At 34.7% G+C, this 72,089-nt stretch overlaps 6 protein-coding genes and 1 long non-coding RNA gene across 7 annotated transcripts; 6 read left to right on the top strand and 1 right to left on the bottom strand.

The window, feature by feature from the left end:
* Positions 1-19,988: 19,988 nt before the first annotated feature.
* Positions 19,989-22,105, top strand: LOC104895689 (uncharacterized). The gene is made up of 2 exons (XM_010682260.4): positions 19,989-20,472; positions 20,652-22,105. The coding sequence occupies exons 1-2, from the start codon at positions 20,469-20,471 to the stop codon at positions 21,875-21,877; spliced, it is 1,230 nt and encodes a 409-aa protein (XP_010680562.3). The 5' UTR covers positions 19,989-20,468; the 3' UTR covers positions 21,878-22,105.
* Positions 22,106-41,673: 19,568 nt separating this feature from the next.
* LOC104895686 (hypothetical protein) lies at positions 41,674-44,397 on the top strand. The gene is made up of 3 exons (XM_010682257.4): positions 41,674-42,184; positions 42,664-43,421; positions 43,746-44,397. The coding sequence occupies exons 1-3, from the start codon at positions 41,897-41,899 to the stop codon at positions 44,278-44,280; spliced, it is 1,581 nt and encodes a 526-aa protein (XP_010680559.1). The 5' UTR covers positions 41,674-41,896; the 3' UTR covers positions 44,281-44,397.
* Positions 44,398-44,666: 269 nt separating this feature from the next.
* LOC125498203 (uncharacterized) lies at positions 44,667-47,543 on the bottom strand. Its single transcript, XR_007274996.2, has 3 exons — positions 47,410-47,543; positions 45,975-46,220; positions 44,667-45,605 (listed from the first exon to the last, which is right to left on the bottom strand). It is a non-coding gene; the product is annotated as an uncharacterized LOC125498203 (long non-coding RNA).
* On the top strand, positions 45,173-47,927 carry LOC104895687 (uncharacterized). Its single transcript, XM_019250177.2, has 3 exons — positions 45,173-45,460; positions 45,926-46,680; positions 47,387-47,927. The coding sequence occupies exons 1-3, from the start codon at positions 45,173-45,175 to the stop codon at positions 47,925-47,927; spliced, it is 1,584 nt and encodes a 527-aa protein (XP_019105722.1).
* A 1,430-nt stretch (positions 47,928-49,357) lies between these two features.
* LOC104895688 (uncharacterized) lies at positions 49,358-52,674 on the top strand. The gene is given in 6 exon segments (XM_057395667.1): positions 49,358-49,373; positions 49,815-50,059; positions 50,620-50,689; positions 50,692-50,835; positions 50,838-51,366; positions 51,609-52,674. Coding segments are annotated over 6 exon segments (1,389 nt in total). The 3' UTR covers positions 51,994-52,674.
* Positions 52,675-54,192: 1,518 nt separating this feature from the next.
* On the top strand, positions 54,193-55,987 carry LOC104895685 (uncharacterized). Its single transcript, XM_010682256.4, has one exon. It carries the CDS (start codon positions 54,293-54,295, stop codon positions 55,565-55,567), a length of 1,275 nt encoding a protein of 424 aa, XP_010680558.3. The 5' UTR covers positions 54,193-54,292; the 3' UTR covers positions 55,568-55,987.
* Positions 55,988-67,647: 11,660 nt separating this feature from the next.
* On the top strand, positions 67,648-68,787 carry LOC104895684 (uncharacterized). The gene has a single exon (XM_010682255.4). The coding sequence runs from the start codon at positions 68,022-68,024 to the stop codon at positions 68,673-68,675; it is 654 nt and encodes a 217-aa protein (XP_010680557.1). The 5' UTR covers positions 67,648-68,021; the 3' UTR covers positions 68,676-68,787.
* Positions 68,788-72,089: the final 3,302 nt, after the last annotated feature.

Genomic DNA, 72,089 nt, shown 5'->3' with positions numbered 1-72,089 from the left:
TCTTTCCTAATCCTTCCCACACGAAATTCTCTCTCTTCCTCTTCTCTTACACGCAATTCTCTCTCTTCCTCCTCTCTCGCTGGTTTTTCTCTCTCTTCCTCCTCTCTCACTGGTTTTTCTCTCTCATCCTACTTTCTCTGGAGCTCGATTGTCTCATGGTCTATTGCTTCTCTCTCAACGGTGTTTCATCAATTGCTCGCAGCTAATTCTATCCCTTCCAATAATTTGTTCGCTGCTTCTATGATCTGAAATTTTGTTATGATTTCGTTTGTTTTTTTCATGGTTTTGTTCATGAAGTTCAATTATTACTCATTATTTGACTTGCGAATCGCTAGATTCACATCAATTTTAGCTTAATTTTGTTCTAGTTATTTGAAAATTATATGTGTTTCGAATTTTTAGGCTTAATTTCTTGAATTAGGTCACATTTGGATTTTTTTAGGCTTATTTATTACTCATTTATGAATCTGTTGAGTTTGTTAGAGTTTAGTTTATTTGTAATTAAGTGTTGATTTTTGTGATTTTGTTGAATTTGCGTGTTTATGTAATCTTATGGTTACATTACTTGGATGTTGTTTCTTTCTCTGATATAAAATTGATGATCTTTCCTTCCAATTTTAATTTTCATAATCTTTCGTTTCATGTGGTATTGTCTACTTTTTACTTTTGGTGTTCTCTCTGTTATTTTTATCTTGTTCATTATGGTGTAGCATACTATGTTTTTATTAGTTTCCAAAGTATTGTTATTAGTTGTTATTTTAAAGCTATTTGTTACCCCCCTCTCACTAACATATATTTGGCGAAATTCATACAACCTATTAGCCCAATTGGCAAAACATTGTGTAAGACACAACGATATAAGTTTGAATCCTACATAGGTTTAACTATAATCAAATTTAAAATAAGTTGCCCTTAAAATCTAAAAAGTTGTCCTAAAAATGGTAAAAGTTACTCTAAAAGTGGTAATAGTTACTCTTATAATAAATAAAGTTACCCTTAAAATATATAGAACTACCCTTAATATAATAAACTTACCCCAAAACTGACAAAAGTTACCCTAAAAGTGTTAAAAGTTATCCTAAAGGGGTTAAAAGTTACATTGTTTTCAGTTTTCATATTAAGAGCTGTTTTCAGCGGATCCTACCCCTATATAGGAATATATATATATATATATATATATATATATATATATATATATATATATATATATATATATATATATATATATATATATATATATATATATATATATATATATATATATATATATATATATAATATAACAAGTATAAGATACCCTTTCAGTCAAAATAAAATCCTCATCCCTTACGCTACCTGCATTCTCATATTCTCATCTTACCAGTATTCACTCTCTCACTCAAACTATTTTCTTTATTCATGTTTGGATGTACGAGACTTTTGGGATGTGGAAAAATTATGTAAATCTATGTAATATAATATTTTTTTTATGCTAATTGACAGCTTTATATGTTGAATTGTGCTTAATAATTATATACACATACACGTGAATATATAAGCGGGGAAAAAAAATTATATTAGACCATTCTAGATCCTAGACCCTACATGTACCCTATCAGACCCTACGAGTAAGAGTCCTAAAATATATTTTTTTCTCTATGAATATGAGTAGAATATGAGTCTACATACAATAATTAGGATATGGGTAAGGATCTAGCCTTATCGTACCCATATCCTACCCGTTGTCATCATGAATAGCAAATCAGGATTCAAGCTCATTATACCACTCCCTTGATATTAGAATTATTTTTTACAAAGAGTTTACATCCCACTTTAAAATTAATTTGTTTTGTTAATCAGGTGATGAACCAGGTTATATATGAAAAACTATTTATGAATTTGCCAACAAAATTGTAACTTGAAATTTTAAGATTAAATTCCAGATTCTTTTTGTTGTATTTTGGAAGTAGTGTATTGCTATTTAGGGCCTGTTCTCCCCAGCTTATTTTCAGTTCAGTTCAGCTCCAATCAGTTCAGTTCAGCTCCAATCATTTCAGTTCAGTTCAATTCAGTTCAGATCAGTTCAGTTCAGTTCAGCTCAACTCCATTTTTTTATAACCATTTTGTTAAATATTATTATTATGTTGGTATAATTTATTTTACTAATTACTCTTATTATTATTATTATTATTATTATTATTATTATTATTATTATTATGATGATCATTATTATTATTTAAATATATATCATTACTATTAATTATTATTATCATTATTATTATTATTGTTTCTATATATTATTTTGTTTATTATAGCTTTACTCATTATTAGTACTATTATTCCTATTATTATTAGGAGGAACATGATTTAGGTCAAAGCACAAATAAACCCACTTTTTTTAGCCCACAAACCAATCAAATCGCGTCAAGACGGTTTATGATGTAATTTTTGCGGTCCAACCCAATCATTATTTTTATTACTAAATATTTTTATATTATTAAATCTAATTATTAAAATAGTAATATTAATTTACTTCTTAGATATTATTGTTATTCTATATCATCATCAAGTATTAATATATTAATACAAATAATATAAAATAATTATTATTAATTATCATTATTATCATTAGTTATTATTATTATTATGAATTTATGATTATTAATATTATTTATTTATAACTATCATTTAAAAATATCCAAAATACTATTATTATTATTATTCATTATTATTACTTATCATTATAATTATTATTTAATATTCATATTATTCTTGTTTAAAATATTATTTATATATTTATTACATTCAGTTTATTTCAATTTAATTTAATTTAATTCAGTTCAGTTCAGTTCATCTCTGATAAGTTCAGTTCAGTTCAGTTCAGTTCAGCTCCAATAAGTTCAGTTCAGTTCAGTTCAGCTGTTTTATGCCGAAGAGAACAGACCCTTAGTCTATCTGGTACTCAAAAGAGAACCACAAAATTTCATTATATTAAATCGAGGATAGAAATTCAATGTTGATCATCTGAAGTTGCTAGATCAAGTCTTTTGATAACCATATTCCTTCACCATTGGTATGATTCTCATATCATAAAGGGGTGAGAATGTTTACCATAATAGGTGAGTAAACTTAATTTTGGAACAACTCCAAAATGGTTAAGAGAAAGATACATATGACTAAATGGGACGAAAATAGCAGTATCTCGATGCATGACTAGAATAACAAAAATAGCTGCAATCTTTGTTTTGCCAACATTAGATTTGAGGTAATCTTTATTTTCATTGTGCTGAGTTGCTGACTACTGATTTGTGAGTATACTACTAATGAGAGATGTACTACAACCTAATGATAAAGTCAGTAAAACCAATACTATTAAAGATGAAGTTCTTGACACTGACTCTTATCTACCACTAATACTAACTATTTTGAATAAGTCAAATGTGGAGAAATCACCGGTCATAAGTTTTAGGACGATTTTCTTTTTCTTTTATTAAATTTTTTCTTCTTCTATTGGAAATTTGGAACTTAAACTTCAACTTGACAATCACATGAACACAATGACAAATTTTTCATCCCCAATCAACTTAAGTAATGTTAAATGATTGAATCAACAAAGAATTTTTGAGTATAATGGTTACACCATAAATCAACCTAAAAACCACTTATTCTTTAGTAAAAAAAATTCAAAAATTCGTGAAATAAATGACAAAATAACATCAAATTCATATCATCATGTGTGTATTCCATGTTATTTTTGTTAGAATTTGTGTCATTATATACGTGTGAGGTTTTGTTACACAATGAGTTATGATGTAACATATTACATGCAAGACGCACTCTTGAATCAATGGGGGAGGTCAAATAATGTTGAAATTCATCCTCTAATGGTTTACGTTAGATAGCTTGTATCATTAGATTACGAGTTCAAGTCTTGCACCATTTCCCTATAATTGAAATAGCAAATTACTTGCATTATTTTCTAAATTGACAAAATGCTCCCTCTTCCCTCTTCTAACACATCAGATCCTTTTTTCTTTTTAATCTCTCTCATTGTCTCACTCCTCTTCTAAGCAATTGTGCTTCGGTTATATGATGCAAATCTCTATTATATAAGTCAAGGGGGGAGCTACGGTGTCTTCTTTTGAAAAGACTTATATACCCTTAACCTCACACAATAATAAAGAAAAGATTTTCGTAATTCTTTCCTCATTTACAAATATGAGTAATAAAGAAAGTTCTACATTACAAAAAAGAATTACATAAATATGTAGAAAAAGAGGAATCTCACAATTGAAAATATAAACTGATGACTAAAATCAATTTTTAAACAACTATAAAAGCAAAGATTTATAGAAATTATTATTATCTAAACTCTCAGTTGTAATAGAAATATCAAATAACATGCATTAACAAACCATAAAATACTTAAGAAATTTTATAGATATAAAATTCAATAGTAAAAGCTTTGAAAGAAAAGCCTCTCCTCTCTTTCCCCCGAAAGATTGCCCTACCTATCGGTCACCCTCCGTTGCGGCGGCCGCCTCCTCTGCCACCACTATGGCTGAGGAGATTTCATCCATTGTTTCTCGCCTAAGTATTGACACCGAAGAAGAAGATATTCTCGATGTCGAAACCATCAACCCTAACCCCGAAAATAAAATCTCATTGTTACTTTTAGGGCGTCTTCTGACGGAACGCTCTTTCAATGTTGAAGCTTTCAAGCGAACTATAACCACTGTCTGGGCACCAATCCATGGTGTAGTGATCCGCGTTCTACGCCCAAATCTGTTTGCCTTTCAATTCTTTCATTGGAGGGACATGATGAAAGTTCTTGAGGGAAGGCCTTGGTGCTTTGATAATATGTTGATTCTTTTAAAAGAAGCCGATGGAGATGAACCACCAGATCAGGTAACCCTTCACCAATCTCCCTTTTGGATTCGTTTGAAGAATTTGCCTTTTAATATGCGATCGAATGAAGTAGTTAAAGCCTTAATTGGCAATATGGGTGAAATTCTTGAACTGGAGGAGGATATTTTGGGGTTTGGCCGGTTTCGTAGGGTGAAAGTTATGCTTGACACCAGAAAACCCCTTAGACGCTTTAGGAAAATAAAAGATAGGAAAGGCTCTGAATTTCAGATTGATTTTGCTTACGAGAGACTTCCCTACTTCTGCTTGGCTTGTGGAATAATGGGTCACTCGGAAAAAGACTGTCAATTGGTTAATGAGGAAGATAAATGTGAACGTCTGGGATGGCATTTGGGTTTAAAAGCTACCCCTAGGAAAGGTCGAACGAAGGAGGTTGAAGAAGAAGCAAAGTTCAAGAACTGTAAGAAAGTTTTATTTGAGGCTGGGGTTTGTTCAAAGGAAGAACCACAAACTAACAATGCCCAACTTCTAATAAATGGTGCTGACAATCCTACTGATTTTAATAATAAGCCTTTGTCTTCTCTTGTGGAAAAGGTCCCACCCACCAATAATGCATTAATTGATGTGTCCATTACTGAGGAACAACATCCCATTCAAGTGGTGTTAATTAATGAGCCCATAAAGGCTGCTGTCACTGATTTTGTGTCGGCTAGTGTGCAACAAAGCACTAATGTGGTCCCTGAGAACCTATCTTCCTTGGGCACGTATGATGGGCAGGCTTTTGACACTAGTAACAACACTTTTGTTTTCTCCAGTTTTAAGGGGCAAAAAGTCAACAAGGGGCAACAAGTCAACAAGGGCCATTCTTGGAAGAGATTAGCTAGGGGTGCTATGGAGGACAAAGGTGATCTGCAGCAGATGGAGATTGATTCTTTAATAACTGGCACTAAAAGACAACTGGAGCAGGAGGGTTTGGTTTATGGAGCACCTGATGAAGCTACGAAGCGTGTCAAGCAGAGCTCATCTGATGATTCATCTTCCATTTTTTTGGCGGAGATTGGTGTTGACCAATCCCGCCTAGCATTATGAATATTTTATGTTGGAACTGCCGAGGGATGGGCAACCCTCGGTCAGTTCGTCAGCTCCGTAGATGGAGTAGTTTGTATGCCCCGTCTTTAATTTTTTTGTCTGAAACTATGATTAATAAACAGGAAATAGAGGCTTTAAAAAGTCGTTTTGGTTACTCGAATGCTTTTGGTGTTGCTAGTAGAGGTAGAGCTGGAGGGTTGTGTTTGTATTGGAAGGAGGATGTGTCGTTTTCTTTGGTCTCTTTTTCTCAGCACCATATTTGTGGTGACATTGATGATGGAGGGAAAAAATGGAGATTTGTAGGAATTTATGGATGGGCAAAGGAGGAAGAAAAACAACACACTTGGACACTCATTCGTCACTTGTGCGAAAACACAACTTTACCGATTCTTTTTGGTGGGGATTTTAACGAAATTCTAAGCTATGATGAGAAGGCGGGTGGAGCAAATAGAGTTAGAAAGGAGATGGAAAATTTTCGAGATGTGTTAAATGATCTGGCTCTTAGGGATTTTGGCTATATCGGCCTTTGGTACACTTGGGAACGAGGTAATTCTCCCTCCTCCTGCATTCGTGAGAGATTGGACAGGTACATTGGTTCCTCATCATGGACTGAATTATACCCGCACTCAGTGATTGAACATTCCTTGCGTTACAAGTCTGACCATTCGGCTATCATTCTCAAGGGTGCTGCTCGTCGACAGTCTGCAGGCAAACAACGTAGATGGTTTTTTGAAACATCATGGCTTTTGGATGACGGTTGCGAAAATATCGTTAAGTCTGCATGGCTGGACTTACCTGGAGCTGATATCACGGACCGTATAACCCACATGGCACAGAGTCTTCGGACTTGGAGTGGAGAAAAATTTGGCAAACTTGGCAAGCAGATAGAAGTGGTGGAAAAAGAATTGAGTGCAGTACAACATCAGGCCATTTCGGATGCTTCATGCAGTGCACGGTTAGAGCTTGAAGCAAAACTTGATGATCTTCATGCCAAGCAAGAAGCTTATTGGTATTTGCGGTCTAGAGTGGCCGAGGTTAGGGATGGTGACAGAAACACATCCTATTTTCACCATAAAGCTTCGCAGAGGAAGAAGAGGAATTATGTGCGTGGGCTTTTTGATGAGCATGGGTCTTGGCTAGAAGAAAGGGAGGATATTGAGCACATTTTCACCGCCTACTTCAGTTCGATTTTTACCTCATCGAACCCTTCGGATTCCCAACTGGAGGAGGTGTTACATGTGATAGAGCCGGTGATAACTGATGAATATAACCAGATCCTCAGGAAACCGTATACTAAGGAGGAGATCTTTTCAGCTTTACAACAGATGCACCCCTGTAAAGCCCCGGGCCCTGATGGTATGCATGCCATCTTTTACCAGCGCTTCTGGCATATTATAGGTGATGATGTCTATGCTTTTGTTAGTAATATTCTACATGGTGTTGTTTCTCCCTGCTATGTGAATAATACTAACATTGCTTTGATCCCAAAAGTGAAAACCCCTACCAAGGCTGCTGACTTTCGCCCTATTGCTCTCTGCAATGTTTTGTATAAACTAGTTACGAAGGCTCTGGTAATCCGACTAAAAGAGTTCTTGCCGAATATTGTGTCTGAAAATCAGAGTGCTTTTGTTCCTGGTCGCCTCATTACTGATAATGCCCTTATTGCTTTAGAGGTTTTTCATTCTATGAAATACAGGAATCGGAGCAGAAAAGGTATTATGGCAATGAAGTTGGATATGAGTAAAGCCTACGACAGAGTCGAATGGGGTTTTCTGCGCAAACTTCTTCTTACAATGGGTTTCGATGGCAGATGGGTGAATTTAATTATGGATTGTGTTTCGTCGGTTTCCTACTCCTTCATTATTAATGGAGGTGTCTGTGGTTCTGTTACTCCTGCTCGAGGGCTCCGTCAGGGAGATCCCTTATCCCCGTATCTTTTTATTCTAGTTGCTGATGCATTTTCTAAAATGATACAGAGAAAAGTGCAGGAGAGACAAATTCATGGTGCAAAAGCTAGTCGCAATGGTCCGGATATATCTCATCTTTTCTTTGCAGATGACAGTTTACTCTTCACGAGAGCCTCCCCTCAGGAATGCACTGTTATAGTTGATATTCTCAACAAATACGAATTAGCATCCGGGCAGAAAATTAACTATGAAAAATCGGAGGTTTCTTTTAGCAGAGGAGTTAGCATTAGTCAGAGAGAAGCTTTGGTAAATATTCTGAATATGAGACAGGTGGAGCGCCATGAAAAATATCTTGGTATCCCTTCTATTTCGGGGCGTTCGAAAAAACTTCTTTTCGAATCTCTCTTGGATAGGATTTGGAAGAAACTCCAAGGTTGGAAGGAGAAATTATTGTCACGGGCAGGCAAGGAGATTTTATTAAAATCAGTCATTCAAGCCATTCCTACTTACTTGATGGGGGTTTACAAACTACCAGCTTCAATAATCCAGAAAATTCACTCGGCAATGGCACGATTTTGGTGGGGGAGTACAGAGGCTCAAAAGAAGATTCACTGGAAGAGTTGGGACTCATTATGTACCTTGAAATGTTTTGGGGGTATGGGCTTCAGAGATCTTAAAACTTTTAATGATGCTCTTCTTGGTCGTCAAGCTTGGAGGTTAATTCGAGAACCTCAATCTCTTTTTGCTAGAGTTATGAAGGCAAAATACTATCCTCACTGTGCTTTTTTAGAAGCTTCACTGGGATTCTCCACTAGTTACTCGTGGAGCAGCATATGGAGCTCCAAAGCTCTGATTAAAGAAGGCGTTGTTTGGAGAATAGGCAATGGATCACAAGTGAAAATATGGGACGACCCTTGGGTTGTTGATGAGGACGGAAGATTTCTTTCGAGTGCCCGGAATAATGAGCTAGGGATGGTAAGTGATCTTATTGATTTCGAGAGAAACGAATGGAAGATAGATTTGATTGAATCCCACTTTAATGCTCGAGATGTGAAATGCATTCTAAGTACCCCACTTAGTTCTACTGCAACGAAAGATGAGCTTACTTGGGCCTACACTAAAGATGCTTGTTATTCGGTGAAAACTGCTTATATGCTTGGGAAAGGTGGGAATCTCGACAACTTTCATCAAGCTTGGGTGGATATATGGTGTATGGATGTAAGTCCAAAGGTTAGGCATTTTTTGTGGCGCCTATGTACGAACACTCTTCCGGTTCGTGAGCTACTAGTGCATCGACATCTCTCTGATGATGCTTCATGCCCTTGGGGATGCGGTCAGGCTGAATCTCAGGTGCACTCTCTTTTCAACTGTCCTTGTATACTAGATCTATGGTGTGACAGTGGCTGTGACGAGCTGCGACAGCGTGCTCTAGCCCCATCTATGTGTGATGTGCTGCTGAGTTGGCGTGAGGTTGATAGCAAAATCAGGGTGAAAGGGGCCTTTCTAGCATGGAGTATATGGGGAGCTCGTAATAACTTGGTTTTCAACAACATGCGGACGCCACAACATGTGCTTCTAGCCCGTGTTTCCAGATGGGTTGAGGAGCATGGCTCATATGCAAAGCACATCTATCCCACTCGTGTGTCTTCCCCTCATAGCTCGTCTCGTGTCTGGGCTGCTCCACCTCAGGGAGTTGTTAAACTCAACGTTGACGCGTCCCTCGCTGTTGAAGGCTGGATAGGTTTGGGTGTTATTGCGCGTGACTCTGCTGGTCACGTTGTGTTTGCTGCCACGAGAAGGGTTCGTGCCCATTGGTCTGCAGAAATCTCGGAAGCAAAGGCTATTGAAATGGCCATACGTCTTGGGCGAAGGTTTGGTTTACACGACATTATGGTGGAATCTGATTGTCAAACTGTTATTCAACGCCTTTCGAAGCATGCCCTTTTTCTAGCGGATCTTGATCTTGTCCTGCATAATATTTTTTCTTCTAGCATTTGTTACTCCTCTATTGTATGGTCACATGTGAAACGTGACGGAAACTCGGTAGCTCATAATTTAGCTAAACTCATCCCATTTGGAGTTGAGCAAATTTGGGAGAACCACTACCCTAGAGAGGTGGCTCCTTATGTTTTGATGGATTCTTTATCAATGGAGTAATTGCATGCTTTTCCCCTCAAAAAAAAAAAAAGAAATTTTATAGAATATTTATTTTTATTTACTTATTTTGGGGATCTCAATCAGTTGGGATAATAAATGATTAAACAGATACACATACATTATTATCATATAATATCAATTTATAATTTTTTTTATTGAAGCACTACTCACCATATTATGCTTAAAAATCTCAATTACCTAGTGAAATTGAATTGAACTACTACTCATAAATACGCCTATAAAATATATGTATTTTAAATAAATAAATAAAAACATAACATAGACAATTGTTTTCAATAAAGGAGAGTTGTTGAATTATCTACCAAATATTAAGATAACATGTCCTACCTTGACAAATTCCTTTTTGGAAACCTTTACTCTTTACACTAGAGCAATGCAAATAAAAAATCATAACGCTCATCAATATTCAACATAAAATTACACTCTTAAGTTAATTTATTAACACTTTTTTTTTATGTTACTATTAATATTAATATACTCTCACATGCACCGCGTGCATATAGTGCTATTTTTGCTTATATGAAACTATCTAGATTGATTTGAACTTATTTTTGCTGAAAATAACTTTTAATAATAAGTTGAACAAAACAAAGCTTTTATTGGAAAAACTGTCAACTTAAACTACTATAATGAGTTATCGCCGGATGTATTGCGTTCATGTAAAACTAACTACTCGACATTACGAAATATCACAACGAATATATGTTGCGCACATGAAATTTATGAAAACAAATAATGTCGTAAATCAAGAAGTTCCTCTTCAGTCTTCCCATTGTTAACGGATGATTAGAATGAAACGACAATTGAAAGTGTAGATCAAGAGGGACTGCATAACAATTTGATCTTATATATTACAAATCGCCTTCCAAACTTTTAGTGACGAATTGGGTTGTTAAGTTTGTGCCTTGAGAAAACTCGTCATGTGTTGTTTTCGAGGCCCGCCCGATTGGGCAGACGTTGCCCGATCGGGATCGAGACGTCAACAATTTTGGGAAAAATCAACCGCCCGATCAGGCGGATGTCTTTCGGCCCGATCGGGCGGCCTGGCGGCTACGTGATTTTCGATTTTTCCGTTTTTGAGTTATCTTTTAGGGTTTGTACAAGGTTCCTTGCTTATGTTATAAAAGGGTATTCTGGTGTTCATTCTTATAGACACAACTTTTAGAAACACTTTTAGCCTCTGGTAGATTTAGGACTCCTTGTACTATTCTCTGTGATTTTCTCCATTATACTGAAGAAGCTCTAATCCTCCATCTGTGGACGTAGGTCAAATTTGATTGAACCACGTAAATCCTTGTCTTCTTTGTTTGTTCATCTTTATTTTTCCATTGATTTTGTTCCGCATTAAATCAAATTACAACACCCTGTTTCCTAACATGGGTAGTATTAAGCTTGAAGGATATAAAAGCACCAATAAAAACTAATTACTCCATCCGTTTTTTAATTGCTACATTGTACTTCGTCCGTAATAAAATAAATGTTTCACTTTTCAAAGCATACTTTTCTAGGATTTTTTTAAAGAGAATAGAGATAGAGAGAAAGAAAAAAAGGAAACTCATGTGATAGGAGAGATATTGTTGCCTAAAAAGGAAATGTAACATCTATATCGTTACGGAGGAAGTATTATTTTTCGATCGATATGAGTTACGAAGGTAGTGAAAGTACGAAGAAGGGAAAAAGGGATTTGAACCTGTGACCTATCGTTCACAGCATTTCAATCTTAACCACTAGGCCAAGACATATCCTTGGTTAACTGCATTGTATTATGCACAATAGTTTAGACAATGTTACTTTTAAACTTTTTGAAGGTTAATTTTGGACTCATTTAATTGTAACTTTTTGGTGGAAAAAGAGGAATGTATTAGTATTACTTTTTGGTGGGCCAAATATCTTAAATAAGATAAGTTTAAATAATGTAGCAATTAAAAAGAAACAACTGTATAAGGAAATGTAGCAATTAATAAAATAGAGTGGAGTAAATAAGTTTGCACATGAGTATACACCCCCATGGTCTTGCCCCTTGTTTGGCCAGTGTAATGGTCAATTGTTTTCTGGGTAGCTCATTTATCTTATAAAGTAATTAAATATTTTTTAATGGATCCGGTGCACACTTAGTATTTATCCGATTGGTAATTGATATTAGCTTCATATAGTCAGTTGTTTAGAGATATATTAAACTTATATATAATAGTGGAATTTATTAACAGAAAACATATAGTGAAACTATATGCAATATAATGTATGACATAATTTTAATGTTTTGACATGCAATAAGTTGTAGGTTCTGTAATATTTGGTGACACGTGCTTTAACATATAGAAAGATGTAGTTTATGCATTATATAATGAGTTTTTGCCTGATATAGTGAGTATCTAAATGATGTAGTGGATTGCTTAGAACTGATGTAGTGGATTGCTTAGAAGTGATGTAGTTTCTTCATGATATAGTTTATACATGATCTAGTATGTAACTTAATGATCACTTGAGCATTTTCATAATATTAGTAGATTTCTAAATGATATACTGTAGTTGATTGTTTAGAAATGATATAGTTTCTGCATGATACAGTGGATTATTCAGAGATGTTACGTTTCTTTAGCTTAGTGCACTGTAAACCGAATCCACGTAAATTAAATTATCATAAAATAATTTAATTGTCACCCACCACAAAGGAGGTAAAAGAAACATTGAAGTTGGAGTTAAATAAGAATATTTGTGTTGTGATAATACTGGTGCACAAATTTGAATGGAGACAAAATATAGGTAGAGAGAATGCGTGCCGTTTGGGAGTCCGATCAACGGATGTATTACCAAATGGATCTATCTCTTACGTGTGTTTGCTTGTTCACATTCTAATCCAAAATCTAACAGGTAAGCATACTTTTGTTTCATTAAAATTTTCTCCTATTTTCGAATCGATCGTACTGAAATAACGTCGTTATATTCTCCAAGCTTAAATATAAAGTAACGTATTGGTGGAGGTCGCTCTGCCAAATAAAGTTGCAACCTTGTTGCCACTTGCAAACTTTAATTTAGGGCATGTCAATACTCAATAGTCAATACTAACACAAGTACACAAAACTAATTAAAATGAAGTTTTTTTTTTTGTCATCAACACAACCAAATTTAATATTACCACATCAAGAAGATGCTAACAATCTATTACATAAATATTCCTACAATAACTAATGGAAGAGTAAAACATCCTAGTTACATTACTATCATAATCCGTAATCATTCCATATTTAGCTAACATATTTGTCACTTTGTTAAATGCCCTACTACAAGTCTACAATGCAGTTGAAATGAAGGCAAAGTTGATAATTTAGCTGAAATTATTATGATGTTTTATGTACAAAATAAGTTGTTGTAAGTACCAAGATCCATGATACGAAAACCAAAATAAGAATGAGGAAGAAAAAGATATCATGATGTAAGTCGATTATTCCTTGCATCATAGGTGTTGCTGCGTCTTGAAATCCTAATTGCCAGGGCGGAAAACGAATCGACATCTCGATGTGATACAGCCTTTTCTATTTTAGTTGGGAAAGAACGGCGAAGTCCATCCAAACCGTCCAATGAAGAATAAGAAGAGAGCAAAGCGCATGCGGAAAAGCGCATGTGGATGATTACACATGCGGATGATTTTACCAAAAAAAAAAAAGCGCATGTGGAACTTTTTTTTTAAAAAAAGGAAAGAAACTAGGGGGATCTCAAGAATTGGGCACCCTAAAGCATCCTTGCGGATGATTACAGCAAAAGGGAAATCAGGAATATCAAACCAATAAGTAGTGTTAGTCGTCATGTGACCGCGATGAGCCATCCAATCCGCAGCAGCATTAGCCTTCCGAAACGCATGTCGAATTTGGACATCTTCAAATTGCATCAAATCTTCAAACGAATGCAGTTTTTGTAAGTAGATGAATACTTTTAGAAGTTGTCTTACATATCTTATCAATATATATTTCCACGTGTGATAATATATATAAGTATCTTTTAAAACAAATTATATAAATAGAAGGAAAAATTGATTCTAATAATCCAACCTTTGGGTCGTTCGCTCAAAATAATTCAACTTTTTGATTATTATTTAATGATCCAACCTTTTATCCCAAACCGCTTATAAAGCACCGTGACATGTTGAAACAGGTTGATGACCAGGATAATGGGTTAATTGTACACGTGTCTTGCTCTGATTCATTGTGATTTAATTAAACATTTTTTTACTACCCCCTCCCCCCCTGCTAGGGGGCCTTCATGGGTGTTTAACCGTCCCGAAACAACATTTCGGTTCGATAATTGAAAGTTTCGATTTGCTCTTTTTGACAAATCGTAACTGTAACCGTTTAGACCGGTTATCGCTTAAGTGTTTAACCGTTTTTTCAGTGCGGTTTATCGGTTAACCATTAACCGTTATCTAATTTATACTATTATGTTTTACTTAATGTACTATATATATATTTTCAATTTTTTTTGCATATATTTTAATATTATATATATTCTAATATAAAATGTATAATAAAGTGGATAATAAATCCATTGAAAAATAAAACTAACACTAATAATTCACTTTATTTCCTAATTATAGTGTTTATATTAGTACTAGAGTTTTCAAGTAATTACATACTTTCTCTTTTTGTTGTAACTTAGTAACAAATATTAGAATTAATGTAATTGTTTGAAAATGTTTCACAACAATTAAATACAGAAAAATAATATTTCGCTATTTTGGTTAATCGTTCACCCAAAAATCATAACCGTAACCATACCGTTTTAACCATTAATTTTATCGGTCTGGTATTCGTACCGTTGAAATTTTTTTGTTGTTACGATAACAACCCATTTAGACCGATTTTTTGGTATTTCAGTACGGTTTTTCCATTTCGATTTTTCATGAACACCCCTACCCTTCCCCCCTTGCGCCCACGCCCCCACAAGGCACCAACCCACCCCCAATGCCCCCCACTGCCACCCCTCCCTCCCCTTGCCCACCCATTGCCACCCATCCCCTCCCTTTCCCCACCCCTTCCCTCCCTGCCCTTGCCCACCCACACCCACTGCCACTCCCCCCTTCTCCTTGCCCACCCACTGCCACCCCCCTCTATCCTATTCCCAGCCACCAAAACCCTCTTCATTCCCCTGCACCCGCATCCCTATCCCCTCCCATGAATTTCTTTCTCTCTCCTCGCCATCCCCGACCCACAACTCACCCCACCCCCTCCATCACCAACTCCCCCACCCCGAAATACTCCCCAACCTTGACTAACCATCACCAACCGTGAAGGGTTTGGGTGAAGGCAAGTGGAGCATGACGAAGGGGGTGAAGAGGGAGACAATGAGGATGGCGATGACAAAGGGGGGGGGAATGAGGGAGGCTGGAGGGTGGGGTGGGGAATGGGTTGTTTGCAAAACGGTGGGGGTGGGGCAGGGATTGTTTGCAAAGGGGTGGGGTGGGGCAGGGCAGGGTTGTTCGCAAAGGGGGGATGGGGGTGGGGCAGAGGTTGTCGCATGAGTAGGGAGTGGGGTGGGCGTGGGATCGTGAGCAGGGGGAAAGGTGGGGTGAGGATCGTGAGCAGGGGGTCGGGATGGGGTGGGGTGGTTCTTCATGATTGGTGAGGCAGGGGAAGGAGGGAGAAACAAGGGAAAGGAGATTTAAGGAGTAAATGAAAAAAAATTACCATTTCAAATGTTACTGATCTCACAGTACATTATGAGCAAATTGGGATAAAAGGTTGGGTTATTAAATAATAATCAAGAGATTGGATCATTTTGAGCGAACGACCCAAAAGTTGGATTGTTAGAATCAATTTTTCTTAAATAGAAAAGGCTAAAGATTAGGTAAACACTTTTACATTTTAGCCATTTATTCTCATAATATACCACCTTTTGTTTTTTTTTTCAATTTTACCACCTTCAACTTTCCAACTCACTAGAAACTACCACCTAACTCGTCCTCCAACAAAAATTGGTGAGGAAGGGCCCACATTTTAAATTAAAAAACTCCCCCCTCTTTTACCATCTCTCTTCCCGATTTCTTTCTCTTTCTTCATTCACCATTCCATTTCCTTCAACAAATGATATTTTTATCTTCAATTTCTAATCAACACCCTCTATGTATGTAAAAATCCTCAATGTAACTCCTCTTTGATATTTACAGAGATTCATTTACCCTCTCTCTCCTGTACTTCAACCAAAAATTCAGAATACCAAACTCCTCTTTCTTCTCCTTTATTTCGACTTTTGCAGCAAGAGAAATTTTATAGTTGCTTTTTTTGGTGATTTTGGGTAAGAAGACTAAGATATTATGTGCCTATAATAATGGATTGATGATAACCAAATTCAGCATTATGCTAGAGAACACCTTAGATGTCCGAATTTAGTCCCATTTTACCAATAAATTTAAAGAACAAGAAATGTCCAAAATTCAAGAAGAAGCCTAGCCTATTAAATTGGGATGAAAAATCATATCTTATAGTAGCAGAATCTCCAGTTTCTCCTTTGATTAAGGTCGAATTCATCACAAAATGGTAAGCCTTAACTTGATCTAGGTTTTCATCAAAGAAATTTGGACTTATGGAGGGATTGAAAGATAAAATTGGGATTTTAATGAAGATGAAATGAAAAATCGAGAGTAAAGGGAAAAAATAGGAGGAAAACTAAACATAAAACAATTATTTGGGACCCCCCTCACCGAATTTTTCATCGGAGCTGAGTCAAGGTGGTGTGTTTAACGAGTTGGAAACTTTAAGTGGTAAAATTGAAAAAAAAAGTGGTAAAGTGTAAAACATATTATTTATAAGGTGGTAAAAATTGAAAATTCATAAATATATATAAAAAAAATATAAACATAGGAAAATAGGGTTGAAACTTATTAAATACTAAAGCTAAACCTAGCAAAGTTAATTTCCACCGAATAATATAATTTCTACTACAACTTGATTGGCTTGTTTATCAATATGGTATCGGAACATATGTCAATTATTCAACTACAACAAGTTGAATTGGGTTAGGAATTAACTTCAAAATTGTAACAGATTGATGGCCTTACTCGTGGAAGACTATATCATAAAGCAGCTATATGACAGAATATATATCATAAGGTCATATTTCATTTACAACAATCCTTGTTATGCTAAAAAGGGGGTTTTATTTGATTTAGTTTATAAAATATGTATTTGTTAGATTTTGACTTAATTTTAAATGTCGTTTACTTGTACTCCCTCTGTTCCATAATATAGTGCTCACTTCTCATTTTTCACAAGAATTAAGGAAAATGGAAAGAGTTTTAGGATTTCACAAAAATATATATTTAAGTAAATGTTTATTGGGTATTTTTGTCTAGGAACTAGTTTTTTTCTTCTTTTTATTTTAAAATAAAATGAAAGAGCAATAAATATACCTTGGAATGGTGTAAAACAATAAATAGGGGCACATATTTTAAAAGAAAGTAGAGGTGTTTTGGAAAGTTTTATGTAGAAATGAAGGATAATTTAGTCCAAACAAATTGATAAAAAAGAAATAGGCACAACATTTTGGAACACCAACAAGAATGCAAGCACTATATTATGAGACGGAGGTAGTATTAATTAATGAATTAATTAGTCTTTATTTCTTGAAAAAAGAGAAGACTAGTTTCATCAACATGTCTATGTTCCTAAGTAAATCTCTAGACTTGGATTCGTGTACCCAAGGCTATTTTAGCCTATCATTTGATGGAACATCAAGCATAACCTTTATGTATTTTTTTCACCTTAAAAATATAAATTTAAAGATTTGTCAAGTCCTATCAAGGTTAATCAAATACAATCAAGTGCAAACATAAATTGATATTAGGGTTAACAAGGTCTAATAATTTCAAGTTAAATATAATTTTGTTTGTTTGATGGACTTTAGACAAAAAAAAGTTCAAGCAAATTTAGACAAATTATAAGTTGTTTTTAGCCAATTTTAAACAACATAACACACAAATAAGATAATTTCAAACAAAATAAATAAGTTTTTTTTTCAAACCATAACTTCATTGGAACTCCCTAATTATGCAAAAATTATTGCGCATTTGGAGGTTTTGAGTAAGCAATGAGCAAAACAAATAGTTTTGTGTCTATCGTGCTCAAGGCAGGGCTGACAAAAGCTGACCAAACCCGTGAACCCGAGCCGATCATAATTCGAAATAAGCGGGTCCAGGTTGAAGTTTTCGACCCGTTTAATTAAATGGGTCAACCTGTAACCTACCTGAAAACTAAACGAGTTTGGTTCGGGATGAAAAAATTTAACCCTATCTGAAATAACCTGCCTAATTCGTTTAAATCAATTGTAAAGCCAGACTCGATCTCGAAGAGAGAGAGAGAGAGAGTGTGAGAAAGAGAAAGTGGGAAGAAAAAACCTATAATTTAGCTTAATTTATATAGTTGAAAATGGAAGTCATTGTTGCAGATTCAAGTCCTAAAGAAATAGAAGAAGAGACACGGAGACTATACAAAAGGACTCAATAAATTATTGATAAAAGCTATTGGAGCTGAATTGCCCCAATTAATTATATATTTTTTTTCTTACATACTTCTCACCATATAAAACTTGTCCACCTATTATTGAACATCGGGAGAAATTTCTAAAAATCAGGTTAAATAGGTCTGGTTTTGGTCAACCCGTTTATAAGCAGGTCGAGTTCGGGTTGGATTTTTAACCTGTTTGGGTAAACGGGTCGGATTCAGGTTTGGGGAGCTGACTGTTATGTAAATAGATCGACCTGAATTTGATCCAACTTGATTGCTAGCCCTAGCCTGATGCATACTCGAATGTATGATAATAGTTGTACCAAGAGTGCATTCATCATACATCCGAGTGTATCATGTGCATGGTACAGCCAAGGCTATTTTTTGTTCATTTGCTCATTCGGACCTTTACCTATTATGTGATTATGCTCATTTGAAGGTTTCAAATGAGCAATGAGTAACAAAAATTCTTGATTGTACCATGTTCATAGTACACCCGGATATATGATAAAAATTCTCGTTGTACCTAAGTTTCAGTGAAGTGAATGCACCCTGAGACCGACCAGAGGATATATTCTATTCAATTTATTTTGACTAGTATGGACTCATCTCGAGCGACTTATCTTAACGTCTTTGAACTTATCCTACTTTATCTAAATTTGTCTTAACCTATCTAAACTTACTAAAACGTATTAAAGATCAATCTATGCAAGTTATATCATATACATTCACCCAAAGGTTAATATTTTGCTCACTACTTAGTTATAAAGCTCCAAATAAGCAAAAACACAGCCTTTATGTAATTTCGGTTAATTTACAAGATACTAAAACTTATTACAATCCAACTTAGGTCCCGTGCTTTTGAATTTATGTTGGCTGAACTAAAATAATATAATAATAATAATAATTATTATTATTATTATTATTATTATTATTATTACTGAATAGAAAATGAACTGAAATTAACTGAATTGAATTGAAATTAACTAAAAATAAATTTAAAACAACAAGGCCTTAACTTATCAAAAGTTAACTTATCTTAACTTATTTATTATAACAATAACTTAGGGCCTGTTCTCTTCAGCATAAAACAGCTGGACTGAACTGAACTGAACTGAACTGATCTGAACTGAACTGAATTGAACTGAACTGAACTGAACTGATCTGAACTGAATTGAACTGAACTGAAATGAATAGTGATATGTGAGAGTAAAAGTATTGTCAAGAGCTGAACTAAACTGATCTGAACTGAACTGAACTGATCTGAACTGATCTGAACTGAACTGAACTGAACTGAACTGAACTGAACTGAACTGAATTGAACTGAAAATAAGTTGGGGAGAACAGGCCTTTATAATAGGTTGAACCAAGCATAATTACAAAACTATACTTAAAAAAAAATGAGAATTATTGAGTGTCATCCACCCAATAAATTCAAGTTAGAAACGTGGGAAAGAGTCTGCTTCCTCACTTTTTAATCTTTGTTACCCACGCACGCACAAGGTTAAAAAAATCATAAGAAAACAAAAGAACAAAAACCAAAAAGAAAAGAAAATAAGTACTCCTCCATTGCCTATTATTTATCCTTTCCTTTTCTCTGTCTCCTCTTCTTTTCTCTCTCCTTTTAATTTTCATCCTCCTTTCTTCCCATATACGAAATCCCTAAATTCAGCTCATTGTCAATGGAGTTTGTTTTTACAGACAAAAGCCATCCATAGCAGCTTCCTTAAACAAATCAATTACCTTATTACAAACCCAAACAAATCATAAGTATTTCATCCATTTTTTTAACTTGATTTTGCTCCCTTTTTTCTTTTTTCCCAAAAAGCTTAACTTAGGCAACATCTACTCTTTTTACGACCCACCCTTTTTGATCAAAAACCCACTTTAGCTGATCAAAAACCCACTTTCTTTGATCACCCAGATCATCTTTTGCAGATCTTTCGTAAAAAGACTTATGGGTAACTTTCTGATTTCTCTCCTTTTTTCCACTGTTTCAGTGTTTTCCCCTTTCTTTCTCTCTCCTATATTACCAGCTTCTTCATTTTTGGTTGTTCTAGTTCATTCTTTTTTAGTTGACTCTATGTTGATGCTGTTTTTTTTTTGCTTTATTATTGTGTATGTTTTATGTATTCATCAGGAGACATGGATTCAGGCAATAGTGGAAGTATGCAGTCTTCAAGTACTGGTGGTGGTGGTGGTGAAGATCAAGAATACGATTCACGCGGTGGCGCAGCCGTGTTTTTTAACCCAGCCGCGGCCGCGATATCGAACTTCAACCTTGAAAACATGACTCCTCCGCTTCAACTTTACTCTTTTAGCAACAACAACGGATCATCCTCGTTTGCTCATCATCAAGTATCCAACTATTTTGATCATCCACCTACTTTATCTCAATCTTCTTCACTTGAGTGTTCCAACTTTATGTTAAACCACCATAATAATGGTACCAATAATAATCCTAACAACAACAATAATCAACTCGACATGGTGTGGCCCAATAAATTTGCCTCAATTAGACCGTCTATATCAACCGATGATGCTAATTGCACTCATCATGATGGTCCTCTTAGCTACAGCATCACCAACAATCAGCAACAACAACAGCAACAGCAACAGCCGATGCCAGTACCAGCTCAAGGCCCTCCTACAGCGCCAACAAATGCCGGATCGAGTCGAAACCCGAAGAAAAGGTCGAGGGCTTCAAGGCGAGCACCTACTACTGTGCTAACTACCGACACTAGCAATTTTAGACAAATGGTTCAGGAGTTTACTGGCATCCCTGCGCCACCATTTACCGCCTTCTCGACTCGAACACGATTCGATATCTTTGGTGGTTTAGGTGGTCATTCTAGCTCTACTACAGTGCCACCTCCACCTTATCTTTTAAGACCTTTTCCACAAAAGAGAACAACAACTCTTCACCAACCATCATTTTTAGCTAATTCCTCACTTCCTTCACTTACTACTACTACTACTACTACTAGTACTAGTAATATTAACAATAGTAATGCTGCTTTAGTTGATGGGATTGGTTTAGCACCTTCTAGTACTACTTGTGCTGCCAATACTAGTGTTAGCACCACCATTGCACCACCACCAACAACCACCGCTTTTCAATTATGTGATCCGCATGAGTTTCTTAACACCAACAACAATAACAACAACCACCCTCAGCTCAGCTTTCAATCCCTCCTTCAACCCTCTTCCGTCGCCGTTACTTGTACTACTGCCACTCCTCATCATACTACTTGCTCTGTTAATCCTGCAGGTGATGCTCTTGTTAATGGCCGCGGTACCGGTACTAATGGAGGTGCTACCAAGGGTGAAGGTATGGTGGATTCATGGATTTGTTCATCTGATTAGTTAGCTTATCAAGTATTGATTAATGTATTTTATCAAGTATATTTGTAGCAAATTAAAGTAAACTGTGACAAGAAAGAAGATTATTAATTAACTAGTACTTAATTATAACTAATTGAGGTGGGGGTGATATATAGTTTTAGCTAGCTAGTAATGTATGGAAGTTTTTAACCATTGAAAATTCACTATCATCTGTATATATATTGCTAATATACGTTATACTTCTTTTCATACTATAGAATATTATAATTGTTTTCGTTTTTTTTGGCAATTATTGTATGCATTTATTCTAAGCATATATCTTTAGGTGAAGATTAGTTTCCGACACTTGATTACTGGTGGAAATGGGGTTGCTTCTAGCTAGGAGAGTTACTTCTTAACCCTCAAATTTAGTTGCTTCTTAATCCTCAAATTGTATATTTTAAATTATTTCAACCATTTTGACTTCCATATATGCTAAAGCATAACTCGTGAAATTAAGAAATTTAATTCTCAATATTATCATAAAAATTTGGTATATATGATTTATGCCTATAATGCAAAGAGTAAAAATAGTAGAAGTAAAAGAGCATATATATATCCCGTATCATGTCAAGTAATACTTGGTCTAATGATAATGTTTGTAGAGATCAAACCCCATAAGAAATACTTTGAGGTGGGTTTCCCTTACCTTTTCCCCACTTTTAGTAGGACACTTTTGCTTACGAATTTATTAAAATAAATATGGCCTTCATTGTTGAGTTAAAGTGCATTTTATGATAATAAAGGTGGAATATCTACTACAAAATCAGGCAAGACATTAAAACTTTATTATGAAAAGGTAAAATTCTAATATATGTTTACTTTACCTTCTACGATTTTGATGTCTAGCATGCATGGTTTAATAATTCATAGTGAATTTTCACATTTGATGTCATTTAATTCTCATTTGTTCCCATGAGGTATATTATTCTAGTATTTCATTTTCTTAGTTGGATTTGTTTGTGTATATCATCTTAGTTAGGTATCAATGTTGGACCATGAACGAGATAATTAAGTGAGAGTGAGGGATAGTCTAGTGGTTAGAGCTTTCCTTCCGGTTCTAGGAGGTCTTGGGATTGATTCTCACCTTTTGCAAGTTGGGCTTCCCTTTATTACCCCTAATTTATCAAGGATTCTCCTTACCTTATTAAAAAAAATGTACCATATGATTATGTATGTTTATGTTTATTTCATTTTTTATTAAAGTACCTCTAAGTAATCCATTTGAAAATATTCTTGTGTACTTCGTTCCTCCGTTTAGAAATAATTACACCATTTTGTATAGTATTTACTATTCACATCTTGCACTTTGATTGTCTTTGGTGATTTATATTTTAGGAAAAACATAGTCATATAAGATCATGTTAGATTCGCTCAATGTATATATTATTTTAATATCAACTTTTTATAATTTTTACTTATTAATTAGAGATATTAATGTTTAAAATAATACTTTCTCCGTTTCTTTTTACTCGCTACACTTTCCATTATGGGAAGTTTCACATTACTTGCTACACTTCTTTTTTGGGCAATAAACTCTCTCTATCTCTCTCCTCCCACATGGGTCTCTTTTCTTTTTACTCTCTACCTCTCTCTTCTCCAAAAATTGCCTAGGAGTTCGTGAAATGAGAAGTGTAGCGAGTAAAAAGAAACGGAGGAAGTACATTGACAAACATGAAATTAAAACATGAAATGGTGTAACTATTTTTAAACGAAGTATATTCTTACATCTACTTTTTAAGATTCAGAGGCGGTTCTTGGCTCATGCTATATAGGCGACGGAATAGAGCCCCAAAAATAGAGGGGCCCCGAAATATATTGTATGTATTAAATATTTGAAAGAAAAACAAAAGGGAAGCATTTGGATTAGTGGTAAAGTAGTAAGGGATGGGGTAAAGGAGCGCGGGTTCAATTCTACTTAAAAGTAGTTTTTTTTCCCATTAATGGCTACTCTCTTCTCTCTCTCATTAATTTCTACTCATACTCCTATATTTTTTTTTTTTTGGCAATTTTCCAATAAAATTTACTCTATTTATATCTAAATATTTGTTTATTTATAATTATTTAATATGTTGAGAGTATTTTTTTAAAATTGAAAATCTAATATCTTTTATGAACTAAATATGAAAGTCCCAATTTTAAGAAAGCGTATAGGGCCCCCGTTATGTTTGCCCCACCCTTGTTATTTAAGATTAATTTGATAGACATGATATAAGTTAAATTAATACTACCGACATCCAAGATAAAGTTACTACATAATTCATTCAAACCATATTATTACAATGACAATCAATAATTTCATGTAAAAGCATTTAAAATAATGCTTAAACTTAAACATGGCCTATTATTTTAAAATTAGATGGAGTAAAAGAGTTTTACTACTTTTATCTCTTTAATCCATAGGATAATTGGTAGTAAAGCCTGATTATTGTTTCAGTGGTATATTGTTTAATCACATACTCCTTTTAGAAGTATATTGTTTCAGAGGTAGTGTTGGGTATTGGGAGGAGTAACTGGCCCTGACTGCTAGGAGATTGTGAAGCAGCCAATTCAGTATCTCGTTTCTCTTCCTCGTACCCTTCGTGGACCCGGTTTAATTTTTATTTTATCTTCAGCTTATATTATGGCATGGACCTGTTCTATATTCTATAGTTCAAAATTACTTTTCCTAATAAATTTAAATTTCTGTCATTCAACCAAAATTTAGTATAAATCACGGAAAAGTTCAGGAAAATGAATATAAAAAATATATTTTTAAAAAAACTACTAGTACCTTATAAAATTATTTTACAAGAAAGTAGGGATTATTTTATAATGGATGGATTCGAGCCGTTGATTACTAGATTGACATTGAAATTTTTGTTCCTTGGTTTCCACTCATTTTCACAAAATTTGCCAAATAACCACATGTTAACCTAAATTTCAATTAGTAAAAATGGAGGAAAAAAGGAAAAAAAAAACTATAAAAAGTCGATGCTCGAAAAGAAAGTCAATAGTAAAAAATTTCAAGGTATTTTTCTATAATATTTTTGCTTTAAAATTTAGTTTCTTACATAGAAAATATTATAATATAATTTTCAATAGAAATATGATTTTATTGTTTTATAAGATAATGTCACAAATATTCCAAAAGTTCAACTAATCCATAAAATAAAGTCCAACATTATAATATGTGGATGACTTGGTCTAGGTGCGATGGTAGAAGCAAGACAAAACCAATAATTCTACGGGAGTGAATGCCTGAATGGTGGCGAAATTTTGGGAATTGGTGGCCGCCGCAATCCTATGCTAGATTAACTTCTGTTATCGAACTAATTATATCTTCTTTTAGATAAGGTTATACTATATTACTATTTATCTTATACGTACATGTACTGTTTTAGTATGACAATTCGTCTTGCATGGACTCGGTTCACATTGAAAATAGTGTGGACTAGGTCCAGGCACGTGACTAGTTAAGAAGTACTCACTTATACACTATATCAAAAATTGATACACTATATTTCCCTCAAAAAAAAAAAAAAGATACAATATATCAAAAATAGATACACTATATGATACATAGGTACACTATATCATAACTAAGTACGCTATATCATAACTAGGTACACTATATCATAACTAGGTACACTATATCCAATAGGAACACTATATCATACTCCCTCCATTTCCTAAAGATCTTCCCACTTACTGTTCCTACAGATACCAAGGAAAATCAAGTTGTGTGGGGCATGGTGTGAGTAAAGTAGAAGAGAGAAAGGGGTTAAGATAAATAAACAAATAAAAAGGGGTTAAAGTAGGAGAGTGAAAGGGAGTAAAATTGAATTAATAATGTAATGGTGGACCATATGATAGTGACATGAGAGAGTGAATAGGAAAATTTGTTTTGCCAAATAAGGAATAAAGCAAAAGAGGGAAGATCTTTTGGAAACACCCTTAAACGGAAACAGGGAAGATCTTTAGGAAACGGAGGGAGTAACTAGGTACACTATATCCTATAGGAACACTATATCATAACTAGGTACAATATAACATATAGAAAAATATTTACTTAAACGCATTACAGAAACATATACTATATCAAAAATAGATACACTATATCAAAAATAGATATACTATATTATACATAGGTACACTATATCATTTTAACATGATATACTATATTATACATAGGTACACTATATCATTTTAACATGATATACTATATTATACATAGGTACACTATATCATTTTAACATACACTATATCATTTTAACATATACTATATCATTTTAACATACACTATATCATTTTAACTTATTACTATATCATTTTAACATATACACTATATTATTTTAACATACACTATATCATATCAATATACACTATCCTAAACTCAAGTGATATGGATCGGGTGCACACTAATTAGTGTGCACCTGGTTCATATTAGTTTTTTTTATTAGTATAATGGGTACTAGCCTTTTATGCACGCGATGCGTGCGTCAATTATATATTTAAATTTGTTAATAAATTTCATCTAAATATAATTTTAGAAGTGTGATTTATAATTATTGTTGTACAAACTAATGTAAAGTGCTTAGAAATTGTAATGAATATTTAGATGTAAGGTCTTATAGTCAAATTAAATTTGTAATTTTTTAAATTAGATAACCATTTTTCTCATTGTGTCAAGTTACTTTATTAATGCTTATTTAGTTTAATTTATCATTAGAATTTTGACCCTATTTTTTTTATCCATATTTTGACCCCATCTTTAAATTAGCAAAGGATATATGGTAGACAATTTGAATATCCAATTTTATATTTAGATAATGAAAAAAAGGACGTTTTAAAGGGAGACATCATAGCTCTCTCTTGACTTATATAATAGAGATAAGTGTATAACTTTTTTTTTAAGACAACAAATTGTTTTTTGAAAAGAAAAAAAAGTAGTAGTAGTAGTTAGTAGCAATTAATTACATCATCTTAATTATAAATCACCCGAACAACATCCCACCCATTCCCTGTAATCCATAAAATGAAAGTGAGCCATCTCGTAAGTTGCTACGTAGGTAATGGTTCTGAAGTGTTTAACTATTCTAATGGATAATTACCACTCTTTTCGTTTCAAAATATAAGGCACGTATGATGTTCGAGGTCGAACTTTGACCGTTAATTACTCTCAATTTAAATTGTTAAAAAATTTAAAAAATGTTACTAAAATATTTTTCAAGACGAATCTAACGATATAATTTTTAGAATTATTGCTTATCATATTATGAGAGGGATCAATAGGGAGAAGCGTGAATGTCTTATATTTTGAAACTGATGGAGTACTACATCTGTTTCCTAAAGATCTTCCATCTTTCCGTTTAAGTGCGTTTTCAAAAGATCTTCCCTCTTTTACTTTATTCCTTATTTGGATTTTTTTCCCTTTTTACCCTCTCATGTCTCTATCATATGGTCCATCATTACATTATTAATTCAATTTTACTCCCTTTCTCTCTCCTACTTTAACCTCTTTTTATTTGTTTATTTATCTTAACTCTTTTCTCTCTCCTACTTTACCCACTCCATACCCCACACAACTTAGTTCTCATTGGTATCTGTAGTAACAGTAACAAGGAAGATCTTTAGGAAACGAAGGTAGTAATAGGGAGAAGCTAACAAGCGTTTCCGGAATGTTAGATAAGATAACTAAAAATGTAATTATAAAATAAATCTAAACACTAATTATACCGATTGATGCATGTTTTTCATTTCAAGATTTATACCATTTCTGAAAATATATTTAGTGCTTATCTGACGCCCCGGGACATCCGTTAATTAATATAATATTTATATACTCCTTCCGTCCCAAAATATAGTTCTCATTTCCATATTTAGTTTCACATTACAGTGTTTCATCATTTATTTGCTTCTTGAATTTCGTTTTTTTTCTTTGTTTATTCAACCAAAATGTTACAATTAGTGCTCTTTCACCAATTATTCTCCAACACAACAATCCATATACGGTTAAATTTATATTTAGGGACAGGTTGAAAATTTATGTAACAAAAGGGTAAGTAGGGTACCAAAATGACGCAGTCAACTATCTAGAATTGAAGACTTATATAGCAAGAAGGTAACTTTGCATTGGATTACATATGCTAGAAAAATCTAGTTCATATAATTTTTATAGCAATATTTTTGTTCTTTGAAAACAATTATTGGACTCGATTAAGCTTTTTGAATATCATAGGGTTGAGTTCAAGTGCAGTCCAAAACCTTTTGGATTCAAAATTTCGAGTTTGAGTCCAATCCAAAAAAAAATCAGCCCATTCAGTTCGATAATTTTGGACTACAGTGAATTGGATTTTAAAATTTTCGCAGTTCTTATAAAGTAAGATGAAGCTTAGGGCCTGTTCTCTCCAACTTATTTTCAGTTCAGTTCAATTCAGTTCAGTTTAATTCAATTGAGTTCAGTTCAATTTAATTCAGTTCAGTTCAATTCAGTTCAGTTCAGCTTTGGACAATACTTTTACTCTTACATATCACTATTCATTTCAGTTCAGTTCAGTTCAATTCAGTTCAGTTCAATTCATTTCAGTTCAATTCAGTTCATTTATCATACACCCGGGCGTACCATGTGCAAAGTACACCCAAGACTAATTCTCTCATTTGAAACTCTCGTATATAGTACATTTTGCTCATTTAAATTATTTCAAATGAGCAATGACCAAAAAAATAGCCTTGAGTTAACCATGCTTACAGCCGGATGCATGATAATTTTTTTTTGGAGAGATAGAGATAGATAAAAGGTGGGGATCATGCAATATGAGAAAGATAGAGAAAATGTATTACCAAATAATGAAATGTTGCGATTAATATAAAATTTTTAAATGCAGACAATGTTATAATTAAAAAAGAACGAAATAAGTAAATTTATCACTTCTAAAAAAAAAATACTTCATCCGTTTTAATTTAGTTGTGGCACTTTCTATTTTAGGAAGTTTCAATTTAGTTGTGACACTTTCACTTTGGGTAATAACTTCTCTTTATCTCTCTCCTATTACATAAGACCCTTTTTATTTTCTTTATCTATCTCTCCCCTCTCCGAAAATTGCTTAATAATTTCTGTAATTTTAAAAGTCTCACAACTAAATTGAAACGGAAGAAGTAAATAAATTTATCAAAGTTCATCAACAATCAACATAGACAATAAACCCGTGAGGCCGTGACTGACTTGATTACTTGGTATCTAGTTCTAGTTATGTTTTAAGTGGAGCTGAACTTGAAAGTTCTTAATTCGGTCAGCAAACTCGAGCGCATCATGAGTTTAATTTGATGTGTGAGCTGAGTTACCCCACGCTTAATTATAGTTGGACTCATCACTCATTATCACCATAGTTGACCCTCTTGGCCTCTTCCCATCCACTAACACCCTGCCGTACTTGACCCCTCCCCACCAACGTTAAAATATCTCCAAGCTCAACCACATGACTCATGACCACTGCAATCACCACTACATAATTCCACCAGACTACCACTACAAAGTACAAACTAGAGGTGGCAAAGAAAACCACCACCCATTAACTCGGGCCTAAATTTGCCACAAAATGAGCGGGTTTGAGTCATAGGCGGATACACAGGGGGTACAGTGGGTACAACTGTACCCCCATTAATTAGAAAAGCAGATATATAGTTTACACATGCAGACTTTTATCAAAACTAGTCTTTGTTTCAGTGGTAAGGGAGAGGAAATTGATAAAAGAGTGTGAGGTTGCATGTTTGATTTGTGTAATCTACCTTTCAATATTTCTTTCTTTTTTTCTCAAATGTTCTTTAGCAACATTTTTTTCCCCCTCTTACTCTTTGAGGCCCTCCTAAATAAAAGGAATAACTTATGTAGAAGTTAAATATGCAATTCTTATTATACATACACCAATATGAATCATAGAAAGTTGCTAACTTATATTATTAAAATTGTTGGATTATTTTGTATTTTTTTTTATCTCACTTCTATCTACTTATTAAGTCATCATTTTATCTTCTAATAACCATTTTTTACCTTAATTCATTAACATGATTATGTGACTTATATCAACAACAAACTTTAAAAAAATTCTTCTACAATAATTTATCTTTCAAATTTTCCTCGGAATTCAAATTCATTACCTTTGTCCACATCTTGTATCGGAACATTTATATCATATGATATTTTTTTCTTATATATTAATGGTATTTTTAGGTTAAAGTTGGCGAAATTTGACTCCAAAAAATAAAATATAGCCAAAGATTAGGGACAGACAAATGATATATTTTATGAATCTAATTGCTCATTGTTCCGTACCCCCATGTCTGAATTTCTAGATCCGCCACTGGTTTGAGTTAGGGTTTTCAATCCTTTTATGCAGTGGGTTGACTAATTAAAGAGTTGAGTTAAGGTTGAACTTTTAGAAATGTAGCCCATTTAATTATAATGTTATTAGCAATACTTTGTGTGACTTGTATATAATTGTTTTGAGTTTAATTGTAAAGTTATTTACCTTTTAACTCATATTTTTTATGGGATATTTTTTCAATCAGGAAAACAACCTAGGTATGGCTCCTAACATAGGACCAACCTACAATATCCTTTCGGATGATGGAAGAAAAAACAACATCATTAGAAGAAAACCAATAACACATCGACGAATAAGAATGGCCCCATTGAGCCATAAAATCCGCTGCTTGATTCACTTTCCGGAAATAATGATTGATGGAAACTTCATGGAAGGAGGAGATATCAACACCAAAATAAGAAATTAAAGAACTGATGACCCAAGAAACCTTCCAACACTGACGAATCGAATTAATAACCACAAGATTATCCCCTTCCACCACAAGAGAATCAATACCGAGAAATCGAGCCGCCTCAAACCTTCCCGAAGCCCCCACGCCTCAACCAAAAGAATAGAGAAATCCGACGAAATAACCATAGCTCCAACAAGACGAAGCCCACCTAAATGATCCCTAATAACAAACCCAAACGAAGCTTTCCCATCATGAAGCTTCGAACCATCAAAATTCAGCTTGAACCTTCCTTCAACGGGAGGGGACCAAGCCACCAACAGATCCTACTTCGGCAAAGACCTCGAACCCCCCCCCCCCCACCACCACCACCAAAGGATAATCATCATCATTACCACACGATGCCACCCAAAATTAAGCAAAATTAGCAATCGAGAACGCCATCCTCACCACCAAAGAAGACACCAAGTTGAAAATGACATTATTGCGATGAAACCACTCAAACCACCACACCATAGCAAAAGTACCAAACTCAAACTCAGAAGAGGTAAAAGTAGAGGTGGGCATGGGCTGGGCCAGCACGCAGCCCGATCTGGTCCAACCCGATTTGGGCCCGGCCGGCCCGTTGTCCGCTACGTGGGCTGCGGGCCTGTCGCGGTCAAGAAATTTTATTTCAGGCCCGCACCGACACGAGCCCGCGTGGGCCAGCCCACGGGCCGAACGCTCCTTTCCTTTGTTTTTTAGCCTAAAAATGACAATGATGCAAAAAAACAACATAAAATATGGGTCAGGCCCGCATGAGGCACGAGCCCGGCCCGTGGATAAAATTTGGAATTTTCAAGCCCGCCACTCATGCCCGCCATCTCCCTAGGCCCAGCCCGGCCCATGTCCAAGTCTAGGTAGAACGAGCCAGATTAAGATTGCCAACCACATCATCCGAGAAAGGCAGAACCGGCAACAACCTCCAACCAAACAAATCATTCATAGCCTGAAAAACATCTAAGATGAATGGAGAATTGAATAAAAGATGGTTCGAATCTTCTGAGTGGAAATTACAGAAACAACACTCTTTAGACATAAAAACATGACTTTTTTTCCAGACGAACTTAGTAGGTAAGCAATCCTGGCAAGCTTTCGATAGGAAATTTTAAATTTTAGGAGGGACTGACATATTCCAGATCCAAGAAAAAGAGATCGGAAGCGGGGGATCAACTAGCACCCTGAAGTAATAGAGAACCAGACCTCACCGAATATTCTCCATCCGGATTCAAACCCCAGACTAAAACATCATCACCCCTAATAGAAGGCAGAAAAATTCCCAAAATGGCATTCTTAACCTCCAAGGGGACCAAAACATCCAAAAGATCTTTATTCCATTGTCTAAACATAAAGCCCTACTAACCTTAATATTACCCATACCCATAATCGAGGAGCAAATAGACGAGGTAGGTAAGAAAACACCCAATTACCATCCCAAAAATTAATGAAATCACCTGAATTGACAATCCATCTAAGTCCTCTTATGAAAATCTCCCTAGTAGACATTAATTTTTTCCACTGCCAAGAGCAATTAACAGAAGGGATATAATCAAGCAAACAAGAATTCTTCAAATATTTCTTGGTAACAAGATCAACCCACATGTTACTAGGATTCTTGATAATTTTCCATAACAACAAGATCAACCTTAATTCTTGTGCAAAAATAATTGATGCAAATAATAAAAAATGGAGGAAATAGATTGGAAAATCATAATCTTTTTCTATCCCAATTACAGATCTTCCCGGCAACTTTAATTTAAAAATTGGGTATTGATTATAGCTACAGAGGAAAAGAAACAAAATTGTACTCAATGCCCAACAGACTTCCAAAATTGAAACAATGTAAAATAGTGCAGTAATAGTAAAACGGATAGTACATTATTCTTTTTTCCACTCCTTTCCCTCCTTACTAATCATCATTCTTGGATTTTCACCACCTCTCAATTATTTGTCTCTCTTTTTATGATAACAAAAACAGATGACTAGCCTAGTGATTTGATTGTTGTCTTCATCAAAGTATTCATTAAGTATCCATACCCTATGAGGTTCAAATTTTCTATGGGATTTTTCACCAGTCTCAATAATTTATTTAAATTTTCTACCATACATCCTTTGTTATTTTTTCCTGTCATTTTGATACCGTTAAAATTCTAGAACTATTTTATATTATTATACACAAGAAAACACATAATTATGTGAGATATGTTGGATTCGTCTCAATATATATTTTAAACTATATATGAGCTTTTTATAATTTTTACTTATACATACATAATTTAAGATATATAGTTATTCAAATTGTGTGACAAATGTGTAAAGAACAACTGGTAGAACTAAAAAAACAAAAGAAGTATCAGATACATGGTGATTTCATAAATGTTTAAGGTGTGCCTAAGGCTTTGTTTTTTTGAACTTATTTTCAGTTCAGCTCAGTAGTTCAATTATTATTGTTATTGTTATCTTCATTATTATCATCATCATCATATATCATCATCATCATCATCGTATATCATCATCATCATTATCATTATTATTATTATTACTATTATTATTGTTATTGTTATTATTATTATTATTATTATTATTATTATTATTATTATTATTATTGATATTATTATTGTTAATATTTTAATTGTTATTGTTATTTTTATTAATTGTTATTTTTATTATTATAATTATCATTATTATTATTATTATTATTATTATTATTATTATTATTATTATTATTATTATTATTATTATTATTATTAGTTTAATTTAGTTTAGATTAGTTGTGTTTCAAGTAGTTTAAAAGAAAGGGCCTAAGTATTTTTGAAAGATTACATAGAGTAACTCTAGAACTAATAGTCATCAACCTCTATTAATAAAACGCCAGACCTCAGTTACGGACTGATCTCTTTCTTCTTCAGTTCTTTCTAACCGGCCAACACATAACTCTTGACTCGACACTTTCTGATGTAGTGACTAGTGAGAATATGACGGTCATGAGGTTGATCAGATGCTTCGGCTAGGTTGAATGTGAAGGCCGAGGGCATGAAAGTGTGGGAAGAAGGGATTAGTGAGATTGGGTTCAAAGAAATAATGATGCATTCCTTTTAATATATTTTGATGATTGTTAGTGATCATGGCATGTGAATTTATAAAAAAAATTTAAGTATATTGGATGAATTTTATAAACTAGATAGGTATTTGGTGAAAGATTTTTTTAGTATTAAATCATCATTTAGTTTGGAAGAATTAGGCCATTTGACTATTATTAGACTAAAACACCTATAAATTATAATCCCCATAGCTTTTGTATGTAGAACTTTGTTATTAATTAAGCTCCATAAAGATAAGTATGTTATTCATTTTTTTTTAATAAGGTAAATAAAGAGAAATCTTGATAAGTTGGGGAATAAAGAGGATCCCAACTGGCTAAGGGTGAGAACTGATCTCAGGATCTCCTGAAATCGGGAGGAAAACTCTAACCACTAAGCTATCCCTCACTTTCAGAAGAATAACAAGTATGTTATTTTGTTCGCGGTTAGCCGAGTAAACTAATTTGTCTAGCTGATTAGTTGTTTAGGCTTTTTCAGCCTCTAAGAGGGTAGCCTAGTACTTGGGAGGAACGGCCCATGCTATGTTGGTAGCAATGATGGCTTATATGCTATTTCCATCACTCTACTCAAAAACTCAACTTAGATTGGAAAACACAAACACCCCCTTTTTCCCTTTGGTTTTTAGGGAGATGGTTTGTGCATTTTTGTTATCTGTGAAAAGCTGGAACAATATGTCTAACTGGCAAAAGTGCAATTATGTTTATCCCAATTCCCACCCTTGTAAGTTGTAAGTTGTAATGTAACAATAACATTATAACAAGAGGAAAAGCCTTTATTTTATTTTACCTTTTGGCATCTATAATCCGCATCAAAAGGCTGGCACAAGTTTCACTTGCTTGAAAGTTGAAACGAATGGCATCATTGTTCATCACAGAGAAGCTGGATGCATATATTCAAATTCTCAACCATAGAATACTAAACAATCAATCAAAAGGAGCAACTTCAAAAAGGACAGGCGGAGAAATACTACTGTGTTCTTTCTACATACAATTTGCTTTGCTAAGACAACCAACACACATTTTTTATTATCAATAGATATATTTAATTATGTAGTAGTACGATATACTATAAAAACACACGTTGAAACGAATCTAACAAGATCTCGTTATAATAATCTATGTTATTTATATTAGTGATTCAAGTATACAAATTATTACTTTTGACTAAGAAATATATTAAACATATACCAAATCATCCTCTTCATTCTATTCTCTACATTAATGTAGGAAATACATAATTGAAAATTGATCAACTTGTGCCCTGCCCGACATGCTCTAAAAAAATTTGAGTTTGTTTAGATTATTCTGGCTCTAATTTTTCCGAGCTTTAGGCGTTATTTTTACGTGCGAAATGCAAAATTTAAATTTTACCTGATAGGCTAGCTAAAATAAACTAAAACTAAAACTAAAATAATTCCAAACTAGCACTGTTCCATTTCTGGATTTGAGCAAAAATATTCTGGTCCGAAAACTAGGCCTGACCAAATACATAATGAACTCAACACCACATTAAATCCATATATAGCATGGTGGCATGGTGGGTCAGAGGTTGATTTCCTGAACCAACATTGCCTGCCACTACGCCGTCCTTACTCTAAGCAATATTGGGATTTTTTCTCTTAAGCTGTCTCTTTAATGGACCGTGTTCATTCATGATTAAGACATCTTTGTGTACCTCAACACAACCATATCCTATGGTAATTAACAGTTCGAGACATCAACCAAGGATGTCTTGACTTAGGCTATGTTTAGTTCACCTGAAATTTTCTGATCTGAACTTATCTGATCTGATCTGAACTTATTTTTTCTGATCTGATCTGATCTGAACTTATTTTTTCTGATTATAAGATCTTATCTTTTAGATTTTGCTCAATATATAAGAAAAAATATAGTCATGTGGGGTCTTGTTTGATTCGTCTCAATGAGTACTTTATTAATATTCAATTATTATAATTTTTACTAATATGTAATGAAAGATATAATGATTTTTAAATATAAGTATGATCTGAACTGATCTGATCTAAACTTATTTTTTCTGATCTGATCTGATATGATCTGATTAGATTTGAAATAAGCAAAAATAAGGTGAACTGAACATAGCCTTAGTAGTTAAGATTGAGGTGATGTGGACGTTAGGTTACAGGTTCGAATTCCACTCCCCTTCTTTGTACTTTGTATTGCCTTCGTGGCTCATATGGATAAAAAAATAGTTCGAGAAATCAAGTTTGTATTCGTGTTCCTACAAATAAATATTATATTATAAAAAAAGTTTCAACAGTATAATCTAAACCTTAACTAATTTTTGACATGTAAACACGAAAAAAAAAAAAAGTATAGGAGACCTTATTCTTACATCTATTTATTTACAAAATCTCAAGAGTGATGTCTCTATCACGTTTTCACTACGGGCTATGTACAAGTAGAAGTGAGCTATACGTCTCAAACGGGCCAATCTGGATCAAATTATACTCTCATTGATTTGATTTAAGTCTTAATGTCATTTGGTATTATTTCAATTTATTTTGTACCATATATCTATTTGTTTCTAATCTATACTGTTTGCTTTTACACTTACCAATTTCAATTTTTAACTATATATGATCTCCATTTGATTTATACAAAATGTGTAAATTAAAAGAAAAAAAAATAGAATATCAGTTTTAATTAGGTCATATTCACATAAATGATAACTAAAAAGTTTGTAGAAATCGATCAATATTAATACAGGCTATTATTTTCGAATTAGTTCGTTCAAGTTGGGTCAGTTTCAGTAAGACCTTGTCTAATATTTTCCAAAAAGTGCCCTTTTAAAGTAACAAGTAGATTTTGCCCGTGAAACAGATAAGTTAAATTTTGTTGTAAAAATAATATACTAATCTTCTTTTTTAAATAAGTGCAATATTTTGGTTTCACGCTTGCCAATGTACAACTTTGATAGTTAATATGACTAATTATGTATTTGTAAAAAGTTGATATTATAAAAATATTCATTGAAACAAATTCAAAACATTTTTATGGTCATTTTTGTTCTTATATATATTAGTAAGAAATACGATCAAAGTGAGGCGTGCATGCATATAGTGCAAAAGTCAAAGTGTTGTACTTAAAAGAAGCAGAGAGAGTATTTCTTTATTAAAAAATTTACCATAATTCTAAGTTTTTTTTTTTTTTTTTTGAAGGAAATAATTCTAAGTTTTTAGATAAAACTACTGATAGAATATTACTCATTAAAACTATATAATTGGAATATTGTAGATGTGTCATCTTCCTTTCGGGTCTTGATATTATCCTCCATGATATTTTAGCCTCTTGTACTTCCTTCTCTTCTCTTCTCTTGTTTGGTCTCATGTTAAACGAGTTGTAAACAAGCTCATCATTTAACTAAATTAATACCTTTTGATTCTGAACAAATTTGGGAAAACCACTCCCTATCATAAATGACACCTTATGCACTTATAGACAATATATCTTGAATTAATACTAGCTTGCTTTCTCTTTTAAAAAAATTATTACGGTAGATGTTTGAATTTTTTGAAGACACGGATGATGTTTATGTAGATGGCCCATAAGGCCATAATTAGGCGACATAATTGGGCCAGGAGCAACTACTCTCTCTGTACAAAATGTCAAAATGGACTTATGGTCTCTCGTCATCTAGAACAAAGTGACGTCAACTAAAATAATTGGGCCAAGAGCAACTACTCTCTTGTAGTATTATATACTAGTTTTTATATGCACGCGATGCGTGCGAAAATATATAGAATTTTTTTTTAGGAATGTAGAAAATTAAATTAATGGTTAATTATATTTAATAGATTAGAGATATTTGAATTGTTGATGGTTTTCTTTTTGTAATTTTTTTTTATTTTTTAAATTAATTAGGAAGTTTCCCTTTTATTTTTAAATTAAAGTAAGCAGTTAGAATAGAGATGTAATGAGGGTAAAATGGGATTCCTAATATTTTGGTGTCCTACCCCTCTTCCCATATAGAATAGAGATTTATATTAGAGTTGATCAATTAACCCAGCCCGCGGGCCCGGTTCGGCCTGAATTTTGGATAGGTTTGGGCAGAATTTTTTGTTCCACAGTCAGGTCCAGTTCATTTTTTTTGGCTTGGGACGTGTTTTGGGCAAGTAAAAAATGATTTTTCCATCTATATTTTGGCCCGACCCGATTTTGGTCGAAATGCACGTCCTTTCTCCCGAAATAGCGGATTTTGGGCCCAAAAACCCGATCCGATCCATGATCACCTCTAATTTATATCGACCATGTTTGCGAGGAAATGCTAACGAATGATGATTACATTGAATTTTTTCCCCTTTATTATTCTGAGATATAACTCACGAAATATCAAAAAAAAATGTTTATATTAATTTGATGTTCTATTAATCTCTAACAAAGTATAATTTTTTGGATTTACATTTCATATTATCCCACATGATTTACTACCTATTTTACATGTTAAATTTTGCTTTCTTTTTGGATCAAATTCTAGTCCTCCTCAGTCCTCCCTCTCCTTTCTCTCATCATAAAAATGTACTCCTATAATTTCTTAGTTTGTCTGTTTTAAATGTGTGTTTATCAATATACTTCATTAACATTATATATTCTTCATTATATATTACTATAAAATATAATGGTTAAATATTAATAAAGTATTTAATGAGATGAATCAAACATATCTCATATGAATATATTTTTGCTTAGATATTGAGAAGGATTTGGCAGACTAATTGTAAACAATGTCAAGATTGTAAGTTGGCAAACAAAAAAAATAAGGAGGAAGTATTTATCTATTCAATTAACATTTTTTAAAATTAGAGTTGTGATCTTATACCTACCGACCTATTTCGAGAGCAGCTATTTCTCCTTCTTCTGAGTTAGCCTTCCCTTTGAGAACCTACCTCTTTCTAGGAGCGCTAGAACTTGAGTGCCGAAATAGAACTACGGATTTCTTCCCTTGCTTGACTATTACCAATCACTGGGAAGAGCTCAGTTTTGTCGGCTGGTAACCAACGTCGGGATTTATTGTTGACGATAGCACGCAGCCGATAAGAGAGACAGGTAGAAAGTGTGTAGTGAAGGATGTTTCGTTGTAACCAGTGTTTCTTGAAAAAACGGCTCAAACAATGACTGTCCCATGCGTTGTTGGTCAACAACCAACCACCTATACAGACTTTAACCACCATTTCTAGAGGCTTGACGGAGTTCAGCTGTCTGGAGGGAAGAATTCAAAATCAAAATGTTCTTATGCCTCAACTGGATCAATTTACTTATTTCACACAATAACGTCTAATACCATTGCCCCTGCCACTCTGCCTGTTTTCTTGTGGTCGGGAATTAGAGTTGTGATCTTATATACAAACGATACTATCATTCACGATATAATATATTATTATTAATCATCTAATTAGCTTGAACCTATGAATACATGATAAATGAAGATTAATATAAAAAGGCAGAGAACGAAACTAATAATAATCACTATTAAGTACACTTTGCTCTTAAACATTTTTTTTACATATACAGTGTCTTGGCAAAGGCTTTTAGTACATTCAGAAAATATGTGATTAAGACAGATTCAGTACATAGTCTACTAAGTAGACCCTTTGTTTTTTTTTTTTGTTTTTTTTTTATCATTCTCACTTTTTAGTGTGCGTATCTTGATGCACGTCTTTAAATTTAAGTATCTTTCATTATACAGTTTATTCATCATATATCCCTTACAATTTTTTTTACATCATATACCTTTTCAACTTTTGAAGTTCACCATATATCATCACTTTTGAAAAAACACATCCACTTACCCTTAATGACTAACAACGTTAAAATGACTAATGGCGTTAAACTCCGTTAGTCATTAACCCCTAATCCCCCTCTAATCCTAATTAACTAACCTAAATCTACCTCCGAATTCTAACCCTAACCCTAATACCCTAACCCTAACACCTAACATCCCTCCCCAACCCCCTCCCCCCTTTCCCTCCTAACACCCCCCTCCACCCTCACCGCAGCCCGCCTCCCCTTTCACTTCCCTTGCTGAATCGCCTCTTCCCTTCCTCCGTCGTCGCGCAACCTCCATCCCTTTCCCCCGTCGTATCCCCCCTCAACTCCCCTTTCACCGATTCGCAAAACCCAACAACCTAGATTTTTCGAAGAAACCCATTCAACCCAAATTTTTCGAAACCCATTCAGCCCAGATTTTTGGAAACATAATATGGAGGGAAACAACCTGGTGGGAAGAACCTAGATTTTTTCAAAACACGACTATAGGTGGGGAAGGGGAGTGGAGTCAGCGGGGCTACGAGGGAGTGGAGAAGGGGAGGGGGTCAGCGAGGAAGTGGGGAAGGGGGGCGTTGGTGAGTAGGGATGGCAATGGGGCGGGTCTGGGTCGGGTCCACCTAGACCCAGACTCAGACCCGTTCATTTTCACAGACCCAGACCCGTTGGGTCTAGATTTTTCAGACCCAGACCCACTGGGTCTAGCGGGTCCATGAGTCCTTACTGGGTCCTAATGGGTCTTTTTTAGTTTTAAGTTTTCATCACATTTTTTAATATATGTAATTAAAAAATTTCGCCCTAATATATATAGGTTCTTGTATCCATGGTTAAAGCATTCTCTAAATAAAATTTTAAGAATTAATTCATAATATATTAAAATGTTACAACTTATAAAGTTACATGTCTTAGTGGAGTTACAACACTAATGAGTTCACAAAATCACAACTCATAAAATTTTAGAGTTTAGGTAAAAAAAAAATTTCTAATGTGTAAATGGGTCCGCGGGGCGGGTCTGGGTCTAGCATATGTGGACCCGGACCCAGACCCGACCCATGCTCTTCGGGACCCAGACCCGACCCGGACCCATTGGGTCTAAAATTTCTGGACCCAGACCCTTATAAATGGGTCGGGTCCTAGCGGGTCTGGGTCGGGTCTATGACCCATTGCCATCCCTAGTGGTGAGGGTCAGCGGTGGTGAGGGGTTGATGGGGTAAAGGGTGGGGGAGAGGTGGTTAGGGTTAGGATTAGTGTATTAGATTAGGATTAGGGGTAGATTTAAGTTAATTAATTATGGTTAGAGGGAGATTAGGGGTTAATGAATAACGGAAGTCTAACACCGTTAGTCAAAAGAGTAAGTCGATGTATTTTTTGAAAGGTCTGAGGTATATGGTGAGTTTCAAAAGTTAAAAGGGTATATAGTGCAAAAAAAAAATTGTCAGGAGTATATGGTGAAAAAACCGTTCATTATATATTAGTAAAAATTATAACAATTGAATTTTAATAAAGACGAATCAAACAAGACCCCACACTACATGTCTTTCTTATTGATTGAGAAAAACTGAAAATTTTCTATAAGTATGAATAATTTCAAGATTTCAAATAAGAAAGATAAAAAAAAGAAAGTAGTATCAACCCAGTTCGAACCCTTTTTCCTGAAAAAAAAGAAAAGCTTGACTCATTTCATGTCCTGTACGGCTGTATTGTACTACTACCTCTGTTTTTATTTAGTTGCAACATTTTGACTTTCACGCTTACCAATGTACAATTTCAAATCGTTTTATCTCTAATTGTACGTAAGTAAAAATTATAAAAATTTGATATTATGAAAGCTTACATCGAAACGAATCAAACAAGACCCCACATGACTATATTTTGTTTAACATATAAATCAATAAATGTGGTCAAATAAGAGAACATGAATAGTGCAATTTGTCAAACGTTGCAACTAAAAAAGAACGGAGGTAGTATTAAATACGAAAGCCCATATTCTGAAATTTTGAATTATATTAAGAAACAAATCAAGGCCCATATTTTTGTGACATATTGTCTGTTAACCGGGATATCTGATTGGAAATTTGGAATGCATCCACCAACTAGGCAACTAAAATTCAAACAAATTATATGCGACCCTCTTCATACTTCCATTACAAACAATCAAACAAATTTACCTAATGAAGTCTATAAGTGAACAAATGAATACTTGTATTAACAACTTTAGTCCTCTGCCTCTTTGTTCTTTTTCTCTCCACCGCAAACTTACAAGTTTACAACACCATTACATTTACATCTATATCAGTATCTTAGTTTAGGACAACAACAACAACAAGAACATGAAATCAGAGACATTAACACTGGTGCTGGTAAACTTAGCAGGAATAATGGAAAGAGCAGATGAATCATTGTTACCTGGAGTTTACAAAGAAGTTGGTGAAGCACTTCACACAGACCCAACTGGGTTAGGCTCATTGACTCTTTTCAGGTCCATTGTTCAATCCTCTTGTTATCCACTTGCTGCTTATCTTGCTATCCACCATAATCGAGCTCATGTTATTGCTCTCGGCGCTTTTCTTTGGGCCGCCGCCACTTTCCTCGTTGCCTTTTCCTCCACCTTCTTACAGGTCCATTTTTTAACCTTTACTTTGTTTTCTTTTTCTTCATCTCTTGTTTTGATTCATTTGCTTAGATCTAGATCACGTTGACTTTTCTCCAAACTTTACATGTATTACTATTATTCATCTGTATGATTATGTAAAGATAGTAATACTAATTATCCAATAATATTTCAGCTATTACTGTTACATTAGTATGTGTACATCTATGTGTACATCAGGTTGAGAATCCTTCAATTTCTAAATAATAGGCTACCCTGAGTTTTTGCTCAATTTATTACAATTGTTTGTACCTTTTGTGGAAATGATGATAAGAGATGTTTCTTTAAAAATTTTATTTCTAAAGACCAATTAAACAGTATCAGTATGAGTAGACACGGTACAGTGTCAATCGTTAGTTGCAGAGTTCTAATTCCTTAAACTTTTGTTATCCATGGACAGCTCCCATAACCAATTGCTGGATATCTGTTATGAATGATCATTATTAGGTGGCAGTATCAAGGGCATTGAATGGTATTGGACTCGCAATTGTAATACCTGCAGTACAATCCCTCGTTGCAGATTCCACTGATGACCATAACCGTGGCACAGCATTTGGGTGGTTACAGCTCACAGGAGGCATAGGCTCAATCCTTGGAAGCCTCTGCTCCGTCTTAATTGCCTCAACATCATTCATGGGAGTTCCTGGTTGGAGGATCGCTTTCCATTTGGTTGGTATAGTCAGTGTCATAGTTGGCATATTAGTACGTCTATTTGCCAATGATCCTCGCTTTACTGATCAAACTAAAATGGCTAATGATGATGAGAATAATGCGCGCAAGTCTTTTTGGATTGAAATAAAGGAGGTGTTTCAGGCAGCAAAATTGATTATTCGAATTCCATCTTTCCAGATTTTTGTTGCTCAGGGTGTGTCTGGTTCATTTCCATGGTCAGCATTGTCATTTGCACCTATGTGGTTGGAGCTCATTGGTTTCTCTCATAAGACTACCGCGTTTCTTATGACCATTTTTGTGGTTTCTGCTTCTGTGGGTGGCTTATTTGGAGGTAAAATGGGGGATATTCTTTCACGGCGTTTGCCTAATTCTGGAAGAATAATTCTTTCTCAGATAAGTGCTGGTTCTGGTGTACCACTAGCAGCTATACTATTGTTAGGATTACCTGATGATCCTTCCTCTGCCTTTTCGCACGGTGTAGTTTTCTTTATTATGGGACTCATGATAAGCTGGAATGGACCTGCCACAAACAAGTATGTTCTTTACTCATTTTATCCCATTCTTTTCTTACCTCAACTCTGAAGTCACATTTTTGAACCCCATTTTTTTCTCACTTGAACACATAAAACATTCCAATAGAGAAATTATTAACTGCTATATAATGGTAGGGGCATCATCAAATCAATCCTAAAACCATATAGATAACTGTGGCTACTTTGAAAGAAGAATATAGTGTAGATTTTTAACAAACAAAGAGGCACTCCATAGAAAATAGGTCTTTGTTGTTACTAAATATGTAGTATTTTTCTCAAATGCAGCTATTGAGCAGATTGTAATTGACTGTCATGCTTTGTCAGTCCCATATTTGCAGAAATAGTACCTGAGAAGGACCGAACAAGCATATATGCATTGGATCGCGCTTTTGAGCCTATACTAGCCTCATTTGCTCCCCCAGTAGTTGGAATTCTGGCTCAGCATGTCTATGGGTATAAGCCAGCTGTAGCAGGATCATCAGACTCTGCAGCAATTGAAACAGACAGAGAGAATGCTGCATCACTTGCCAAGGCACTGTACACTGCTATTGGTATCCCATTTACAATCTGTTGCTTCATCTACTCTTTCCTTTATTACACATACCCGAGAGATAGAGAACGCGCAAAGATGCAAGCTTTGATAGCATCAGAGATAGAGTTAATGGAGGATGACACTTCTCCTACAAGAGAAGTGTCTCCACTTAGATTTTCAGAATCAGATGATCCAAGTTATAAGGATAGAACTGTTATTAGTATCGAATATGATAGAGATGATGAAGTTCCTGATTTAGACGAAAATGATGAAAAGACCCTCCTTCCATCTCAAGTACCTTTGTTTGATTCTAAGAAACCAATGTGATTCATTTGAGGTCAATACATTTACTTTTTTTTTTCCAAAAGTAACTTATATGTAATATATATTACACAGAAATGTACATACATGTCATTGAGGTTAATCATAGTACATTTTTCTTCATACTTTTCTCTCATTTGGTTTTGGGTTGATTTTTTTATCAGGGTATATTTATGCACTCTGAGAATATAAATTTTCACATGATAAGCCTTAGAGATTTGTAAATGCAACTTCCACCAAGTTATGAGTTTCTTAGCAAACTACACAAAGCACTACTATCTGAGTATCGGCTCCTTCATTAGTTTGTATAATTATAGATCTACTATGCATGCTCCACATCATGTACATATTCTTAGATGTGCAGAGAAGCGCAGATCGTTGTGACAAAAATCTTTGGATACCATATTAACATAACTTTATAAACTAAGCTAGCTAACATCCACAGTACAATCTTTCTATAAAATGTGTAGTGTCATTAGACGGAAAAAAAGTACTATTTTGGCACAGCGTTCTGTTTACCATTTTCAGCACAATTTACACCATTGCTACTTGAGTTGATGTACATTTTTTATTCATCACAGTCCATGGAGATGAACTCGCTTTTTTCTTTTTTTGCTTGAGTATCACAGTACCTAGTTACGAAAGAATGAGTAAAAATTGGAAGATCCCCCTTTATTATTCCTTGGGAAATTGTATGGAGGACCCCATATCATGTTGGGAACCAACCCACCAATCAAAAAACCTTAAAACACACATTAAAGTCCAAGTCATCAACAAACAAATCACCCCCTATTTCTGTCACCTCCACTGGTTTTGTTTTCTCTTCCCCAACTCCTTTCCCCTAACTTGCTAATTTTTGAAGACTAGAACAAAACAAAAAGAAGAAAAAAGAACCAAAATGAGATCAGAGACACTAACAATGGTGCTGGTAAACTTAGCAGGAATAATGGAGCGAGCAGATGAGTCATTGCTTCCTGGAGTTTACAAAGAGGTTGGTGCAGCCCTTCATACAGACCCTACTGGGCTTGGCTCATTGACCCTGTTTAGATCCATTGTTCAATCCTTATGTTATCCACTTGCCGCTTACCTTGCTGTCCGCCATAACCGGGCCCATATCATTGCTCTTGGCGCTTTTCTTTGGTCTGCTGCCACTTTCCTCGTCGCCTTCTCCTCCACCTTCTTCCAGGTTTCTTATCAGCATTCCCTGTTTCTTTCTTTTGTGTTGTAGTTTGTGAGTTTTTTTTGTTTCTCTCCCTTGCCCCTCTTCTGGATTCATTTGCGAAGATCTAGCTCACGTTGACTTTTCTGGAAACATCTGTTACTGCCTCTTTCTGCTTGTTCAGATGTAGTTATATGTCAGGATTTTCAAGAGTGCAGCTTACTTGTCAAATACTCCATGAAAAGTTTGAAGATTATTTGTTGAAGTTATCAGTTAGTGCCTTAAACTGTCTGAATTAACAGTAATTACTAAGATACTCTTAAGACTTCAGCTTCTCTGCAAGGTAGTGTAAGGTAATGAATTGAAGATGTAAATATCAATAACCGTTCAAGTGACATGACATGGGCTGAATTAAGGAATTAGTTTTCTATTAGCATCTTACAAGTTCAATGATGCGTCTTTGTTATGAATAATCTGCTTCATGATCATTAGGTTGCAGTATCAAGGGCATTGAATGGTATTGGACTTGCTATAGTAATACCTGCAGTACAATCCCTCGTCGCAGACTCCACTGACGACAGCAACCGTGGCACAGCATTTGGGTGGTTACAGCTCACAGGAGGCCTAGGCTCAATTCTCGGAAACCTCTGCTCCGTCTTAATAGCCTCAACATCGTTCATGGGAATTCCTGGTTGGAGGCTTGCTTTCCATTTGGTTGGCATAGTCAGTGTCATAGTTGGCATTCTGGTGGGTCTCTTTGCAAATGATCCCCGCTTTGACAATGAATCTGAAATGAACATTATAGATGAGGATACACAGATGTCTTTTTGTCTAGAAATGAAGGAGGTTTTACAAGAAGCAAAATCAGTTGTCAGAGTTCCTTCTTTTCAGATACTTATTGCTCAGGGTGTGTCTGGTTCTTTTCCATGGTCAGCATTTTCATTTCTACCTATGTGGTTGGAGCTTACCGGCTTCTCTCATAAGACTACCGCGTTACTTATAACTATATTCGCGATTACTTGTTCTATGGGAGCTTTATTTGGAGGTAAAATGGGTGATATTCTTTCAAGGCATTTGTCTAACTCCGGAAGAATTATTCTGTCTCAGATCAGTGCTGGTTCTGCTGTCCCACTAGCAGCTATACTATTGTTGGGATTACCTGATGCACCTTCCTCCGCCTTCTTGCATGGTTTAGTTTTCTTTATTATGGGACTCATAATCAACTGGAATGTAGCTGCCACCAACAAGTATGTCCTTTCACTCATCTAGTTACTTTCTCTTCTTGTCTGAACTCACATTGCCCATAAATCATGGTTGCTAAGAAAGAGAACTGAAAAGTATTAGCAAGTACACTCCATATGCAACCACTAATTTTTACTAAGAACTGCTATTCTCCATCTTCATGACTAAGTTTCACTGGCTCTAGTATTTTCTTCGATGAAAGCACTGATTTATACTAGATATATTCTAGAATTGACAGAAACTTACCAGAACTAAATGCACTAAAACTAGCAGCAATGACTGAAATCTTGGAAGCTATCTATAGAATGCACTTTAAGCCTAGAAATTGAAACTGACGCACCTGCTTAAAATAGTGTACACTCTGTACAGTGCACATAACACATAAAATTGATCCTACGAAAAACCGACAAAAGTTAAGGGAAGATCATGAAATACCACATTTCTACTCAACATGGGTACCAAAAAAGCACTACAAACATAGAGATTTTGATTACTAACCCGAAACCATCCCAACTGACCATTTTACTAGGTTTATGTTGAAACAACTTCAGTAATTAAACTGATCTTTTACTAATGAAAATTGTCTTTTGCTAGTGATTGAATATTACCCCCTGGTTAGCTTTAGAATTAGAAAAGAATAGTGCCTTACATTTGTACAAATGCATGATTATTGAGCATGTAACTGACTGTTAATCTGTTATGATTTGCCAGCCCTATATTTGCAGAAATAGTACCTGAGAAACATCGAACAAGCATATATGCATTGGATTGCTCTTTCGAGTCTACACTAGCGTCATTTGCTCCTGCGATAGTAGGAATCCTAGCTCAGCATGTTTATGGATATAAGCCAGCCGAAGCAGGATCATCAGATGTTGCAGCAATTCAAACAGACAGAGAAAATGCTGCATCACTTGCTAAGGCTCTGTATACAGCCATTGGTATGCCATTTGCAATTTGCTGCTTGATCTATTCTTTCCTTTATTACTCATACCCGAGAGATAGAGAACGCGCGAAGATGCAAGTTTTAATAGAATCAGAGATGCAGTTAATGGAGGATCATGCTTTTCCTACAAGAGAAGTAGATTCTCCCCTTAGATTTACAGAATCAGATTATCCAAGTTTTAAAGATAGAAGTTTTATAGGTATTGAATATGAAGATAGAGGTGATGAAGTTCTTAAATTCAACGAATATGATGAGAAGACCATGGTTACTCCTCGAGTACCTCTTATTGATTCTAGAAAACCAATGTGATACATGATGTTAGATCAATACATTTCATGATTCTTTAACTTATATTTCTTTGAAATCTCTCACAAGTCAACTCGTCTCAGCTACACATGCCAGACATCTTTGGAAAATCAATCCGTAGATGGTACACACGTTTGTATGGTGAATAACGTGTGCACATGTACATGGCTAACAAGCCAAATGTACATGGATAACAAGTCAAATGAACACATAGCTAACAAGCCAAATGAACATATGTATACCTCTATTACTATATGTTTATTGGCATTGGTCTTTACGTTCATAACCTAGTATTTGATGTTCATCGTGCGCACCTTACTCACCATACGGACATGTGCACCTACAAATTTGCATTGGAAAAAGAAATAAGGGTAAAGCAATTTCCCACCCCCAAAATTCATCTAGCTAGTGGACTTTATCCTACAACCGTATATTACACGGATACAAACCTATATCACCAAACCAAGCAATGCTTTGTATGTAGATGTGTATACATGTCATTGAGATTAATCATAGTATATTTTTCTCTCTCTCGTTTAGCTTTTGAGTTTATTTTTCTATATAATTCCTCCGTTCATTTTTTATTGCAATAATTGGATATTTGCACTATTTAGCATCCACTCACCCGTCCACCACCCTTACGTAAGGAAAAATGGTAGTTTCTTGTTAGATTTGTCTCTCTATATATTTTCAAATTATCAAATTTGTATAATTTTTACTAAATTGTAATGCAAGATACTAATAGATAAACTTATGTACAGGCAAGCGTGAAAACTCAATTATTACAATAGAAAAAAATGGAGAAAGTATATCAGGATATGCTTATGCATTCATACGATAAGTAAATTGATGACATGTAGCTTCTACAACTGGAGTCTCTTATACTTGAATCTCACAAAAATAAAAATGATAGTTTACTTATATACCGTGACTAGGTAGCTTCAAATGTATATGCAACTCACGACAAGCATTCAAATTATGACACACATATACTTCATCTATGTTTCTTTTACTTCTATCAATTTCAATTCATATGTTCACGAGCACAGAACTTCAAACATCCATATCTTGAATTACATACAAGTACAAAGTATTGTGCATAAGAGACATACAACCACGACTACAACAAAATTTTCTTTCATGCTTTCTCCATCTATATGTATATCAAAGCCTTGAAAGATGCAATCATTGTCGGTCAAATTTATCCAAATCACTAGATCTATTCAAGCTTCCAGCTTTTATCTTCTTAGAAAGCAATGAACAAATAGATTACTGTGAAACTGATCTACTTGTAGACTAAACAATTAGCATTAAACAATAGTTGAGCAAATAGATTACTGTGAAGCCTAATCTACTTGTAGAGTAAACAATTAGCAATAACGAACATTTTCACGTGCTACCTGCTAGAGTGCTAGTCGTTATTCCACACATGAATGCAGCAGTCAAGCAGTGAGTTCTTTTTCCAGACAAATATAATTAGAGAAGATATAACTATCCTACCTCTCCATCTCATTATATAATTCATATTTCCCATTTTACACAAGAATTAAGAAAAATGGACATATCACAATTAGTGTTAAATATTGTTCTTGTATTAATAAGTGTAAGTGAATGGTTTTTCCTTTCTTTAAGCAGGTAACACTACGTGAGACTTATGGTGAATTGTGCTGATTGTTCTTTTATTTTTTTTAAAAAGATCTGTGCTAATTGTTTCAACTAATAAAATCAACTTAAATGAACAAAATTTACTAATAGAATTATAACAAAGAAAATAATTAAGTAGAAAGATCTGAATTAAATAGAATATTACATAATCAATGAAGTATATGACTAACCAATCACCCATTATTTACGTATAATTTCCTTTGTGATAATATAGTTAAGAGTGAGAGATAGCCGAGTGGTTAAAGTTTCCTTCTGTTTCTAAGAGGTCGTGGGATCAATCCTCGCCGTTGTCAAGTTGGGAGCACGAATTTGTAGCTAGAAATGAGTTCGGAAATATTACTACCGGTGCTGGCAAATATAGCAGGAATATTGATCCCACAGCCCACACTCCACGCCATGACCGAACCTTTGTCATTGCTATCGGTGCCTATCTTTGGGCTGCCGCCACCTTTCTTGTTGCCTTCTTCCAGGTACTTTTATAATTTTCTGTAAGTATGGCTATCTTATACTATTTGTCAAAGTTGTGTGGTCTGTTGCTAGTATTGACTTTTATGGTTTTTCCCCATTTGATCTGTTGTATATATCTTTCTATTCACTCATATTAATATGATTATCATTTTCAAATTTGGTGCAAGTTCATTCCTAATCCAAACTGTCTTGGTTACCATGGGGATGTCCAAACTAGTTTAAGGCCCTATTTTTCGATTGAGAGAACCTGCATTGATCTGAACTAAACTAAACTGAGAGAAACTAAAATGCACAGAGTAATTGAGCAGAATTGAATTAAATTGCACTAAACTGAAGAAAAGTCCAAAAAAACAGGGCCTAAATTGAATTCAACCTGAAAAAAGCAGCTTCTTTTGGTGCATCTTTATTCTTTAGGATATTTACTTCTACCCCTAATTGAGGAATCATAACCCAATTGTCCAAGACTTGATTAAGATGGTTATTATGCCAAAATCTTCCTTCAAATACTTCTTGTTGAGGATATGTCGTTGGACAAATTACTTGAGCTTTACTTGTTGACTAGGTGGCTATGTCAAGAACACTGAATGGTGTAGGTCTAGCCATTGTAATACCCGCGATTCAGTCCCTCATTGCAGCCTCACAGAAGAGAGCATGCGCGGCATGGCCTTTGGATGGTTGCAACTCACAGGAAACATGGGCGCCATCCTAGGTAGCATTTGTTCCATCCTAGTAGCCTCATCAACTTTCATGGAAATTTCAAGATGGAGAGTTGCCTTCCATGTGTTGGGATCATAAGCATCGTAGTTGGCATTTTAGTCCAAGTTTTTGCTACTGATCCCCGCTTTGCAGATAAGGCTAAAAGGGAGAATACTTCAAATATGTCCTTCTACTCGGAACTTAAGGAGGTACTATTGGAAGCAAAATCTGTTATCCGAATTCCATCTTTTCAGATAATTGTAGCTCAGGGTGTCGCTGGAACGTTTCCTTGGTCGGGGCTATCCTCGTTTGCACCCATGAGGTTAGAGCTGATTAGCTTCTCCCATGAAACTACAGCCGTTTTGATAACCATGTATGTGATTGGTAATTCTGTTGGAGGTTTATTTGGTGGGAAAATGGGAGATATCCTCTCTAAAACCATGCCTAATACTAGAAGAATTATTCTATCTCAGATAAGTTCTGGCTCTGCAATACCTCTGGCAGCAATATTATTATTAGGATTACCAGATGATACTTCTGGTTCTTATAAATATGGTTTGGTCCTGTTGATCATGGAAATCGCCACATCGTGGAATGCTCCAGCCACAAACAAGTATGTTTTAACTAGCCATTTCAGTTTGATTAAGGCCTCATTCTCTTCACATGATTTTTACTGAATCGAATATATTTATATTGATTAAAAAGAAACGCATGAAGTATTTCATAGCTGATTATTATAAATTAAGTTAAAGAGAAAAGGGACCAAGTAATTCTTGAACCCCCCCCCCCCTTCCCTGTAAAAAAAATCTTGAAAACTTAAACATGCATAACTGATGGTTCATATCAAATTATCAGTCCAATATTTGCAGATATAGTACCTGAGAAACATCGAACGAGCATTTACACTCTAGATTGTTCCTTTGAGTCAATACTCAACTCATTTGCTCCACCCCTTGTTGGCGTACTGGCTCAGCATGTTTACGGCTACAAGCCAACCCCTGAAGGATCATCAGAGTCTGCAGTTATCGAAACTGACAGAGAAAATGCTACTGCCCTGGCAAAAGCTCTTAACATCAATTTTGCAATCACAATGTCAGTTTATTGCTTAATATACTCCTTCCTTTACTGTACTTATCCTAGAGACAGAGAACGAGCAAGAATGGAGGGTATAATTGACTCCAAAGCACAGTTAACGGAGGCCGACAGTTTCATTCTTGTAAACTTCAGTTTGCAGAAATAGATAGACAAGGTTCTGAAGATGCAGTTTTGACAGTTGAATATGGTATTGATGAAGTTCCTAGTTCTGAAGAATCTTCTTGTAACACAGGTACCTGGTTGAGTTTCAGGTGAAGTGCAAGAGTTGCTTTGTATGTGGAATCTTACATGTCCAAGATTAATATACTTTCCTAATCATAGAAAGTCAAAGATTTTGATGAAGTTCAATCCAGCATTCAAATAGTTTCATGTCCCTGGTGTTTTCATTAATGCCCTCCTACAACTTCAATATATAGTCGGCCAGTCAGTTGATTCAATCAAGTCTAATGTAGACACACAAAGGATCATTTAACAAGCATCTGCTTACAAGTTAACACGCAGAAGATTTACTATACGTCACTTGTGTCACATGAAAATACAACCCTAGAGAAAAAAAAGGGTTTCTGAAAAACTAGATTAACTAAAATCGATGTGCAATAATTTTGTTGTTAGAAAGCGGAACAACATTATTTTATTATGATTTTCCATACTACACTCATGTCACATGCTTGGGCTATTCCCCATGTAAGAAGTGTGATTTAGGCGATGCCCTGTCTTACAAGTAAGTTGAGATGTACTCTATAAGTGAATATGTGATGAGTGATGAATCCAAAGTCAACAATTTGGACAATTGTTTCATTGTTTGTCTATATACTCAACACTGCCTGGCTGCCTAATTATGACCTGATATTGACTATTTGACTGTCTACTCTTTACTCTTTGTTATGTACTAATCAAACCTGAACTTTTATTCATCACCTTGAAATTACTTAAAATCGCCCCAACTACCATGTAAATGTACCATTATGTCATTTGTTGTTTTTATAACTCTCTCTCCACCACCGCCTAACATCACTAACCACCAATCGCTACCTCCAATCCACCGACGATCACACCAACAATCACCACCGACGACAACAATGTCTTCCAACCATGTAATTTTTTTTCCGACAAGGTAATTTTTTTAACGAATTTCATGAGGGCAATGTTTAAGTAATTTGGGACCGATGTTTAACAATCCTCCAATCAAACTAGTAACTTTCCTTGGTAAATGGTAGTTGACTACTCTTAAAATCCAAATAAACACTGAGATCATCACTTTCTCAGTTCCCCTTAACTTGTTTACTTGCATAGCTAGCTCAAAGAATATACAACATATGCACCATTGCTTTGCAGAGGACGAATTACAGCATTATGTAAATCCTCTATGAATTACTCCTTACTATGTTCAAAAATCAAAACAAAGTAAATGGTTGGAACTCTTTACTCTGAAGATTCAACAATCTAAAGCAAGTGTTTTAAAACAAATATTTGACATGTAATCTACCTCTTTCCTTCTCCCAGAAAATGTAAGACAGGAAATTACAATTATATGCTACCTATTGATTGAACATACATGAGTTTACAAGGTTGCTGTACACCTAAAAGAGAGTTACATGGTACTACTTTGCTTTTCAGTATGTCAAACAATATACCTAGGTCGGTTTGACAAAGCCAGACAACTTTTTAACTGAAATATTAACATAAGTTTAGTCTATAGGTCAACCCTGAAGAAAATATGCCTAAATTTTCTAAAGTATCTAATTTTTTCAGTTAGGTGATACTAAGCGACATCAAGTTGTTTACCACTTGATGAGCCAACTCTTATTGATCAAAATAATATATTACTTTTCTTTCCTAAGATACGACACTACAAAGTCGTTTCAAAGACTTTATCAAATCAGATCTATCACAAGTCAACCTTAGTCCACGCATCTACCTATACCGACCAAGTCCATAAAAAAACCTCTAAAATGAAGTTCAAATGCTAATGCTTGTACGATGATCCTATTCTCATTTCTCAGTTTTAGAAGCACAAAAATGAAAAATATCCTACAAAGAAATCCAATGTGAAAGAGCAAGAACATTGTTTTGACTTTTGAGTAAATTGAACCCCCCCCCCCCCCCCTATAATTACAAACTTTAAACAAACCCTTAGATTTACACATTAAAACTAGATTATAATATTAACCCATACCCTCTATTTCATAAAACCGCGTATTTTCGGCTACTGCACAACACCATGTGTGTCCCATCTGTTCTTTTCCGCCACTTTCAATCTTTGCCTTCATTAATCTCTCTCTCTCTCCTACCTCCTTAAATCCACCCCATCTCTAATCAGTAATCACTCCTTCCCCTCTCTCTCTCCTCTCTTTCATGTAGTAGTAGTACACTAGTATCAGATCTATTCATAGTATCATCACTCCTATTTCCTAGTACTACACTACTACACTACCGACATTATTATGTCTCCACTTTCTCACTATTTCAGTTTCACAAAATTCCTCCTTTTTCACTTACTATTTGCTTCTACTCTCTTTGCCTCTTCTGCAATTCAATTAAAACCTCAATTCTTTCTTGCAAGAAGAACTTTACTTGAAAAAACTCACCAACAAAATCATGATACTAATCTTCCTCAAATTTCATCCAAATCAAAATCATCAACTCAAAACAAAACTAAACTTATCAAACCTTCTTCCTCAATTTCTTCTAATTCATCCTCTAAAAAAAACCAAACCAAATTAATTCAATCAACCTTAACTTCTCCTAAGAATAAAACTAAATCTTCTTCTAAAAATGTCGGTGCTCCCAAGCTCCACTCAAATTCAACCAAATCATCGGATCTAGTCAAACCCAACTCTTCCCCAAAAAACAAAACCAAATCTTCATCTACTCTAGTTAAGGAAATTACCAAATTACCCCAATCTGATACTACTAAAAACAATATCAAAGAAACCCAAAAACAAAAACAAAAACAAAAATCAAAAACTCCTTCACCACCGACATGGATGTACAACGATGAAAACGACGAAGATTACGATTTTATCGCGGAAATTCGAGATCTTCCAACAAAATTTCACAAAACATTTATCCCAGATTTACATAAAATCTCAACTACATCAAAACTTTACCTCACAAAAACAAACAAAGAAATTACTAAAACTTACATTAAACCTTACGTAGGAAAAGAATATGCTTCTTCAGTTGCAATTGCAATATCATGTGCGTTCATTATTGTACCATTTTTATTAGTCTCTCTCCTCTTTAACCACATCAAAGCATTTTTCTCTCTCCAAAAACTTGTAATTTTTACCCAAATCTATTTATCAATTTACTTCTCTATCCTATGTTTAAGTTCTTTAATCACTGGATTAGAGCCACTAAGGTTTTTTTATGCTACTTCGCAGTCTACCTATGTTTGGTTACAAGTATTGCAAACTCTTGGATATGTGATGTATCTGTTGATGTTGATCATGTATCTTATTCTTGTTTTCTCTACTGATTCTGGATTGGGCCAGAAGTTTTTGAGTTTGGCCCAGATTTTTGTGGGCTTTTCTGTTGGGCTTCATTATTACATGACGGTGTTTCATCGTGTGGTGTTGCATCAACCGCCTAAGACTAATTGGAAAGTTCATGGGATCTATGCCACGTGTTTTCTTATCATTTGTCTACTTGCTCGTGCTGAAAGAAGGAAAAAAGCTTACCTTGAAGAGGATGGTGAAGAAGGAAAACTCAGCTGAACTTCTATTCGTCGTCCTAAAATTACTTAAATAGCTGAACTTCTATTCATCGTTCTAAAATTAGCTCATTAAGTTAGAAAGTTTACTTTATATATATTTTTTTTCTCCTTTTGATTCACACTCATAAGTCATAGAAGTATAGTATTATGATTATTTTTTTTTTGGTCCTGAAAAGCGAGGAAGAAGAAAATTGTGCTTTTACTCGCTTTATCTTTTTAAAGAATATTTTACTTTTTATTTTACTAGGAGTACTATTTTGTTGGACCAATTTTATTTAATCAGTATTATCATATTTTCTGCCAGTCCTGTTGTAGAAATTCTGGAGCTTCACTTGTTTATGTACTTGCAGTCTGCAGATGCAGTAAAATGTAAAGTACTGATGTGTATAATATATCCAGAAATAAATGGTTGATTGACTGATGGTCATGGGAGTTATCATTCATGGACACTGAAAGTCATGATTTTACTTTCGATTTATATTATTCTATTTTTTAATGTATTTTTCTGTCTCGAAATAGAGTGTTCATTAATTTTGGGCATAACTATTAAAAAGAAATCATGTATAGGACTTTAATTGTATTAAATGATAATTAAATATAGTAGTTGATATATTTTTTTATAAATTGTTTATTAATAAGAGATAATGTGGGTTATATGGTGGAGTGAGTGATATTATAAAATTGAAAGTAAAATAATATTTTAATTAGTGCGTCCATATCAAATAAGTAAATGAGAAATCTATTTAGGACATACTTCCTCCGTCCCAAAATATAGTTCTCATTTTCTTTTTTTACGGTAATTTATGCAAGTAGAATATAAGAGGGATAGTAAAGATTTTTTTTGTTACTTAAATAGATGTTGTATGGGAAAAGATGATTTTAGGAGAGAGAATGGAGAATTATTGGTGGGAGAGCATTAATTGTAACATTTTGGTTGAATAAACAAAGGAAAAAAACACTCTCTACTTTCAAAAACCCTAGCCTCCATTGTTGATTTTTAAAGGGGCTTCCATCGGTTTTTACCGTTGGAAAGCCCCCACCTTTGCTTTTTTTATTTGTTTTTAGGTTTCCAATAACGATTTCTCCCTCGAAAGACAGGGTTTTCGATCTCCTTCGTAAGAAAAGGTTTTTCGATCTCCTTCGAAAGACAAGGTTTTTCGACCTCCTTCGAAAGACAAGGTTTTTCTCCTCTTTTAGAGGGGGAATTTCTACAGGTTACAATCCGGGATACTAGATCTAATGGATTGCCGTGAAATTATTTTGTTCGTGAAGAATTATGCGGGATCACAAAAGTTATCAATTTTTCGAATACGGTCAGATGAATCCGACGGAAATCATCCTCATGACTACAAGAGATCGTTAGATTGTCTCTCCAACAAGGCTGTATTTTCCAGCGATATAAGCGGGAGATGTTCCACATTGCAAGATTTGTTTGACGATCGTAGTTTTTTATGAAGGAAATTTTTGTTTGATTCAACTTATGTATTTGTTTGATTCGATTGCTTATGTAGATGTCGTATGACTTTTTATTAATGAATTAATTTTACTATTCAAAAAAAAAAAACAAAGGAAAAAACAAAATTTAAGAAGCAAATAAATGATGGGACATGGTTTCTCTAGGTAAATTATGAGAAAAATGTGAAACTAAATATGTAAATGAGAACTATATTTTGGGACACCCAAAATGAAAATGAGAACTATATTTTGGGACGGAGGGAGTACATAAATATGAAAAAGGGACAATCTATTTAGAGACGGATAGAGTAATAGTCTTAATAAGAATAATTGAATAAATAGTACTCCCCCGTCCCCCCGTCCCAAAATATAGTTTCCACTTTTTTCACGGTAATTTATGCAAGTAGAATATATGAAGAATATTAAAGATTTTTTGATAATTTAAATAAATGTGGTACGGGAAAAGATGATTTTAAGAGAGAGAATGGAGAATAATTGGTGAAAAAGCATTAATTGTAACATTTTGGTTGAATAAAAAACAGGAAAAACAAAATTCAAGAAGCAAATAAATGAAGGGACACGGTTTTCCTAGAAAAATTACAGAAAATTGTGGAACTAAATATGAAAATGGAAACTATATTTTGGAACACCCAAAATGAAAATGGGAACTATATTTTGAAACAAAGAGAGTATTAGACTATAGACATGGACTTCAAATTGCTAGAGAGATGGGGTTTTTGAACATAGTGCTGGAGCCTAGAGGGTGATTATCTTAAATCTTGCACCTAAAAGAGACGAGATGTGAAGTTTCTCCTTTTGGGAAGAATGGAAGATTATTCATGATATCCTTCAATATGCTGATCAATGCCCATCTTCTGTGTAAATCATATCAAGAGACAAGGGAAGAGGGTGGCCCATAAACTTGCAAAGAGTAGTAAGTATTATGAGGGCCTAATAGTGTGGTTAGAAGATTCCCCTATTGAGATTACTACTACTCCCTCCGTTTCAAAATATAAGTCGTTTAAGGTTTTTGCACATAGATTAAGAATTTAGTTAATTTTAGTTAGATTTGCATGGGTAATAAGAATTGACATTAAATATTATATTGATAATACCAAATAACCTATAAGCTTATCTTGATAATATAAAATTGCATTTAATCTTACATTGGTATTGTAGAATGCCTTATATTTTGAAACAAATTCTTCTAGCTAAAATGCCTTATAATTTGAAACAGAGGGAGTAATATAATGGCTGACATCTTGGTTGAGTAAGTTTATGATACTTCCTCGGTTTCTTTTTATATGTTACACTTTCTATTTTAGGAATTTTTAAATTAGATGTTACACTTTTATTTTGGGTAATAATTTCTCTCTATCTCTCTCCTATCACATGTTCACATGCGACCCTTTTGTTTTTCATTCTCTCTATCTCTCTCCTCTCCAAAAATTACCTAGGAGTCCGTGATTTGAAAAGTGTAACATCTAATTAAAAACAGAGGAAGTATTGTTTTTCCCGTAAAAAAAAAAAGAATAAATAGTATTAGACCAGAGTCCACATGTCATATACTCTATCTCTCTCAAACATAACTACATCTATCGAAGCATATTGAAGCAGATTCCAGCTTACATTAAATTTTATTAATAGTGGATAATAAAGAGTATTGTTAAATATCGCCCTGAAATTACTTAAAATTGTCCCGACATTATTTTATTGGACTATTTTATACTTCTCCTTTTTTTCACCACCCCCCACCACCTCCCACCACCCGCCATCACCTACGTCCTCCTGCCACCCGCCACCTCCATCACCACCCACCTACCGAAAAATCTCGAATTTTTTTTGGATTTTGGGGGCGAACGTCTCGCTTGGAAGTTCGCCCCATGGCCCGAACGTCGGGTTTAGGCGAGACGTTCGCCCCCAAAATCCAAAAAAAAATCGAGATTTGTAGCCATGGTGTTTGAAAGATTGGCCATGGTGATCAAAAGATGTGCGCTTCGAGAGATTCGGCCATGGTTGGCGGCGGTGGTGAGCGAGAAAGAACGACCGGTAGGAGGTGGGAGAGAGAGAACGACCCCAAGAGGAGAGAGAGAGAGAACGACTCCAGTAGGTGAGAGAAAGGCTCAGATCTGGCCATGGTTGGCATTGGTGGTGGGAGAATGGCCGGCAGCAGGTGAGAAAGCGGGTTGTTAATGAGGGGATGGTGGTGGCAGCCTGGCAGAGGTGAAGTGGTGGTGGTGGTGGTGGTGATTTAAGAAAACAACAAAAGGTTACAAATGTAATTTCAGGGCGATTTTAAGTAGACTTGGCAATCGGACCAATCGGATCAGATTCGCACCGGATCAATTCAGATCGTACCGTTTTCGGATCAAGTTATATTCGGATCGGGTTCGGACCGGACCATTTTGGATCGGACCAAAATTCGGATGATGTTTCGGATCATCATCGGATTGGGATGCTTTTCGGATCGAACGGTTGTGGATCGGATGGTGGATTGTCTCACCTTTATTATGTATGGAGTTGTTACTCCGTTGGTCTCATAGTTTCTTTGACTATGAGCTTTTGTTATGTATATATGAAACTACCACTCTTTGTGCTTTCTAAAGGTATACATCACTAATTTGTATAGTCAGAACATGTGCTAAACAGTATTTGTGATAATCGTTTTTTTGAAATGGGTCAATTTCGGGTACTTCGAATCAAAGCCTAATGGAAGCCAATAATTTCTTATTGCTTTGAGATCGAGTTACCTTTGAATCGGATTGATTTCGGATCGGGCATATTCATATCGGATCATTCGAATTTCGGATGAGTTTCGGATCAAGATTATTTCAGACCGGACCATTTCGGATTTGGACCAAGGTTCGGACCGTCTGGTTCGGACCCAGATTGGACCACAGATCGGATATTTCAGATCAGATTTTTGGATCAGGACCAACTTTGCCATGTCTAATTTTAAGTAATTGTTGGGCGAGGATTAAAAGGTCAGTATACTGAATGGGTCGACCAAGTTTTAATTTACTCTTTTCGTGGCATTTTTGCTTAAGATATTTTAGGAATTCAAAATGACAAGATACCATTAATTATAGTTATGTTTTCAACTTTTTATATTACTTTGAACAATAAAAATAAATTTAGTGGCACGTTAAACGTTTTTGTTCTTTTAATAATGTAAATGTGAGAAGTACATATGTTGGGACTGCCTATAAAAGAAATTTTGACAATTAAGATGGGATGGATGGTATAATACAACTCAATCAAAAGATTAAGCTGATTGTTGGAACCGCATGAATGATTTTTCGGTTTTTTCACCATATACCCCTAACTTTTTTTTTTTTGCACCGTATACTCTCGCAAGTTTCCAAATTCACCATATACCCCCCACGTTTCAAAAAATACATCAACATGCCCTTATGACTAACGGAAGTCTAACACCGTTAGTCATTATGTCCTAATCCCCCCTCTAACCCTATTTAACTAACCTAATATGCTTTTGAAACTTGGATGAGTCTCTAATATGCTTAACTAGAAGTTTTTTTTAGAAACAATAACTTAAAATTAGTAACAATAAGAAAAAAAAAAAAAACTTATCACTGTTCAAAAAGGTGGTAGTAATCCTTAAATTGAAGATTAGAATTTTGTGGAAGAGAAGAGATAAGAGAGAAAAGAGGGGAGGACGCGCATGAACATGATTACATAAATCAGTTTTGCATGAAGTATATTGGCCACGAGGAGATTACACAAAGACACATGAGAACCATTGAACCTAGCTCTAATCGAACATTGCCCTGACGTTATTCCAAAGTAAGCTTTCGTATAAAATAAAACATAGGTAGTTTAATAAATTTGTACTCGACAAGCTCTTCAATCTCACCAGGGTCCAACAATGCAAAGGCAGAATCAAAGACCTCTCACAACTAAATTAATCTAAAACATAAAATAAAAAAAATAAAAAAAACAAGCAGCCACTTCAAATAATTACAAAATCTACAACAATTACAAAGAGGACAAAAGAAACAACGACAAGGAGAAATTCATTTTAGTTCAGTTTAGATAAATTCATTTTAGTTCAGTTCAGATAGTTTCCCTTCACAATTTTCATTCATTTCAGTTCAATTTAGATCATTTCAGATCAGTTCAGATTATTTCAGTTCATACAAATTCATTTCAGTTAGATAATAGGCAGAGAGACCTCTTTTCAAAAAATGAAGAAGTATTGCCGACACAGTAAGTTAGATAATTGGCACAAATCAAATTATCAATGACAATGAGCCATGTTACCAGACCTAATTTCAGTTCATGGACTTCTATTGCCACTCGGTTGCTTGTGAAGTTGTGGTCCTTTGTGCAAACTGCAAACCCAGTTTTACTTTTAGCTAAGATTGGGCTTTGTCTCTCAAATCCTTCTACTTTAGATCTTGCCAAACTTAACAAACTTTGGCCCATATATGTTGGATAGACCTCGACTACTGTTCAAACTACCTGGGCCCTGGGGAACATAAGGAAAATAGGTAATTGAGGAATCAAAGTATCAAACTTTTAAACACGCACTCACATCTAGGGATGATAGTGGATCTAAGGGTCAAACCATAATTTGTCAGTTTCACCATATTATTAAGGGTATGGGGTCTAATTTGTCTGATGTGCTACATTATTAAGAGTATGGTTTTACGTTTTCAATCGAATTAACTAAACTTGCATGAAGATAGGGGTTTTAGTTTAGGAATTTATTTAGTCATCTTGTTATTCATGCTCTTGAGTTGGGGTTTAATTTGTTGCATGAAAATAGGACATAATCTCCAATTTGAGTAACCCTCTTTAACTCGAAAGAGTAATTAGAGACTTGTTAGATGACCCATTTAATTCATTCTCTTTGGACTATCCTCTTATTTGCCTAATTGTTTTCATGATTAAAATACTTGGTGACTTCCCCTACCCTAGTTCATTTTATATATACTAGTTTTTAGTTGATAATTGACCAATTTCATACAACTATATCTTCATCCTAGCTTATTATAATTAACATTTTCGGACTTCGGTGATTATTACCCTTAGTCTTTGTGGAAGAATAACCTTCGCTTGCCATTATACTTAGGTTAGTGGTTATTTAGGTAATTTGATCTAGGAGTTTCGTTTAACGACGCGAAAAATCTAATGTCAGCCATCAATCTACATCACCACTATGCTACGCCTACCCATTTCAGTACATGTTGCAACAAATCCTATATATTAATTATGAAATTTAGAGGCCCCATTTTATTGGAGGCCTTGTTCTAGTGCACATGTTGCACTTGGTTATTAGTCGGGTCCTATCTTCAAGGTAACCCCGCCCAGGTTGGAGTCGGTGATCGCTAAGGAGTAGCTTCAAGCAGGGGCGGATCTACTAAGTAACAAGGGGTAGCATATGCTACCCCTCAAAAAAAAAAATTAAAAACAAATAGGCTGGGAGAAAAAAAATAGAAACAGAATATATACAAAATCTAGCAAAATGATACTGATGTTTTGCGCTTACCGCAGTGGTAAGTGTACTATCCTGAATACAAGGAGGTCCTAGGTTCGAATACATCTGTAACATTTTCTCGTTTTTAGTTTTCTCTTTTGTTTATTTTCTTTTTTCCTTTTTCTTTTTTCCTTTTCTTTAATTTCTCCTATGCCCCAAATCTTTTCCATCTTCTACAATTATACTTGTAATTTTAAATAATATAATACTTCATATAACAACAAACTTTATTTTAATTATAGTTGCCGTTCATTATATTATAAATACATTACACTTCTCTAATTTTGAATAAAAAGGTTCAGCCTTTTGTAAATCACATATTATAAACAGAATCTTTTTTGATAAAGTACCCATGTATTTTTCCATTTCCTACGTTATATTCTGAATATTTTTTTCATTTCAAATTGTAGCTTTGAGTTTTTTTATTCTATATCGTACCCCTCTTTTAAATCAACTTTAAGTTTTTCATTAGTTTCTTATTTTTAGTTCTTCAGACTTACATTGTACGGGAGAGAAAATTCTTCGGCTATAAAAGGGTTGGATACGATAAAGTAATAGGGTACGTAGAGTATTTTATGGGAAGAACTCTCTCATAATGTACGTCTAAAGAATATAGTATTATGAACCATATAATAATATAGTGTCGTACAAAAGGGTTATAAGTGTAGGTTAATGTGAATTATATTCTACTATTATAAACCGTTATTTAGTTAGTTATATTATGCTACCCCTGATTGAAAATCCTGGCTCCGCCACTGGCTTCAAGGAAACAAACGTCAACTAAACTCGAGGGAGGCGAGGAAACCCTTCTCCCGACCAAGTCAAAGATTTGTCCATGAAAAATTTAGAGAGAGAATATATGTATTTAGAATAGTACCAAATGACTATTTATAGTAGTGTGGTTGCTCTGATGATGTACAATCATTATTGTCCACGTGTATGGCCGTGATGAGTGCGAATAGGGAAGATTTCCTTTATTTTGTCCTATTAGGTGATTGTCAACAGTGTTGTTGTACTGCCCATGGATCGGACCTAATCCCAGTCGTCATATTATGGTTGCGTCTTGATATAATACTACCCATGGATACATGTCCGCTAGCGTACTTGGGTACCATGCATACAAGCATGATAAGTATGACTTATGAAGGTGTATTAGGGAGTAGGGACACTGCAATGCTAATATTGTACTCCCTCAATTTCAAAATATAAGACACACACGATATTCAAGGTCGAACTTTGACCATTAATTGCTCTCAATTTATGTTGATATTTCTTCTAAAAAGATAATGTTATTATAGTATTTTTATAATTTTTGTTTATCATATTATGAGAAATATTTGTGGTCAAGATAAATTTTCGTAAAGCATGAATACCTTATATTTTGAAACAGTAATACATTATACATACTGCTTCCCTTAAAATAAGATTTGCTAAAGCATTTGCACACACACAAAAAAGTAGTATTATACAACAGTTCCAAGTGTATTATGGATTAGAACAATGGTAACAAACTACAACTAGCTAGATTAGTATTTAGTAGATTACTAGAAAAGTTACAACTGCCCATTCAAAGGGAGCCTAGCTGATCTTTTTTATTCCTGCAAGTATGTAGTTGATTTAGTAATAATACTAACAACAATTAGTGTAGTAATAATTTAACAATAAAAACTATGGCTTTGAGTTGTAAAGTGATCTTTTTCTGTCATTGTAGCTATCTGATCAATTTGTTTACACAATATTATGCCTAAAATTTGATTTTATTAGGATTCGCCGCCTAAGTTTTAACTTGCATAGTTCACCAATAGCAACTTAAAGTTGATAAAATATATGCGATGTTAAGACGATAAGCTGCATACTAGATTTTCTACTATGTAGTATTTTGCGCCCTCGAGTGCAGCCGCCCAATAGGACTAACTAAGCGTTATCCACCTTGGTCTCCATTATCATGCAATCTAATTGTAGATTACCATACCATTAGTGGACTATATTTAATTTCATGTTATCATCAACTGTATTATTATTGGAGTAATATACTCGGCTTTTCTAGTCACTATGGCAGGTCGACATCCTTTATACAAGTAACAAAGCGTACGTTTTTCATTAAAAAAAGTTTACTAACCCATAGTAAATTTATGTGGATGCTGTTGTAGTATCGTTGAGTAAGGTCTTAAGGGAGGGGACCGTTGAGGTAGTGTTGAAATATGTGTTAAATTATCTGACGTTAGGATTAATTAATTATGTGAGTTTTATTTCTGCCTCTATTATTCTGTAATTTGTACTTTCTTTCTTAAAAGATAGTATAACACTGATGTAGCTAACAAATTGTTAGTGATTTACGTTAATTATTGTATCGATTGTACTTTAATTCTTCATTGCTTTATTGCTTTCGTTATAACATGTAGCTTATTTTTACATACTTCATGTATTTGTATACAAATTGCAAGAATATGATTTGCATGCTTATTAATGTATAAATTGATCATTTATAAATTATTTTCAATCATGTCAAATAAATTTCAATAAGTTCTGATAAGGTCCAATCAGTTTCAATAAGTTTCAATTTGATAAGATCTTAATAGTCAACTTTCTGCTATTAAATAAGTTTCAATCAGATCCAATAAGTTGAATCAGATCCAATCAGATCCGACAAGTTTAGATATGTTTAGTTCAGTTCAGATAAGTTCATGGTTTTTAAGGTAAAGAGAATTCATCATATATATTAAACTATATAGTCTGAGTTTAAACAACATCATCATTATTACTATAATAGTTTTTAGTATTATGAGTTTTAACTGTTTGCATTTCACATGTAGATAATAATTTATATTTTCTTTGTTCCTACAAATTATTTGTAACTGTAACTCTAAAAATTAAAACAAGGAAAAGATTGAGTCTGTCAATGGGTCTTGAAGAAGAGAAAAGGTAGCTGTCACTTGTAAGACAATGAAATTAGATGAGGCAACAAGTGGAATGAGGATAAAATATCTACTAAATTAGGAATTAAACAAAAACGAAAAGTGCTTAAATTAATAATAAATTATAGAAAGTAGGAAAATTTTCATTTTTTGGTTTTTTGAATGTAAAAGTCCTTTTTTGGATGGTAAGATGAATTGTCCTATCCGATCGGAATTTCGCATGGGTCAACCTAGCCTAGGTTAGCGAGCTAGATACTTTGAGACTAGGGGGGAGGGTAAAGGAAATCTCTACCATCAAAGTACCTCTAGTGAGAATCTAACCCCCAACCCCAAGGTCGAAAGGCACAATCCCTACTAATAAGCTTGATTTAGCTTGGTGAACATTATAAATATAAAATGAGTCATATTTATACTAAATATATCAATTCTGATGATAATAGAAAAGTGAAAAATAATTTTTTCAATTTTCATAATATTATTTCTGGTTTTGGAAAAAACTATAATTTGGAAACAAAAAACTATAATGAATAAGACTGCCCTTATTTATTTCTTCTTTGATTAATAAATGAGTAGACTACATGCAGGCTTATACATTGTTTTGATCCATAAAAGAAGCATTGTCAACGTGAAGATTGTTGGATTTTATCCAAAATTTCCAACAAAGATTTGAAGCCACAACTTCAAGTATATATGAAAAAAAGAAATCCAACCATCACTCCACCATACTGTTATTAGCAGGCTTATACATTGTGCATTTGTGCTTGTGTTGCTTTAAAAATGATGTTCATACGTCCCTGCAACTCTCGAGCCTTAGCTTGTGAGACTAGTAGCGGGCTCCTAATGTTGTGCGGCGCGCACTGCGCACTGCGCACTGCGCCTGTGCCAAACTCGTACTGTAGAGTGTAGAACGCTGGCCTGGCCTGGTCCCGGCCCGTAACATCCAGCTCTTTGTTTTGTCTATGACGCAATTGTCGCAAATGATATTTGCAACAAAAACTCAAATCTGTCCCCATCACCTCCATGTGTGGAACAAAACATATGCCTCTTGCATATTCTTTGCTTGAAAAGTTTATGCTCGGCTAGATGGAAAAAGTTACGTGCTTTATTATGTAGGGGCATTTATTTTTCGGTAAGCAAAAGAAAGGTGGAGCGTTATGAGACCCTCCTTACAAATGGAGCTTTTAATGCATCATTTACAATTATAGATAACAAACTGGAATTACAATTAAGCTCAATTGCTAGAGACTCTGACATTGTTCCCAAAAAAAAAAGGTCTGACATCAAGTGTCCGACTAGCTATTTAATCTGCTGCATGTTTGCTTATCGAAAAATATGGTGAATTTCCCACCTATCGAAATAACCCAATAGATGGATGATGTCTTGAATTATATAGGGGCATGAATAGTTGTACTTGACTACTTGTACGTTTACCGTAAAAAATATACTTATATATTATTTTTTTACTTTATCAAAAAATGTTGATAAACCAACACAAGTTTAATATGGAAATATTTTGTATGCCCCAACATAATACTATATATTAACCTTGTGGAGAATCATGCGGGATCCCAATGGTTGGAGCTCCCACCTCCCAACCTCATGATCGGGAGTTCGACTCACATCAACCTCATATTTGGGGTGTTTGTGTGGATTTATGTTTCTGGGTATAAATCCCCAATTTCTAGTCTTTGGAAGTTTCCTTATGGGTTGGGATCCCCTTCTTACCCCCTCACTCATGAGAGTTGAAGGTGCTTGGGCCAGTAAATTACCGAATCAAAACAAATATATATATATATATATTAACCTTGTGAATTCTTATATGTGATATACGTCATACATTGGGATGATTCAACGTATATTATTAATAGAAACGAAATTATTGATAAAATATAATACATATATAAGGTTATCTGTATGTAATAAGAATTAGAAAAGTTGGAATAAAATCATTATTAAAACATATATGAAGTTACAAACAAACACAAATAATATAATAAGATACTAATATATAGGTTTTAGTCATAAATCATAATGTTATATCATCATTTAAATGTGCAACACATCATAAAGAACACACTCCATTAGGGTAACATATAACCTTTTATGTGTCAACTAAATAATGGATCCACATCAATTGACACAAAACAACCACCACTATGCACTTACAAAGAACTCTCCCAACAACTCAAGAATGAGAAAAAAAGCTAACATCAAATGCAAGGGTCAATTAAAAATTTGATCCCTTCATGATTCAGAAAGGGTCATTTACTGCAAATAAACTAAAAATTAATCCCTCCATAATACTATAGTTCCCTCATAAAATCTTAATCCACTTAATGCCAATAATATTTCACTAAGCATATCAAAGGTGGAAGATTCAAAAAGGTCTCATTTTTGTCTTTATCTTTGTCAAGTGTATTTTTCCACTTCAATGTTAATTGCCTCCTCATCACTTGAAGAAAGCACCTTTATTCTCCTATATATATACAAGTAGAATCTACCATTAATCTCAACTCAAACTAATAACATACAACACCCCAGAAAAAACATACTTCTCCATCTTCATAAACCATATATTATATCTCATGGCTAATTTTGGTTCTAACTCTTCCTCACTTATGCTTCAGCTAAAAGTCATAGGAGCCAAAAATATAGAAACAAAGAACAAAGGTAATTTATTCATTAGATGCTACTTTACTACAGGAAGTAACAACAATAGAAGAGTTCAGGTAAACACAAAAGAAATAAGATCTTCCCAAAAAGATGGTTATGTTTTCTGGGATGATTCTTTTTCACTAGAGTGCAGTGGAACAGAAGATTCAATCCTTCATCTGAAAGAAGAAAGTGTTTTTTTCGAGCTTCGATGGCGAAATACCAAGACTTTCCTAGGGAATGTTGGCAGCTCGCAGCTTATTGCAACTGCTGAGATGCCTTGGAAGAATGTGTTTGATGCGCCAGAAATGGAGTTTCAGAAGTGGGTTTTTATGACTGTTAATCAGAGTGATAAGGTGCTTAAAGTTGAAGATGGTGTTAAGCCTCCAGCGTTGCAGATAGTAATGAAGATTGAGGCTCCCGCGGCCGCGGCGAAGGTTGTTTCAATGGAAGAGATGAGGAAGAGGAGAAGAACAGAGAGGTTGCAAAGGTGGGATGAGTGTGGATGTAAATCAAATGGAGGGTGCTGCTCTTCTTGTGTTGATAGTGAAATGCTTTTAATTGGTGCAACTTTAGATTGCTTTTAGCTTTGTTTTTTGGACTAATTGGTGTATAGAATTAGTTAACTAATTTTGGTGTGGTCCATTTGGAAACAGATCAATGCTAATTTGCTATTTTGCTCTAGAATACATTTACCAACTTTGATTTGCATGATTCTTATTGCTAATTTGCTATATACTTGCAAACTTAGTTAACTATATTTAGATTTTAGTGAATATGACGAGCAACTCTCGAATCACTACATAGGAAAAGGGCGTGTTGTTTGTATTAAAGTGCAGTATCTAAATAACAAGCATATTCAATATAGTAGGAATTAAAACGGGTAGATCAATCGTAATAACTTATTTGAATAGTCGTGGCGTGAACAATAGTGTCTTAAAGTTGAATCTACCCTGTTACGTACATACGGACTCTTAGCAACCAACCTCCAGGGTTACACGACTGCTGCTCTGGTGTTGTACAAAGTCATAGTTTGAGAATACTTTAAATAATGCCCAGATGAGAGAATACAGAGAACATGTTTAGAATTTTATAGAGAGGAACCATTAGTCTGTGTCTCTTAAAGACTGATGAAAAGCAAAAAAAACGATAATACAATCAAAACAGAAATAATAATAACGGGAAGAATCAAGGACAATAGTTACGAAATCAGCGAAAATATGAATGCTGATTTCCGCAAAAAATAAGTAATTGAACTAAAATGTCCCACAACCGCGCCCTGCCGATATGCGCGTGTGGTGACTAGTTCCTTCCCACTCAACTTTCAACAAATGTATAAAGAATGAAACTCAAAAAAACCTTTAAACTACCAATGTGGACAAGGACTTTTTTTGTTCTTTTGAAGCAACTTTATGGAGTAAGAAAACTAAGACTCCATATACTAACTCCAACAAATATTTCCTTTTTTTTTCATGAAAGTGCGGTGGACGTAAAACCAATACAATTGTTTTTTTTTTTATAGAAATAACCAAAACAGTGTATGCTATACCTAGGGGTGAGCAGAAATTCCAGGTACCTAGATCCGGACTCGGTATGGACCCGGCAGGTCTGAACCCTGACCTGGTCCAACTGGGTTCGGGTCTGGGTCCAAGAAAATGGACCCAGTTGCATTTGGTTCCAATTTTGGGCAGAATTTTGTCGGACCCGGTACCTGGTGGGTATCCCGGTTTCGCTCTGGGTACCCGGTTGGAGCGGGTCTAGGTCCGGGTACCCGATACTTAAAATTGGTTTTCTTCATATACTCGTATAGAATTAGTAATAGGATAATAGTTATATATTATTTCTTGGCGACTAAACAATGAACATCGTTTTTTTTTAGGATTGTTAAACATCGCCCTAAAATTTATTAAAATTGCCCAAAATTAATTTTTATAAACAATTTCACCCTTCCTTCTTTTCCATCCCACCCACCACCCCCACCACCACGTACCTCCCCACTGCCAGACCATTTCATCCTCTCCTCTTTTCCACTGCACCTGCGAACTCCACCTATCTTCCCATTGCACTTGCGACCTCCACCTACCTTCCTACTGCACCTGCGACCTCCACCTACCTTCTCACTGCAGCTGCGACCTCCACCGCCATCGCAACCTTCCCCACCACCGCAGTCAGCAACACGAAAAGCAGGCGAATTTTTTTTTTGCCATGGGCGAACGTCCAGGCTGGACGTTCGCCCCATGGCCCGAACGTCCGGCCCAAACGTTCGGGCCATAGGGCGAACGTCCGGGATGGACGTTCCACCCATGGGGCGAACGTCCTAGCCGGACGTTCGGGCCATGGGGCAAACGTCCAGCCCGGACATTCGCCCATGGCAAAAAAAAAAATTCGCCTGCTTTCCGTGTGCGTTGGTGGATGCGGTGTTGGGGGAAGGTTGTTGTCGCAAAATGGCAGGTGGATGGTGGTTGCGTGGCAGGTGGATGTTGGATGCTTAGCAAGAGGTAGAGGGTGGTGATCTAGGGGGAAGAAAAAAAACAAAAGGTGCGTGGGTGGCTGCGGTGGTGGGGAACGTCCCTGCTGTAGCCTGTAGCATTATGGCAGGAGGTGGATGGTGGTGATGATGGTGGTGATGGTGGTGGTGGCTGGCAGGAGGTGGAGGGTGGTGGTATAGGAAAAAAAAGGTTATAAATGTAATTTCATTTTTTTTGGGCGATTTTAAGTAGATTTGGGGCGAAGAATAGAAATTCAGTTTTTTTTTTACTCTTATAGGTGAATCTCTCTTTTTTTTTCCCTTATTTAAACATCGTTATATCGACGTTTTAACCATTTACCTCACGTCCTCACCCATTGCATAAAATACAATCAGATGATAAATAATACCCATGAGGCCATGAACTTGAGCTCCATTTTGGAAAAAGTTAGAAGTCTGAGACCACTTCCAACAAGAGTCCCCTTTACGGAAATTCTCATTATATCCCTGAGGCCCATTAAGAATCAATCGTGTATTGGTCGTAACCAATAAAACTTGGCCAATCAGGTTCATAACCTCAAGTTGGGCCACACTTTAAGACTTGTGAGTAATAAATTTCACAATTTTGATTTGCGACTATTAATAGATAAAGAAAATCCTACAAAATCGCAATATATAAGATTAAACATAGTTATGTGTGGTCTTATTTGATTCCTCTCTGCCTCTCCGGTATACATTTGGAATATCAAACTTTTATAATTTCTACTAATATATAGTAAAGTTATTAACATTATAAAATGTGCATCTAAGAAAGGGAAAATCTATTAAGGGACGGAGAGAGTATTAATCTTGCCTTGGTGATGAATCTTAATCTACGTGTTGATTTAATATTAAAATATAGTCCAATGGGTTACTTTAATACGCGTTTTTATGGTGGTCTCGCTTGTGGCGTTTCTATCAGAATCGTCTTCAATTATTCAATCTTTTGCTTAAGTATAAAGATCTTTTTCAGTAGTGTTTTCATATGTAAAGAATAACTCCTTCCATCCTGTAGACACATAATTGTGTCTCCCTATTTAAGGATTCAATGATGAAAAATATTGCAGTCCTAATTAATTTGCCCAAGGAAAGAGCAGTACGAAAAACCAACCCAAAACTATTTCTAAAAGTGTTAAAGTCCTATTTTAAAGCACAATTATTGATTTTTGATGATTAATTGCATTTTGAGCTCAATCCTTTAAAAAGCCCAATAATTATTTACTCCTGATAATTATTTTATTTTAATAAATAAATATTGTCAAAGTTTTTCATAATTAAAATCGGATTTCCAGAATCAAAAGATAAAAGAAAATCATTAAAACACATTTTCTGAAAATAGCTGTCAAAACGTGTCAAAAACAATTGTGTATTTGTGTCAGGTGCACAATTCTGCACTTGATACGTGGCATTATGCGTCACATAGAGTGCGCCACCTCTGCGTGACGCGTAATGTTCTTTTCTACTTCTTCAGTTCTATTTTAAATAAAACATTGAG

This window comes from Beta vulgaris, chromosome 6 (assembly GCF_026745355.1).
Source record: "Beta vulgaris subsp. vulgaris cultivar EL10 chromosome 6, EL10.2, whole genome shotgun sequence".
NCBI lineage: Eukaryota > Viridiplantae > Streptophyta > Magnoliopsida > Caryophyllales > Amaranthaceae > Beta > Beta vulgaris.
This window is presented reverse-complemented; position numbering and strand designations above follow the sequence as displayed.

Coding starts and splice junctions, on each gene's coding strand:
- LOC104895687 (XM_019250177.2), top strand. CDS start 45,173: ATGAGATCAGAGACACTAACAATGGTGCTGGTAAACTTAGCAGGAATA. Junction 45,461..45,925: donor TCTCCTCCACCTTCTTCCAG/GTTTCTTATCAG, acceptor CATGATCATTAG/GTTGCAGTATCAAGGGCATT. Junction 46,681..47,386: donor AATGTAGCTGCCACCAACAA/GTATGTCCTTTC, acceptor ATGATTTGCCAG/CCCTATATTTGCAGAAATAG.
- LOC104895684 (XM_010682255.4), top strand. CDS start 68,022: ATGGCTAATTTTGGTTCTAACTCTTCCTCACTTATGCTTCAGCTAAAA.
- LOC104895685 (XM_010682256.4), top strand. CDS start 54,293: ATGTCTCCACTTTCTCACTATTTCAGTTTCACAAAATTCCTCCTTTTT.
- LOC104895686 (XM_010682257.4), top strand. CDS start 41,897: ATGAAATCAGAGACATTAACACTGGTGCTGGTAAACTTAGCAGGAATA. Junction 42,185..42,663: donor TTTCCTCCACCTTCTTACAG/GTCCATTTTTTA, acceptor GATCATTATTAG/GTGGCAGTATCAAGGGCATT. Junction 43,422..43,745: donor AATGGACCTGCCACAAACAA/GTATGTTCTTTA, acceptor ATGCTTTGTCAG/TCCCATATTTGCAGAAATAG.